This window comes from Salvelinus namaycush, chromosome 37 (assembly GCF_016432855.1).
Source record: "Salvelinus namaycush isolate Seneca chromosome 37, SaNama_1.0, whole genome shotgun sequence".
Classification (NCBI taxonomy): Eukaryota; Metazoa; Chordata; class Actinopteri; order Salmoniformes; family Salmonidae; genus Salvelinus; species Salvelinus namaycush.
The window spans coordinates 11,243,482-11,315,570 of NC_052343.1; the positions used below are offsets into that span (position 1 = coordinate 11,243,482).

General features: G+C 43.5%; 3 protein-coding genes across 3 annotated transcripts in view; 2 read left to right on the plus strand and 1 right to left on the minus strand.

Annotated features, from left to right (window-relative positions):
* Positions 1-3,976: 3,976 nt before the first annotated feature.
* Positions 3,977-47,806, plus strand: znf385d (zinc finger protein 385D). Its single transcript, XM_038977418.1, has 11 exons — positions 3,977-3,998; positions 13,387-13,532; positions 32,929-33,036; positions 36,677-36,763; positions 37,005-37,031; positions 37,244-37,253; positions 44,693-44,922; positions 44,953-45,043; positions 45,309-45,490; positions 46,667-46,768; positions 47,567-47,806. Exons 1-11 carry the CDS (start codon positions 3,977-3,979, stop codon positions 47,804-47,806), a joined length of 1,245 nt encoding a protein of 414 aa, XP_038833346.1.
* Positions 47,807-59,876: 12,070 nt separating this feature from the next.
* On the minus strand, positions 59,877-66,470 carry rab5ab (RAB5A, member RAS oncogene family, b). Its single transcript, XM_038976913.1, has 6 exons — positions 66,311-66,470; positions 65,059-65,286; positions 64,683-64,834; positions 61,775-61,897; positions 61,534-61,627; positions 59,877-61,423 (listed from the first exon to the last, which is right to left on the minus strand). The coding sequence occupies exons 2-6, from the start codon at positions 65,222-65,224 to the stop codon at positions 61,308-61,310; spliced, it is 651 nt and encodes a 216-aa protein (XP_038832841.1). The 5' UTR covers positions 65,225-65,286; positions 66,311-66,470; the 3' UTR covers positions 59,877-61,307.
* A 2,054-nt stretch (positions 66,471-68,524) lies between these two features.
* efhb (EF-hand domain family, member B) overlaps positions 68,525-72,089 on the plus strand; it is a 7,034-nt gene continuing 3,469 nt past the window's right edge. The window contains exons 1-9 of the mRNA XM_038976898.1: positions 68,525-68,739; positions 68,896-68,958; positions 69,213-69,356; positions 69,762-69,942; positions 70,062-70,172; positions 70,412-70,541; positions 70,677-70,760; positions 70,897-70,964; positions 71,157-71,311. Coding sequence (XP_038832826.1) covers positions 68,671-68,739; positions 68,896-68,958; positions 69,213-69,356; positions 69,762-69,942; positions 70,062-70,172; positions 70,412-70,541; positions 70,677-70,760; positions 70,897-70,964; positions 71,157-71,311 — 1,005 coding nt within the window. The 5' untranslated portion in view covers positions 68,525-68,670. The remainder of the gene's footprint in view (positions 68,740-68,895; positions 68,959-69,212; positions 69,357-69,761; positions 69,943-70,061; positions 70,173-70,411; positions 70,542-70,676; positions 70,761-70,896; positions 70,965-71,156; positions 71,312-72,089) is intronic.

Genomic DNA, 72,089 nt, shown 5'->3' on the forward strand with positions numbered 1-72,089 from the left:
CATATAACTAATGGAAAGCATCATGGAAGTGACAGCAAGATTAATGAAGTAGCCTAGGCTGCGCTTGCATGTGGTGCAGTGGTGCTCCTCCGGGCTGCATCGCTGCTTTAACCGCTATTCATGGTGACAAATAATGCACCATCCCGCCACTGACACCTGCGAGTCAAGGTTAAAAACACATTCGCCCAGCCACCAGTGAGAGAGAGAGAGAGAGAGAGAGAGAGAGAGAGAGAGAGAGAGAGAGAGAGAGAGAGAGAGAGAGAGAGAGAGAGAGAGAGAGAGAGAGAGAGAGAGAGAGAGAGAGAGAGAGAGAGAGAGAGAGAGAGAGAGAGAGAGAGAGAGAGAGAGAGAGAGAGAGAGAGAGAGAGAGAGAGAGAGAGAGAGAGAGAGAGAGAGAGAGAGAGAGAGAGACAGAGAGACGCTGCCGTTTCAGATATGGAATAAACGTGTATACTGGAAGTGGGCTCGGGGGTTGGGCGAGACAGAATGGGAATTCAGGATTAATTGAAAACATCTGTGCGGCCCGAGATGGCCGCCATAGCTGAGCCTGAGGGGATAGGAGGAGAGGAATCGCAACACTTGAGAACATTGATTTCTTTTTGGGTCCTGAGGAGACAGTTATGATGTCACTAATGGCTGGGCTCGCTATCTCGCGGTGTGTGTGGACAGACATCACTCTGATCAGGACTGTCTCATTTGTAGTCGATAGCTGTGGCCAGACTTTGGAGCGGTCAATGCTGCTGTCTGACCTTCAGAGGCATTACAGTGAACCAATCAAAGTGATTGTATGAAAACAGAGCCAAGGGCAGTGGAGGTTAAGTGGGTGGATGCTGACACACACACACACACACACACACACACACACACACATATACACAGTGGGGCAAAAAAGTATTTAGTCAGCCACCAATTGTGCAAGTTCTCCCACTTAAAAAGATGAGAGAGGCCTGTAATTTTCATCATAGGTACACTTCAACTATGACAGACAAAATGAGAAAAAAAATCCAGAAAATCACATTGTAGGATTTTTTATGAATTTATTTGCAAATTATGGTGGAAAATAAGTATTTGGTCAATAACAAAAGTTTATCTCAATACTTTGTTATATACCCTTTGTTGGCAATGACAGAGGTCAAACGTTTTCTGTAAGTCTTCACAAGGATTTCACACACTGTTGCTGGTATTTTGGCCCATTCCTCCATGCAGATCTCCTCTAGAGCAGTGATGTTTTGGGGTTGTTGCTGGGCAACACGGACTTTCAACTCCCTCCAAAGATTTTCTATGGGGTTGAGATCTGGAGACTGGCTAGGCCACTCCAGGACCTTGAAATGCTTCTTACGAAGCCACTCCTTCGTTGCCCGGGCGGTGTGTTTGGGATCATTGTCATGCTGAAAGACCCAGCCACGTTTCATCTTCAATGCCCTTGCTGATGGAAGGAGGTTTTCACTCAAAATCTCACGATACATGGCCCCATTCATTCTGTCCTTTACACGGATCAGTCGTCCTGGTCCCTTTGCAGAAAAACAGCCCCAAAGCATGATGTTTCCACCCCCATGCTTCACAGTAGGTATGGTGTTCTTTGGATGCAACTCAGCATTCTTTGTCCTCCAAACACGACGAGTTGAGTTTTTACCAAAAAGTTATATTTTGGTTTCATCTGACCATATGACATTCTCCCAATCTTCTTCTGGATCATCCAAATGCTCTCTAGCAAACTTCAGACGGGCCTGGACATGTACTGGCTTAAGCAGGGGGACACGTCTGGCACTGCAGGATTTGAGTCCCTGGCGGCGTAGTGTGTTACTGATGGTAGGCTTTGTTACTTTGGTCCCAGCTCTCTGCAGGTCATTCACTAGGTCCCCCCGTGTGGTTCTGGGATTTTTGCTCACCGTTCTTGTGATCATTTTGACCCCACGGGGTGAGATCTTGCATGGAGCCCCAGATCGAGGGAGATTATCAGTGGTCTTGTATGTCTTCCATTTCCTAATAATTTCTCCCACAGTTGATTTCTTCAAACCAAGCTGCTTACCTATTGCAGATTCAGTCTTCCCAGCCTGGTGCAGATCTACAATTTTGTTTCTGGTGTCCTTTGACAGCTCTTTGGTCTTGGCCATAGTGGAGTTTGGAGTGTGACTGTTTGAGGTTGTGGACAGGTGTCTTTTATACTGATAACAAGTTCAAACAGGTGCCATTAATACAGGTAACGAGTGGAGGACAGAGGAGCCTCTTAAAGAAGAAGTTACAGGTCTGTGAGAGCCAGAAATCTTGCTTGTTTGTAGGTGACCAAATACTTATTTTCCATCATAATTTGCAAATAAATTCATAAAAAATCCTACAATGTGATTTTCTGGATTTTTTTTCTCATTTTGTCTGTCATAGCTGAAGTGTACCTATGATGAAAATTACAGGCCTCTCTCATCTTTTTAAGTGGGAGAACTTGCACAATTGGTGGCTGACTAAATACTTTTTTGCCCCACTGTATATATATATATCTCTCAAATATCTTTTGTGATGCACAACAAGGGTTCGCCTGTATGTATATATATATATATATATACAGGCGAACCCTTGTTGTGCATCACAAAAGATAGTTGATATTTATGGGTAACAGCGACCAGCCATCTCTGTGTGGCCGGTGGCTGTCCCGTGTGCATGGTGCTGTTCTGTGTTGTGTTGTGTTGTGCCTGAGGAGCCACCAGACAGAGAAGAGCAGTGGCGCTCACACCAACAGCACAGCACTGATATCAGCCCAGCTCCAGGAGTCAGATTACAGACAGACAGACAGAGAGAGAGAGAGAGAAACAGAGGAGTGAGAGAGCGAGAGAGAGAGAGTGAGAGAGCGAGAGAGAGAGAGAGAGAGAGAGAGAGAGAGAGAGAGAGAGAGAGAGAGAGAGAGAGAGAGAGAGAGAGAGAGAGAGAGAGAGAGAGAGAGAGAGAGAGAGAGAGAGAGAGAGAGAGAGAGAGAGAGAGAGAGAGAGAGAGAGAGAGAGAGAGAGAGAGAGAGAGAGAGAGAGAGAGAGAGAGAGAGAGAGAGAGAGAGAGCATGAGAGAGAGAGAGAGAGAGCATGAGAGAGGTAGGGAGAGATGGAGAGGCAGAGAAAAAGCGAGTAACAAGAGAAGAATAAAGGGAGTAAGAAAACAGACAGAGAAAGAGAGAACAGAGGAAGATATGTAGTTAAAGAGTAAAAAGTAAAAGAATGAAAGATATTCAAAGGAGAGAAAAAGAGGGAAAGATATATAGAAAGTGTGAGGCGACGGGGAGAGTTTTACACATTTAACAAAGAAGAGACGGACAGAGAAGAAACCCAGAGAGAGAGAGAGTGAGAGATAGAGGAGCAAAAGATCAGAAGAGAAGCTGTAGCTGGAAAATGTAGATTGACACCTTGGAGAGAAGAGAAGCACGCAGAGGGACCAGCACTCAAGTAGAGTAGAGAGGAGAGTGTACAGGAGGAGGGGAGGAGAGACAGGCAGAACCAGCAAGGAGGGAGGGAGAGAGGGAGAAGTGTGTGGAGAGAGAGATAGGTGTGTGGAGAGAAAGAGAGAGAGAGAGAGAGAAGTGTGTGGGGAGAGAGAGAGAGGAGTGTGTAGTGAGAGCAGTGTGTCGAGAGAGAGAGGTGTGTGAAGAGAGAGAGAGAGAAGTGTGTGGAGAGAGAGAGAGAGCAGTGTGTAGTGAGAGCAGTGTGTCGAGAGAGAGAGGGAGCGAGAGAGAGAGAGAGAGCAGTGTGTGGAGAGAAAGAGAGCGAGAGACGAAGGAGGGAGACACAGACCACTGTTAGAGGAGGGTGCCGGCTGTGCACGGTAACGGCTGCAGACAACACACGCAGATAGAGAGACGGACTCCAGCGCTGCACACACACTCACACAAACCTGCATAAAGAGTGTGTGAGACATGCCAAGGCTGCTGCCCATGGACACACACACACACAACCTGGCAGGGCATCCGAGAGGACATACAGACCCCTATGTCTAAGGAGTCATGGAGAGCAGCATGTTTTTCGGTGAGTTGATGTGTGTTTGTGTGTTTGTGTGGTATTAGCAGTACATACATCATCGTCAGAGATGGAGCGGATGGTTTGGTTAACGTAAAAGGAAGGAAAGTGTGAAGTTCCACATAAGCCCTAGGCACCGTGTCTATCCCCCCTAGCCATTATCCATCCTGCCAGACTAGATCCATGTGTGGGGTTGAAAGTCCAAGGTTTGGATTTCATCTCACATGTTTTATAGAGTCTCTCCGATGTGTTTATAGCGAAGGAATTCAAAGAAGGACAAAGCTAGCTCACGGTCGGCTTTGAGAGCCACTTGATATGTTGTGTAGAATAGTTCGAGAAATGAAAGAATTTGACTTCTTCCATTAGATTTGTGTTTGATGAGAGGCTTAGACAGACTTAAAGCAGGAGTGGTTTCCTTTCAAGTGCTCTTCACATCGCTGGCTTACATTCTCACGTTAGAAGAATAATTACACTGATTCTTCCGCAGCAAAGCTTCGTAAAAGGGCACTGTCTTTTTTGTGGGATTAAAATCATCTCAAATTACACTGCAGCCTTATAGAGTGAGACTCTGACATTATAAGGTGTTCATTATAGATCATGCTCATGACAAGACTTGTAATGCATTATAACTGCATTATAATGCATTACACCTGCGGGCTATAAGTAAAGTGTTACAGAGAGTTTTTGTTTTGGAGCCAGGTGACATTGTGAGTAGACTGTTAATGTGTCCTTTAGGAAAGAGGTTATGATGTAGGATGTGTGTCAGGTGTGATATATTAGCTCTCAGAGACCTGTGACTGTTGGTTGTCTGGCAGGTGTTCATGTATTAGCTCTGAGACCTGTGACTGTTGGTTGCCTGGCAGGTGTTCATGTATTAGCTCTCAGAGACCTGTGACTGTTGGTTGCCTGGCAGGTGTTCATGTATTCGCTCTCAGAGACCTGTGACTGTTGGTTGCCTGGCAGGTGTTCATGTATTAGCTCTCAGAGACCTGTGACTGTTGGTTGCCTGGCAGGTGTTCATGTATTAGCTCTCAGAGACCTGTGACTGTTGGTTGCCTGGCAGGTGTTCATGTATTCGCTCTCAGAGACCTGTGACTGTTGGTTGCCTGGCAGGTGTTCATGTATTAGCTCTCAGAGACCTGTGACTGTTGGTTGCCTGGCAGGTGTTCATGTATTAGCTCTCAGAGACCTGTGACTGTTGGTTGCCTGGCAGGTGTTCATCCACAGGACTATTTTTGTTGTTGTATTTTATTAGGATTCCCATTAGCTGTTGCTGAAAGCAGCAGCTACTCTTGCTGGGGTCCACACAAAACATGAAACCTGACATATAACAGAATATCAATAGAAAAGAACAGCTCAAGGACTGAGCTACACACTTTGAAAATGAAAAGAATAGACCCAAAGAAAGGTCCTACTGACAGCTACACAGATTACTGACAGTTACACAGATTACTGACAGTTACACAGATTACTGACAGTTACACACATTACTGACAGCTACACACATTACTGACAGTTACACAGATTACTGACAGTTACACACATTACTGACAGTTACACACATTACTGACAGTTACACACATTACTGACAGTTACACACATTACTGACAGTTACACACATTACTGACAGTTACACACATTACTGACAGCTACACACATTACTGACAGTTACACAGATTACTGACAGTTACACACATTACTGACAGTTACACACATTACTGACAGTTACACACACATCAGTACATATACATATGCCTCAAAGCCTAAGTGTTGTGCGTGTTGTTTTATTTGTTTGCTTGAATAATTTGATTGAAGGGAGTTCATGGCTCTATATTATACTGTGTGTTGCCTTGAATTCATTCTGGATTTGGGGACTGCGAAGAGACCCCTGGTGGCATGTCTGGTGGGGTAAGTATTTCTGTCAGAGCTGTATGTAAGTTGATTATACAGACCATTTGGAATTTTCTACACAATAATATTTCTCACAAAAACAAGAATTGATGCAGTCAATCTCTCCTGTACTGATATGCATACTGTTGACATTAGCCCTCTGTGTACATTGAAGGGCAAGGAGTGTTGATGTAGTGGGGACGTGACTGGTCTGGTGTCCTTGGTCTGTGGAGTCACCTCCCTGGTTCTGGCTCAGCCTCATGACTCATCAGCTTTAGCCAACACACAGACCCACCTGGTGACGGGTAGCCCTAGTGACGATAAGGTGGTGAAACTCTATTTTGTCACTTTTGTCAAATGTACGAGAAGTGCATTGTGAATAAAATAATGTGATTATTTTGTTTTTGTACCAATGTCTAATGCCGTCATTGCATAATGGAGGAACAGGGAGGAAGGAAGCTTGTTAGGTTTTGGTTGTGGAGAACGTGCGTTGCTTAAGCATTTGTGGATGAAGATATTAATATAGTTTGCATAATATATTAGACTATTAACAAGCTAAATTAGCTGTTGTGTCTGTGATAGAATACTTTTAGAATACAAATCCAAGTTTGTGGTTTTCCTCAAATATCGTATTTTTAAATACGCATTTTGAAGAATATAAATTCTCATATCACATAATACTTCTACAAATTCCTATGAATTTGATCCCTTACAATTTCCGATGGGAAAAAAATAAACAAAAATCAAGGGGGAAAATACCCCTGTCCCCTATGCAAATAACCCTCTTCATGAACCAAATGGATGAAGAAGGCCAATGGAAGGACAGTAACGCAGCAGGAGTAATGTCTCCTAGTGTGAGCTGTAATCATACAAGGGATTTGTCACGTTCCTGACCTGTTTTCTGTTGTTTGGTATGTGTTTATTGGTCAGGGCGTGAGTTTTGGGTGGGCAGTCTATGTTTTCTGTTTCTATGTTGGTTTTGGGGTTGCCTGGTATGGCTCTCAATTAGAGGCAGGTGTTTGACGTTTCCTCTGATTGAGAGTCATATTAAGGTAGGTTGTTCTCACTGTTTGTTTGTGGGTGATTGTCGTCCGTGTCAGTGTATGTTCGCACCACACGGGACTGTTTCGTTGTCGTTAGTATATGTAGTCTGTTCCTGTTCGTGCGTTCTTCATGTTTTATGTAAGTTCTCTCGTTCAGGTCTGTCTACTTCGTTTTGTTGTTTTTTTGTAAAATTATCAAGTGTTCTTCGTGTGTTTAGTTTAGTTTTGTTAATAAAGTTCATTATGTATTCACAACCCGCTGCACGTTGGTCCAATCCTTGCTACTCCTCTTCGGATGAAGAGAAGGAGGAGGCCCGTTACAGAATCACCCACCAAACCCAGATCAAGCAGCGGGTTCACGGACAGCAACGACAGCAGCAGTGGGTCAAGGAGGATTGGACATGGGAAGAGATTCTGGACGGAGAAGGACCCTGGGCAGAGCCAGAGGAGTGTCGCCGTCCCAAGGCGGAGCTGGAGGCATCTAAAGCGGAGAGGCGACGATATGAGGAGGCAGCACGGAAGCAAGGCTGGAAGCCCGCAAGTACAACCCAAAAATTTCTTGGGGGGGGGGCTAAAGGGTAGTGTGGCGAAGTCAGGTAGGAGACCTGCGCCAACTTCCCGGGCTTACCGTGGAGAGCGAGAGTACGGGCAGACACCGTGTTACGCAGTAGAGCGCATGGTGTCTCCTGTACGTGTTCATAGCCCGGTGCGGGTTATTCCACCTCCCCGCACTGGTAGGGCTAGATTGAGTATTGAGCCAAGTGCCATGAAGCCGGCTCTACATATCTGGCCACCAGTACGTCTCCTTGGGCCGGCTTACATGGCACCAGCCTTACGCATGGTGTCCCCGGTTCGCCTACATAGCCCGGTGCGGGTTATTCCACCTCCCCGCACTGGTCAGGCGACGGGGAGCATACAACCAGGTAAGGTTGGGCAGGTTCAGTGCTCAAGGGAGCCAGTACGCCTACACGGTCCGGTATATCCGGCGCCACCTTCCCGCCCCAGCTCAGTACCACCAGTGCCTACACCACGCACCAGGCTTCCAGTGCGTCTCCAGAGCCCTGTTCCTCCTCCACGCACTCTCCCTGTGGTGCGTGTCTCAAGCTCAGTGCCTCCAGTTTCGGCACCACGCATCAAGCCACCTGTGCGTCTCCAGAGCCCTGTACGCACTGTTCCTTCTCCCCGCACTCGCCCTGAGGTGCGTACCGTCAGCCCGGTACCTCCAGTTCCGGCACCACGCACCAGGCCTACTGTGCGCCTCAGCAGGGCAGAGCCATCTGTCGGCCCAGCACCGTCTGAGCCATCTGTCTGCCCAGCGCCGTCTGAGCCATCCGTCTGCCCAGCGCCGTCTGAGCCATCCGTCTGCCCAGCGCCGTCTGAGCCATCCGTCTGCCCAGCGCCGTCTGAGCCATCCGTCTGCCCAGCGCCTTCTGAGCCATCCGTCTGCCCAGCGCCTTCTGAGCCATCCGTCTGCCACGAGCCATTAGAGCCGCCCGTCTGTCCCGAGCCATTAGAGCCGTCCGTCAGTCAGGAGCCGCTAGAGCCGTCCGTCAGTCAGGAGCTGCCAGAGCCGCCAGCCAGTCAGGAGCTGCCAGAGCCGCCAGCCAGTCAGGAGCTGCCAGAGCCGCCAGCCAGTCAGGAGCTGCCAGAGCCGCCAGCCAGTCAGGAGCTGCCAGAGCCGCCAGACAGTCAGGAGCTGCCAGAGCCGCCAGACAGTCATGAGCTGCCCTCCAGTCATGAGCTGCCCTCCAGTCATGAGCTGCCCTCCAGTCATGAGCTGCCCTCCAGTCCAGAGCTGCCCTCCAGTCCAGAGCTGCCCTTCAGTCATGAGCTGCCCTTCAGTCATGAGCTGCCCTTCAGTCATGAGCTGCCCTTCAGTCATGAGCTGCCCTTCAGTCATGAGCTGCCCTCCAGTCATGAGCTGCCCTCCAGTCATGAGCTGCCCTCCAGTCATGAGCTGCCCTCCAGTCATGAGCTGCCACTCAGTCCGGAGCTGCCACTCAGTCCGGAGCTGCAACTCAGTCCGGAGCTGCCACCCAGTCCGGAGCTGCCACCCAGTCCGGAGCTGCCACCCAGTCCGGAGCTGCCACCCAGTCCGGAGCTGCCACTCAGTCCGGAGCTGCCATTAGTACAGAGTTGTCCCTCTGTCCTAAGCTACCTCTCTGTCCGGAGCTACCTCTCTGTCCGGAGCTACCTCTCTGTCCTGAGCTACCTCTCTGTCCTGAGCTACCTCTCTGTCCTGAGCTACCTCTCTGTCCTGAGCTACCTCTCTGTCCTGAGCTGTCTCCTCTATGTAGGAGGGGCCTTAGTGAAGGTTCCTGGACCATGGTCGGGGGCGAGGGTCGCCACTCAAAGGACGCTAAGGAGGGGGACAAAGACAGTGGTGGAGTGGTGTCCTCGTCCACCGCCGGAGCCGCCACCGCGGACAGATGCCCACCCAGACCCTCCCCTTGAGTTGTAGGGGTGCGCCCGGAGTTCGCACCTTGAGGGGGGGGTTCTGTCACGTTCCTGACCTGTTTTCTGTTGTTTGGTATGTGTTTATTGGTCAGGGCGTGAGTTTACGTGAGCACGTAAACTTCTCTTTGGTTAACCTCAGATTACAGAGCACAGGGGATGTGATTGTTGGATCAAACTCCGAGACAGCTGTGTTTATTAGAGGTTACATCACGAAAGTCATGACAACAGAGCGGGTTACGTTGGGAGGGTGGGGTTCTAGTGTTAGCCAGGTCTAGTCTGAGCCCGGAGCTAAATGCTAACGGTTAGCAATGCAGCGGAGAGCTTAGTGAAATGGATACAAACATGTAGCCCAGGGGTACATTGGCATAAATCTGTTTTCTAACTGACCAATCTTCAAATGTTATTGATTAATAAGAGATTTTTATGTTTCTACATGCTTTGTTGTTTTTGTAAATGGGGTGAAACCACTGTAACCCCTGCATCTTGATTACAGTGATTGATCCTGAGTGTAATTTTAGGGTCATGGAATTCAATCAGACAGCCCCTGAGAACACAATGCTGTGAAACACATCTGAATAGACATCATCAGGATATGAACGTTTTTGACACACAGTTGATCTCATATTTCCCAATAATAGGATTTATATTTGCTCCGTGAAATAGTAGACTGTTGCTTCGTAGATTCTATATTCCATGACAGCAGTTTTATGGCTGTGTGGAATCTCAAGCAAATTTCACAGATCTTATCGGAGAGCAGTCGGAATCAAGACCAGGAGAGGCGGAGGTGGGAGAGAGCAGTGGAAGACGATTAATTATTCACGTTAGTCTGTGTCCTTCAGACATCTTAACTCTCACTCGACACACTGCCGCTGGGTTTTAGTCCCAGATAAAGACATTTTTAAGAGGGCCGATAGGCAAGGCGCCCACACGCACAGACATGCATGAAAAGACGCGTGACGCACAAGACATTGACAGATACACATTAAACAAACTTACGAGGACACGCTTACATGCATTTACGAGCAGCACACATATCTATTTTACACGTGTTTCAAAACACACCACATGAAAACACCCTTGCACACTCCTCATAGGAGAACCCTTTGGTTCCAGGTAGAACCCATTTTGGGGTTCAATGTAGGACCCTTTTCAGAAAGGGTTCTACCTGGAACCAAAAAGGGTTCTACCTTGACCCAAAAATGGTTCTCCAATGGGGACAGCTGTAGAACCCTTTTTTCTAAGAGTGTACTATCCACAGCTAGAGAGTCTCATACCTAGAGACAGGACTTACTCAAGTCTACAAGCTCCACTCTTAATACTACAATGAGCCATGAGCCAATATAATGTTCAGGTCAGGGAGTTGAAACACTAGCCTTACACGAGGCAGTGTTAATAAAAGATGGAACGTCTCCTTGTGTGTTCGTGCATGTTGGGAGATCAGTGTTGCTTTGTTATCCTTCGGAACGGAGGAAAATGTGAAAATGAACGCATGAGGTTAAAGAGTCTTGTCTCAGTACGCCATCCTGAAATGGGGAAATTGGTTTTTGAGTTACTGCACTCTGTTAGCTGAGACTAAAAGATTGGCTAAAATATTGACCTACAGTTGAATTCGGAAGTTTACATACACCTTACCCAAATACATTTAAACTCAGTATTTCACAATTCCTGACATTTAAGCCTAGTAAAAAGTCCCTGTCTTAGGTCGGTTAGGATCACCACTTTATTTTAAGAATGTGAAATGTCAGAATAATAGTAGAGAGAATGATTTATTTCAGCTTTTATTTCTTTCATCACATTCCCAATGGGTCAGAAGTTTACATACACTCAATTAGTATTTGGTAGCATTGCCTTTACATTGTTTAACTTGGGTCAAACGGTTCGGGTAGCCTTCCATAAGCTTCCCACAATAAGTTGGGTGAATTTTGGCACATTCCTCCTGACATAGCTGGTGTAAATGAGTCAGGTTTGTAGGCCTCCTTGCTCACACATGCTTTTTCAATTCTGCCCACAAATGTTCTATAGGATTGAGGTCAGGATTTTGTGATGGCCACTCCAATACCTTGACATTGTTGTCCTTAAGCCAATTTGCCACATCTTTGGAAGTATGCTTGAGGTCATTGTCCATTTGGAAGACCCATTTGCGACCAAGCTTTAACTTCCTGACTGATGTCTTGAGATGTTGATTCAATATATCCACATAATTTTCCTCCCTCATGATCTATTTTGTGAAGTGCACCAGTCCCTCCTGCAGCAAAGCACCCCACAACATCCCCATGCTTCTTCCTTGCACAGTTCTGGTTGTTTGAATAGGCTGTTTTGACTGCACGTTACATTTCTGCTCGGCAATCTGGCTTGTCGGCAGCGTGTTTCCACGGTGACGTCAGGCAACATGTCAGTGGAGGATCCTGCAGGGATGATAGCTGCAGAAGGACATGCTTTGTTAGAGGAGAACTGGGACGTGTCTCCACATGAGCATCGGCATTTGCTGCTTTCCAACAGATGGCAGCGCTCCTCCGAGCGGAGGGAAAAAATACTTTTGGTTTCCCTCCCTCTCTCCCTCTTTCTTTTTTACAACTGCTTCTTTTTATTCACCCTTACCATCGCCTGGGGACTTGATGTGGCAAACATAGTTTTTATTTCTCTCAAGCCGGTGTTTTGATATGGTGTCTGCGCTTTTAGTCATGCTGGCTCCGAGTTCGTCATGTTGTTAAATGTGCTGTGTTAAAAGTCATCCCTGGTTGTAATTAATGGGTACGGAATGGCTTTCTTTAGTTCCTAATGTTTTGGAAAGCTGCTTTCTAATCCCCCGGTGTTGAAGAAAGGCTCTGCTGGTTGTAATTGTTGGCTTATAAAGCCCGCTCTGGCTTGTCTTATGTAGATGACAATAAAAGTATTTACATTGGTTTTTCCAGGGAGTTTTGCACCCCTTGCTATTGAATCTTCTTAGTTATGGATCTGTCTGGCATGGTTCACTCATTTCACATTTGTAATTTAGAGGATGGTTTCAGCATTAGGACATTTCTCTTAAAGATGCACTATGCAGAAATCTATCCATCATTTCCTGGTTGCTAAAATTCAAAAAATGTGCCTAATTTCAGTTTATCTGACAAAACAAGCAACTATAGTGTAGAGAATTATTGTACCATCTTAACCGCTGTGAAATATATTTTCAATAACCGAAAATATAGTATTTTCATCTGTTTGAAGCTGGTGTACAAAACCAAAAGTAGAAGATGCAAAAACAAATCTTAGAAATCATAGAAATAGCACACAGAACATATCTGCCGCTTCTTAGACTTGGTTTCAATAAGAATAACAGATTTATAACTTAAATTTCTATGTGAATTTGGTCGGGTCACCCAAGAAGTTACATATATTGATTGCAGCTTTAAACAGTGCTTATGAGAAGGATTATTAAAGAGTCAAATACAACTGGGTAACGCTGACATGACATCCCATGATCCAATTAACATCATACTGTGTTTGTCTCTGTAGGCTATGTCTCAATTGTCTCAATTTATCTACAACTTGTTCAGACTCAGTCTAGAGACCTTGTTTTCATTAGCAGAGAGGTCATCATAGTCAGGGAAGGCAGAACAATATCAGATTTTTTTAAACCTTTATTTAACTAGCCAAGTCATTTAAGAACAAATTCTTATTTACAATGACGGCTTACCCCGGCCAAACCCGGACAACACTGGGCCAATTGTGGGACTCCCAATTACGGCCAGATGTGATACAGCCTGGATTCGAACCAGGGGCTGTAGTGACGCCTCTTGTACTAAGATGCTAGACCGCTGGGCCACTCGGGAGCCCCCGAAATACACTCGAGAGCCCCCCAGATACAAGTGCTCTCATATTTCATCTCATTTGAATCTGAATTTTTTTGGTGGTTTGGTCTATGAGACGTTTTACAGTTTGCTCATAATATCATAATCCTTTTTAACCGAGAACCACCACGGCACAGACCATCTAACATGGCCCATTCTCTTTCTTCTCCTCTACAGGTAATGCATGTCAAAATGGCCTCCTGCCTACGCTGATACGTCCTGCTCTGCCCACCGTCCAGCATTCTCTGGGAATGAAGCAGTTCCAGCTCCCGTTTCCCCTGGATACGGCCTCAGCAGTCAGCCTTTTCCCCGGCTTCGGCACGGTAAGTCCCGGGTCATGTAATAAGGGTCAGCTCAGGGCATTACGATCCTGGTTAGGTCTGGCTAAGGTCATAAAGTATGGTATCTGATATCTTTGGTGTAATGGTTTAGATTTAGTATGATGACATTCATGTTAGAGGGCATGTGATTTGTCTTTTGAAGTGTGAGCCTCTTTCAAACATTTGACCATACATTTCCAATACTTTCAGCTGCTGATGTAAACAATGATTTAGGACAGTCGTAAATGTGTGCACTAAACCAGAGCAGGCAGTCAACCAGGGTAATTTAAAAGAATATATTGGAATTGGGACTAGTTAAATACGTTGCATGTGAACAGACTTCACACATATCCAATGTGCACTTATTGTAGAAGTTGACTGTATTCTCTTGCACTGTTTTCTTTGTATGCAGATATAAATTATAGGCAAATACTGTATGTGGCCTCATCAGGTTTGAATTGAGCAAAATCATCACAAAATGATGACTAGTGGAAAATATGTGACAGATAAAAGTCTACGGCTTGAGCTTTTTGCGTTTGAATTATAGGGGATAGCTCAATTTAAAGTCTGCTTGAAACAGAACCATAAATATGGAGCACAGCTGCAGGAAAGCACAGGAGACAAGTGGGGACATCATTACGGAACAAGGCTTGGATAGTCCAGTTGAAGACCAGATAGTATCAGGAATGGATTTCACGAGAAAGTTCAAGTCTTACCTCCATTCCTCTTCTCATCTTCTAATCTGCATTTAACAGACCTTTCGGCAAATAATGAGTTCACTTTCTGTGATTTGGGAAGCCTCCAAATCACGGAAAGCTGATATTGGATTAACATGGGGTAATTACCTCTCCCATACGCTATTTTCTTTCTCTCTCCATCTCTCTCTCTCACACTCTCTCGCTCGCTCTCTCTCTCTCTCTCTCCTTTCTCTGTGCCCTTGACGTTTAATCACTGGCAGAATGAATGTAGGGTGATTGTAAAAGCTAGCGTTGGAACGATCAACAGCGCTATGAAAGTGTTTATGCATAAGTTATTGTTCCAGGTTTGGTTGTGCTGCTTACACTTGCATATCTTTGTATTGGTTTGGTTTCAGGGACATAACAAAGTGGTGATGTCTGTTTTCTTGCATGTGGGATGGAGCGCTTTTTTATGTGTGTGTCCATTTGAAGTGATCCATGGTTAGTGTTGTGTGAAGAGGTTTCACAGCACTGTTGCGAGTGGGATCAATTCAATGTTTTGACTTGAAAACTCAAACTCAATTGAAAACTCAATGCCTTATTGATCTAATTTGAGATCAAATCGTGACGTTTCCACCGTCAATGCCCTTCATCAGAAAGAAGGGATCAATTCAATTAAATGATTGATGAAGTGGGTCAATAACATGTGTGGTAATCCTGCATTCTTTTCCAGTGTAGATAGAGAGGTATTAGGCGTTATTAAATGTACTATACAAGGTTTAGCTAAAGCTACTTACCATCATCAGCTATTGGAAAGGTCGCTGTTCTATCAGATATGAGGTCAGTTTTGCTAATGCGCCTCCAAGGCACAATAAACATTTATGCACTCTGATTCGCAATATACAAAAGAATTATATAGACTACGATGATGACTACAGTTTTCCGTTAATCTACTCCGGTGTAATAAAGTGTCAGTGTTCTGGCGTGATATTCAGCAGACACGTTTTCCACCTTCTTTCCAGAGCCGGGAAGTTACTTGCATGACCACACCTGCATCTGATGAGATAGATTCCAAGTCTCCTTGCAGCTCTCAGCCAGTGATGTTTTGTAATACACTATGTTTCTGGATATGTTCCCCAGAAAGGATAGCAGGAAACTTTTCTCAATGTTTTGTTGTACTCCTGCTTGGTTGCTATTCCTTCTTCCTGGGGTGCGATACTTCTCATAAAATCTAAATGTGTCCTTATGTAATGTAACAGTGTGTATATATAATATATAACGTAATATTTTTTTTTTTACTCATTTGCTCTATAAAAGCTGTGCAACCCCCCGCTCAATTCTTTGCATATTACATTCTGGGCATTGTGCTGGAGTATTTTATGTTAGAAGGAATTGGTTTGTAGAATCTCCTCTTCACATTTCCTAGAAAACATTAGGTTTATTTGTCAGGATGAGAAAGAAAGTTTTTGTCGACAAAGGAACAACAGAGCAGGAAATAGGTGTAGAACTTTAGATTGCAGCAACTCTGCAGTAGTGATATTGAGATGACCAGAGTGAAAGAACAGAAACAAACCAAATAAAAAGAGTAAGAGCTCAACACTCAGCACGGGCAGGTGTTGCTTTGGGGGTGGAATGAAAGGAGTGAATGGGAAAAGTAGTTTCCAGTTAAGGGGGCTTTCTTCACCCCTGAAAATACCATTTATCTTTCCAGGGGCCTACATTTGTCTTGGAGAAACAATACAAACTCTATTTCCACTGTAGAGTAATCAGCAATGTGAGTTATTGATTCCTTCTCACCGATCTGCACGCTGGAAAATTGCTTTGTAGTCCCTGACTGAGAATGACACATGGGCTTCAGCCAGGAGTCCCTAAAGCATCACAACCCATTTCAATCCCCCCCTCTAAAAGTCAGTTATTCTATCAATACCATTAATGGATATGTAGGTTTCAAATGCACTTGCGTATAAGCATACAGCGTTATCTGTTTTTGCTTTGGATGATAAATGATACCGGAGGAGCGCTGCGTGATTTGAAAAAAGAACAAAGGGCCGGAGACTATTTGCAGATTTTTATTTGATTTACGCAAGTCTCGTAACAGCTAATGGATTCTATAAATTGTATTCCCAGAAGGATAGCAGCTGAACCACCAAAGAGGAGAACGAAGTGGGGATAAGGACCACCCTTGTGGTGCGCCCTTTCAAATTACACCTGATGTAAAAACGCAATACAGATTATATGGTTAATGCAATGGTTGCTATCAGTTAGCACTCTGTACTTTTTAACCTCTGCCCCTAACAGTAGCTTTACGTGGCCAGCACTCTCTTAATGGTTTCTCCCACGATAACATTTCACTCTCCTGGGTAGCGGCCAGCAGAGCTCTCTCAGTAGGAATGCAGAGATAAACTGTGGAGCTAAAGCCAATTCTTTATGGGGATGCTCTGTGTCAGCAGCTCGCCTGGCAAAGTATTGTTAATACATGTACACTTATATTTAGTAGTGCTTTCTCTCGTCTCAAGATTTGCAGTAAGCCCTCTCCAAAGTAGAATATTTACAAAATTGATTTAATGTAATAAAATATATGCACTCTACTGTAAGTCGCTCTGGATAAGAGCGTCTGCTAAATGACTAAAATGATTTAGATGGGACAATTATGTATGTTGTAAGATGTTATGTGAAAAGTTGACAATAAATCATACTGTACTAAATGTGTTACAGTGCATTCAAGGGTCTATGTAGCCCCAAAGTCTATGATATACAGATTGATTTATACTGGATCAACCAATGAACCCTTGAGTTTAAAATCTTCCATAAGAAGGAAACATGATTCTGTTGCATTATTAGTTGCTCTCAAAGTGGGCCAAGATTAATAAGAAAAAGTGACAATGTATTAACCTTAAACTGTTCATCTGGCAATTTTAAGATGTTCACCTGTTTTCTGTGCATTACCCAACTGCTCTTTCTCACACCCCTGGTAGAGGCATCTGTCCATTGTGGGGATGTGTACGTGAGGTTCAGGTCTGCACGGTACCATGTTTCACTGCTAAACCAGAAACAGCTGGGGAGTCACGCAAGCAGTTTGCACCTGCAGCACCGATTGTTCCCTAATGAAAAGCACACTTGCCATGTACGGTCCCCGGGGACAGGTTTAGTGGAGGAAAGATTTTCGCACCGAGACAAGGTTGACCCAGTGGATTTACGAGACTGACAAACTTTCAAGACTACATCATTGTTTAGATTGTTAGCCTCGAGCAGCTAGAGGGCTGAACGTTCCTATCGTAGAAGATCTTTTGTGGTGTTTTGCCACACCCTACTTCGAGCTGGGATTCTGTGAACTTTTATACTTCCCTTCCGCTGTGCTTGTGAAAGGTTTATGATATGTATAGAAGTCTTCCTCCACACTTGTCCACCTGAGACTCCTGAAACATCCTCTGATTTGTACACAAACTACAATTTCTAGAGCTCAGTAGTATTACAAACTTCAAAAGATATAATTCCTTGCATTCACATAAAAAAAGTATCATATCACTTCGAGCCAGGGCCGGCCCTAACCTTTTGGGGGCCATAGGCGGGAATTTGTTGGGTGCCCCCCCCCCCACCTCGCGGGCAAAAGTAGTTTTAGAATTAGCTTTAATTTGAAAGTTAATTTCCTGCAATTCTACACATTTTGCCGTGGAGCTGAGAGAAGATTTTGCAATTATAGCACATTTCATGCAATTCTACTCGTTTTGCCATCAGGTGGAGGGAAAAATGTGCAGTTTTACAGATAGTTTCCTGCAATTCTACATATTTGACCATGGCTTATGCCATGTTAATATGATATCTGAGTGAGAGTGACTAACAAAATCAATTGGGGCCTGTCATGCTAAACAATGTCCCCCAGACAAAAAAGGTTCGTCCCCCCCTGCATTACAATGGGATTCGATAAACTATTAGCGTCCGTTGCTATATCAATGGTATGATGACCTAATGCATCAACATTTTTAGATCATTACAGCCTAAATGGTGTTATTTTCGGCACGCTATACAAACAAAGCTAATTTGCACAAGACAATCACTGTTTAAACTTGTTTTGTTTAGCCAATAAGATGAAAACATTACTTCTAGCTACTTTTGCGTACCTTGTTAACATTTCAACATGAAATCCATGTCTTAAACATTGCCAAGTTTCTGAAATAGCAAAAAAATATCTTGTAATCTGCTTGACACATTAAAGTTACTTACCTTACAGATACAAAGTCAGCTAATTTCCACTCCATTCATATGCAAATCCGTTTGATTCATACACTGGCTTGTCTGGCTGCCGTGTTTTTATTTTAAGCTACCCGTCCCTTATCCACACTGAAATAATAATATTTCAGTAGTCCTCTATTATGATAAAAAATATATATCTATCTCTCATAGCTCATTAGTACACCCTTGTGGTTGAATATATATGTACCTATTGTAGGTCCCAGGATACAACAATGAATAATGTTGAACTAACAAATAGCATCAAAGGATACATTACCATTTATAACAACAAACAAACACCTTGTGAAACAGCTGTGAAAACCAACCTGACAATTTTTAAGATTTAAATATATAAACGTTGATATTTTTTGGGTACAGTTGTCATTCATTTATTTTCACCACATTTTTTGGAACACTCACATGGCAATCATAGACTGAAATACTGAATTCTGGTGTGTGGAATAGAGAGGAGGTGGGTGCTGTGTAGGTGGGAGGTTCTGCCTGTCACTTGTTCTCAACAGGCAGTCTTGGAAGGGGGACGTGAAGAGGGAGACTACAAAGTCCAGGCACTGCTGCTTTCTTTGTTCTGAGTGTTTGCAGTGCTCGTGTTTTGAGTTCATCTGTGTATCTCACATATTATGTGCCCAGTATGATGGAGCAAGAACACTTTCTTAGCAGGTAATGACAACAGTAGCTGTAGATGTAATGAAAAGTTGGATGGTGGTTGATAATGAAGCATATCAGGTGGATTCACGTCTGGGTGTTAGGCAGAACTCCTAGGTCCTGGAGAACAGGAGCAGAGTAAAGGGAACAGAGTAGGAGACAGAGACATCAACAAGCAAATGCACAGGTTACATTTAATGTGATGGATTAGTGCAGTGTTACAAATGGAAGATATGTAATCTTTAACCCTTTTTGAAGGTATATCCTACCTCAAGTTGGTCCCCCGCCTACTGGTCCCCCGCCCACAGAGAATCAGACTGATACGAACTAAATGACTCTGTTGGTTGAGATACCTCCTGGGTATTGATAATCAATAGTACTAAAGTCATTTGGAGAGGTAAATTAAGGAGGTACATTTTTATAAGCTTTCTCAAATGTCAAGCAAAGCTTAACATACCTTGTCTCATGGGCTTCACCGAAGTGTAGGGCGTCAGGGCTTTCAGTGGTCGACCGTCCAACCACTCCAACTGGAGAAGATTATTGGCTTCCACTGAGTTAACCCTAGGAAGACAAAGACAAAAAAATCAGTGTTGGGGACACCACAACTTCAGGTTATTTTGTGTGTAAATGCAAATAGTTATTATCTGAGGTGTTTATATTCACCTTAACAGATGGTGACCCCAGCTAGGAGCAAAAGAGCAGCGAGGTTTCCCAGGTCTCGCCTTCCTTTCGTCCTTCTACCAAACCAAGTCATTTACCCGGATGTCGAAGCACTTGGTCCCCTTCTTGAATCTCCTCCAGTAGCTCTCCTTCTGTTTCTCCTGCGCTTTGTCGATGTTCACTCCGACCTTGATTGATAATAGAAATAAATGCAATTATATTTCATATTATTACAATACATTTCTTACATATCTCTTGGAGGGCCAGAAAATAAATTAACAGCGGACAATCAAATCAAATTTCAAATCAAATTTATTTATATAGCCCTTCGTACATCAGCTAATATCTCGAAGTGCTGTACAGAAACCCAGCCTAAAACCCCAAACAGCAAGCAATGCAGGTGTAGAAGCACGGTGGCTAGGAAAAACTCCCTAGAAAGGCCAAAACCTAGGAAGAAACCTAGAGAGGAACCAGGCTATGAGGGGTGGCCAGTCCTCTTCTGGCTGTGCCGGGTGGAGATTATAACAGAACATGGCCAAGATGTTCAAATGTTCATAAATGACCAGCATGGTCAAATAATAATAATCACAGTAGTTGTCGAGGGTGCAGCAAGTCAGCACCTCAGGAGTAAATGTCAGTTGGCTTTTCATAGCAGATCATTAAGAGTATCTCTACCGCTCCTGCGGTCTCTAGAGAGTTGAGAACAGCAGGTCTGGGACAGGTAGCACGTCCGGTGAACAGGTCAGGGTTCCATAGCCGCAGGCAGAACAGTTGAAACTGGAGCAGCAGCACGGCCCGGTGGACTGGGGACAGCAAGGAGTCATCATGACAGGTAGTCCTGAGGCATGGTCCTAGGGCTCAGGTCCTCCGAGAGAGAGAAAGAAAGAAAGAGAGAAAGAGAGAATTAGAGAGAGCATACTTAAATTCACACAGGACACCGGATAAGACAGGAGAAATACTCCAGATATAACAAACTGACCCTAGCCCCGCGACACATAAACTACTACAGCATAAATACTGGAGGCTGAGACAGGAGGGGTCAGGAGACACTGTGGCCCCATCCGATGATACCCCCGGACTGGGCCAAACAGGAAGGATATAACCCCACCCACTTTGCCAAAGCACAGCCCCCACACCACAGCCCCCACAATAATTTTTACCTGGTCAAAAACCACCACATCCTTCTCAGCCCGTGCCTGAAGGTGGTCCTTGAAAGCGTTCTGATCTGGTTCCACAACTTCCACCACATCAGGTTTCAGTGATCTGAAAGTACGTTATACAAAAATATCAATAGACCAACAACACTAAGTCAATCACACATTTGAAAGACTACAGTATATACAATTATTGTATATACAGTACAATTGCATTGTTTACTCCAGTCTGCTGCCGCTCCCGTCCGTACATCAGGCGATCGGCGAGTACTCTGTGGAGGCCTGGACGCTGCTGTTGTGTGCAAAGAGAATGACCTTCAGATTGTCCTCTCACCGTTCCTGGAACCCGTCAAGGGACTTGCCCATGGCAGTCTTGAGTGTCTGGTTGGTCCGTTCATCCAAAATCTGGAGGAGGGGGTAGGAAAAGGATATCTATTGACAATGTAAAATATTGAAATATGTCTTATGTACCATAAAATAAAATAAAAAAAACCAGAATATAACCAATAACATCCGTACCTTGTTTCACTCAAGATGGCCTCAGGAGAACTGTGGGTGTTGAAGATGTCCATCACCTTGGAGGTGGCCTCGCCAGTCTCGTCCTTGATTGGCATCATACAAAACAAAAATCTATTTTTGGTTCCAAGCTCCCTTTTTAATAGGTTACAGAAGGGAATTTAGAGTTAAGCACGCACTCTTCCTTACTGACCTTAATGGATATCGCCTCCACCTACTTGGCAAAGTGATTGGTCACCGTCAGACACCCGCGGTTGCCATTCCTGGATTTAGTGAAGGGTCCGATCAGATCCACCCCTAACATTTTAAAGTGTTACAGAGAAGATTACTTTATTCTTACCCGTATCTGTGTCATGCAGTATGCAGATTTGCGCGCACACACACACACACACACACACACACACACACACACACACACACACACACACACACACACACACACACAGACACACCTACACACACACACACACACAGACACATTCAATAATAAATAAAGCAACCATTACAAAACAACTTATCAGTGCAAAAATGGTATTGTTACACTTACCGATCATGGTGAAACAACTTTGATGGGCTTCAACTCTGGCGCCACAGTCTTCACCCTCTCAAACTTAGCTTCTGGCAGGCTAGACAGGTACTGACCTTTTAGCACAGAGTCACATTGAAACACCGTGTGCTCTCTGATATGACATTCATTGAAATCACAATCATTTCAGATATAATAGAATGTGATTGATAAACAAAAGGTTATTTCACTTGCCAAGCTGTTCACATCCTTGACAAGCCCACGCCAGAAGAAGCGTAGGTTTATTTTGGCAATCATGCGCTTCATTCTGAAATGGCCAGATGCTTTCGGTCTGCACGGCCTCCTTAATAAAAAGCACCCTGCTGTGTGGCTGGCCATCCTTCCCTCGTAGGTACATGTGATTGCCTAACAAGTTGGAAGAGAAGAGTTGTTGAAATAGTGATGTCTAAGTCAATTTGCAGTGCTGTCTTTCTCTGTTTCTCTCTCTCTCCATCTCTCTCTGTCTTCCACTTTCATCCTTTCTTTAAAATGTTCTCCCCCCTCTGTCTGTCTGTCTGTATGTATATGTCTGTCTAGCAAAGACACCTAGTTAAGTGCAGTTGGAATGATCATAATTGCTCACACCTATCCATTTGATTGATCAGGGTTTATTATAGCTAGATACCTCAATATGACAGACATATAACTACATGTATTGCTATCAACATGTACAGTAGATGACTAACTAGCTAGACGGAATGGTTGTTGAAAAATGGTTATCTAACAGAAGTTAACTGCTTAACATTACCCTGAATTATGAATTTGTGAATTTCTCTGCCCCCTACGAAATTTGCTTCTCTTGTCAAGATCAGTGGTGCCTTCATGGTACTTTGCCTTGTTGGAAAGATAAATTGGTAATTCGGCCAGGATTACTATAAATTTAGATAGTCTACCCAGCTAATTTACCAATCTAAAAAATATTAGCTGACATGGGCAAACAAAACGGTCACTGAGTTTATCAAGAAGTGGATAGGAGATGTTGTACCCACTGTGACTATTCAAACCTACCCTAACCAGAAACTGTGGATAGATTGCAGCATTCACATAAAACTGAAAGCACGAAACACTGTATTTAACCATGACAAGGTGACAGGGAATATCGCAGAATACAAACAGAGTAGTCGTTCCCTCCGCAAGGCAATCAAACAGGCAAAATGTCAATATCGAGACAAAGTGGAGTTGCAATTCAACGGCTCAGACACAAGACGTATGTGGCAGGGTCTACAGACAATCACAACTACAAAAGGAAAACCAGCCACGTCGCGGATACCGACGTCTTGCTGCCAGACAAACTAAACACCTTCTTTGCCCACTTTGAGGATAATACAGTGCCACCGATGCGGCCAGCTACCAAGGAATGTGGGCTCTCCTTCTCCGTGGCTAACGTGAGTAAAACATTTAAACGTGTTAACCCTCGCAAGGCTGCCGACCCAGACGGCATCCCTAGTCACGTTCTCAGAGCATGCGCAGACCAGCTGGCTGGTGTGTTTACGGACATATTCAATCTCTCCCTATCCCAGTCTGCTGTCCCTACATGCTTCACGATGGCCACCATTATTCCGATGTAATCGCCATCACACTGCACACTGCCCTATCCCATCTGGACAAGAGGAATACCTATGTAATAATGCTGTTCATTGACTATAGCTCAGCATTCCACACCATAGGACCCTCCATTCTCATCATTAAGCTTGAGGCCCTGGGTCTCAAATCCGCCCTGTGTAATTGGGTCCTGGACTTCCTGACGGGCCGCCCCCAGGTGGTGAAGGTAGGAAACAACATCTCCACTTCGCTGATCCTCAACACTGGGGCTCCACAAAGGTGCGTGCTCAGCCCCCTCCTGTACTCCCTTTCACCCATGACTGCGTGGCCATGCACAACTCAATCATCAAGTTTGCAGACGACAAAACAGTAGTAGGCTTGATTACCAACAACGATGAGACAGCCTACAGGGAGGAGATGAGGGCTCTCGGAGAGTGTGGTGTCAGGAAAATGACCTCTCACTCAACGTCAACATAACAAAGGAGATGATCGTTGACTTCAGGAAACAGCAGAGGGAGCACCCCCCATCAACAGCAGTGGAGAAAGTGAAAAGTTTTAAGTTCCTCTGCATACATATCACTGACAAACTGAAATGGTCCAACCACACAGACAGTGTGGTGAAGAAGGCGCAACAACGCCTCTTCAACCTCAGGAGGCTGAAGAAATGTGGCTTGTCGCCTAAAACCCTCACAAACTTTTACAGATGCCGAATTGAGACCGTCCTGTCGGGCTGTATCACCGCCTGGTACGGCAACTGTACCACCTACAACCGCAGGGCTCTCCAGAGGGTAGTGCGGTCTGCACAACACATCATCGGGGGCAAACTACCTGCCCTCCAGGACACCTATAGCACCCGATGCCACAGGAAGGCCAAAAAGAACATCAAGGACAACAACAACCCGAGCTACTGACTGTTCACCCCGTTATCATCCAGAAGGCAAGGTCAGTACAGGTGCATCAAAGCTGGGACCGAGAGACTGAAAACAGCTTCTGTCTCAAGGCCATCAGACTGTTAAACAGCCATCACTAGCACAGAGAGGCTGCTGCTTATATACAGACTTGAAATCATTGGCCACTTTAATAAATGAAACACTAGTCACTTTAATAATGCCACTTTAATAATGTTTACATATCTTGCATTACTCGTCTCATATATGTATATGTATATACTGTATTCTATACTATCTATTGCATCTTAACCTATGTCGCTCTGACATTGCTCATCCATATATTTATACATTCTTATTCCATTCCTTACTTAGATGTGTGTGTATTAGGTTTTTGTTGTGGAATTGTTAGATATTACATGTTAGATATTGCTGCACTGTCAGAACTAGAAGCCCAAGCATTTCGCTACATTCACAACGACATCTGCTAACCATGTGCATGTAACCAATAAACTTGATTTGATTTGACTGTCAGTAAGAAAAGGAAAACTGCTGATGCACCACCAAATGTAGAAATTGTGTATTCTACTGTTCTTAACAGTAAGTTCCCCCAAAATATTAAAAAAATGTTGGTCGGGGGCCTAGGCAAGAGTTTTCCAAACTCGGTCCTGGGGCCCCCTCTGGGTGCACGTTTTGGTTTTTGTCCTAGCTCTATACAGCTGATTAAAATAACCAACTCATCATCAAGCTTGGATTATTTGAATTAGATGTATAGTACTAATCAAATCAAATCAAACTTTATTTGTCACATGCGCCGAATACAACAAGTGTAGACTTTACCGTGAAATGCTTACCTACAAGCCCTTAACCAACAGTGCAGTTTAAGAATAAGAAAATATTTACCAAGTAGACTAAAATAAAAAGTAATAATAAAAAGTAACACAATAAGAATAAGAATAACAAGGCTATATACAGGGGGCACCGGTACTGAGTCACTGTGTGGGGTACAGGCTAGTTGAGGTAATCGATACATGTAGGTGGGGGTGAAGTGACTATGCATAGGTAATAAACAACAGCGAGTAGCAGCAATGTACAAAAGGGGGGGGGGGTGTCAATGTAAATTGTCCGGTGGCGATTTTATGAATAGTTCAGCAGTCTTATGGCTTGGGGGTAGAAGCTGTTGAGGAGCCTTTTGGTCCTAGACTTGGCGCTCCGGTACTGCTTGCCGTACGGTAGCAGAGAAAACAGTCTATAACTTGGGTGACTGGAGTCTCGGACAATTGTATGGGCTTTCCTCTGACACCGCCTATTATATAGGTCCTGGATGGCAGGAAGCTTGGCCCCAGTGATGTACTGGGCCGTACGCACTACCCTCTGTAGTGCCTTACGGTCAGATGCCGAGCAGTTGCTATACCAGACGGTGATGCAACTGGTCATGATGCTCTCGATGGTGCAGCTGTAGAACCTTTTGAGGACCTGGGGACCCATGCCAAATCTTTTCAGTCTCCTGAGGGGGAAAAGGTTTTGTCGTGCCCTCTTCACGACTGTCTTGGTATGTTTGGACCATGATAGTTTGTTGGTGATGTGGACACCAAGGAACTTGAAACTCTCGACACGCTCCACTACAGCCCCGTCAATGTAATCCATGATCAGCTCCTTAGTCTTGCTCACATTGAGGGAGAGGTTGTTGTCCTGGCACCACACTGCCAGTTCTCTGATCTCCTCCCTATAGGCCGTTTCATCATTGTCGGTGATCAGACCTACCACTGTTGTCGTCAGCAAACTTACTAGGGCAAAAACCAAAGCGTGCATCCAGAGGGGGCCCTAGGACCAAGTTTGGGAACCCCTTACTTAGGTGACCACCTACGTAGCTTACAGTATACCAAGGGCCAGCCCTGCTTCAAGCAGTGTAGGCATGTGTGTAAAACCCTTGAATTCATTGGTATTAAAGTGTTCACCATTATTATATTCTGTGTTTGCAGGTAAGCCATGCATTTCTCTATTTCAAGGCATTGATTTGGAAAAGAGGAATTCAATAGCAATGTAGGTTTTTCTTTCATTATCATGAATATTGGCCTTGTTTGATATTCATGGAGAATATTATGAGAAGATAAATTGTTTCATCTTAGATTTCATTGAACCATGTCATGAGAGAATAACTCCCCTCGATCCAGTGGGGTGTTGCCAGAGAGGTGTGATAGATTGATAGATTAGAAATTGGGTTATGAAGGAATTTAGCAAAACACTACTGGACCACATCAACTTGATCTATGGTACACCAATGAATTGTGATGTATATGCGAAAGATGAAATCACTTTTTATTGTGGTGAGTTTGGCTCAAGACCTGGGAAGATATTGTATTGCTGTTGTAGATGGATTCATTCAATTAAGTTGATTTGTTGGGGGGGGGGGGGGGGGGGGGGGGGGTGCAGTTAAATGCCCTTTTTAAGCATTGGTTCATAATGTTCAAGGCTACTTTTTTTTAGGTGTTAGTTAGGGTTTTTATATCATGTCATGCATGACAGGTCTATGGATAAAGACAATTTGATGGAGCTCAGATGTGCTTTGTTCTGAGGCAAGGGGTGGGTGGGGCAGGGGTGAAGGGGTTAAGGTGTTACATTTTCATCTGAGCAGGTCGGGGACAGTGTGAGGCAGCCAGGTGGCTCTGGGGAACAGAGGAGACACCCTAGTTCAATATTTCATCCTGACGGATCTTGATGGTGTGAGAGGGGTCAGCGGTGAAGACCGATGGGAAAATGCTAAAGTACCACTCATAGTGGAGAAAATACAATCTGAGACAAGAAGCAGAAAGCCGAGGGATAGATAAGTGGAACGAGAGGCGCAATGGAGAAAAAGAGCAGAGAAAGAGAGCGGGAGAAAGAATGGGTTATAAGGAGAGATTGGAGAAATAGAGAGGGAGAGAGAGAATTATCATTATGCTTGCTCTGTATTCATCAAAAGTAGTCCATTCTCTCTCTCTCTCTCTCTCTCTCTCTCTCTCTCTCTCTCTCTCTCTCTCTCTCTCTCTCTCTCTCTCTCTCTCTCTCTCTCTCTCTCTCTCTCTCTACTTACATTTGAATCATTTAACACTCTTATTTAGCGTTACTGACAGTAAGTGCCTGTATCAAGGGGAACAACAGCATAAAACGTACATTCTTTTATAGAATCCAAAACCTCTTAAAACCCCTTAAAAAGCAGTAATATCCACAGGAGCAATATGCGTAATGAACCCCCACCCCAGCCTTCTGTGCGGCATATTGAATAAGAAGCCCAATTGAAGAGCTGGCCCTTTGCATAGTAATGATAGACACACACAAGTACAGTACACACACAAATTCCACTGAGATCCACTAGACCTATTTTCCTCTACACATGATGAAGAAACACACTCAAATCATTTTCAGTTTGGGATGCTTCAACCCTAAGGAGGAGAGATAAACAAGTGCAACAATAGAAAGAAAACAGACTGTCCCCTGGGGCTTTCTGAGCCAAGTTAACATTTTTTAGAAGATCAAATTGATCTGTACTAACGGAATAATATTCCTATTCGAATATTAAATTGAATCAAGATTCTATGAGTTTCATTCTACTCACTGTCACTGTGAATGTTCCTATCCCGTGACCCACTCAAGTACACTATGGGGAAATTCCTTCTCGTCTCTCTCTCTCTCTTCTCCCTCATTCTCCCTCTCTCTCCTCCTGTTGCAAACAAATCCATACTACACCAAACATATTCACTTCTCACGGTACATGATTACGAAAAAGTACTCAAAGTTTAACAGTTGTACTAAGACAGTGGGGGAAAATTGATTGATCTTTCTCTACCTCTGTCTTTCACTATCTTCAGGGGATAAATCCAGTAGTCTGTGCGCTCAGTTTACAGCAGACTCTCTTCTCTTCACCCCTCAGACCTCATTGCTTCCTCTCTTCCCCTCTCAACTTCCTCTCATGTGATAAGGGTCTGCGTTTTTATTAACACCTGGGAAGCGTGTTGTTTCTCATAAGTTATGAGCGTCCCCCGCGTTTGACTTGCAAATGTTTTGGTGTGGCAACAATCTATAGCGGCGTGGCTGATGATAACTAACTGACTGGCCTAGGCAGCGAGGTAATTGGGAAACGCATAGGACGGAGGATTACTTTTGACAGGTCATTCATCCCACTTTAGTTAATGGTAAGCGTGCCTGGCGGCCGTGAATGGAACATTCAGACCTCACGGTGGGGGCTGGCTCAGTGTGTTGACCAGTTCTCTCCCCCTCTCTCTCTCATTCTCTCTCTCTCTCTGATGCCGTCACATCACTGCAGTGGTGGAATCCTAAACAGTAGACTACGAGGACACATAAAGCATAAGTATGTTATTGGGCAGCATTTGAGCTGATGGCCACAGTCTTTTACTAAATGTATAAGAACACAAATACTATTATTTTGAATATAATTATGACAATATGCAAAAAGGCTGATGTGTTATACAGTGATATATGGGCATATAGAAAATATAATGTTGATAAATTAACAAAAATAGTGCTCAGTGTTTTGTTTGTCCAGTTTATCACAGTTAGGAAGGGAAAGTCACTCACACACACACTGCCACTGCGTCTCATCACTGTCTAGTCTTGTTGCATTATCTCCTGCTCTGAGTGAACCGGTCTCACGGCCGACGCGCTCAACTGTCCGACAGACAGGCTGCTGTCGGCTGTCGGATAGTATCCATTAAACAGCCTGGTTATTCCTCTATCGTCAGGGGCGATGGTCCCCTGACATCTCCCCAGCACATCAGCATGAATCACAGAGGACACATGAATGAAAGGAGACACTCTCTCGGACGGAGAGAATAAAAATAGGGAAAACTACACGTCCGTGGGCTTTGATAACAGGCGTGTGACTTAGCATGAAGATGTGTGTGTGGATGGGGAGATATCTCAATGGAAGCCGGCTCCCAGCAGGAGGTTCTCTGTGGAGTATGTGGCGCAGTGGGTGGCTGATGGGAGAGTCTGATGGAGGAATGATGTGTCGCTAGGAATGCAGCTGTGCTGGCTAAGGCCCTGTTCACACTCAAGTGTGAACTGATTTACAACACATTTGTTTAAACGGTTATGATACAACAGCGTTTTTCTGCACCAAAATAATTACACAAGTGCTGTGGAGATACCGTAAAAAATGTTTTGCAGACAAGCTCTATCAGGTTGTATCACCATTGTGTCAAATACGTTGTACATCAGTTGTACAACCGGAGTGTGTACGGGGCCTTAGACCGCAGCTGAGTGGTGGAGGACTGTGTAATGGACAGAGTTTATACAGTAGATCTAGAAGAGAGTTCTGTGAATGTTATGTGATGAGGCTACGCACTGAATATACACCAAGGTTACTTGTGTGAAGTACTTCCCTAGTAACTTTGGTGTATTGTGTGTTTATTATTCTAAGTCTATATAGCCCTGTCCCAATATTCATTTGACACTGATTGTGATGGTATTTCTGCATTTCTGACCCTCAAGCCCAGTGCGTGTTTTAAGTAGAAGGTCATCCTTTTTTTTGTGGCACAGATGTTTCTCACACTCGATACGTTTCCAGTCCTCCATATTAGCCTATTTCCCAGCAGGCTGTAGCTAATGTATCGGTACTGAAGCTTTCCCTGCCAGGGACCTGTGCCAGATTTATGTCATCTTCTCTCCAAAACTTGGGTGAGATTTACAATGGAAGAATGTTGCGTAACACACGTTTCTTCAATTCACCCACAGTATAACTCTACTCACGAACTTGTGTCGACATTTTATGATTGCGTTAATCCAGTTATGTTCTTGTAGAATGTTCCCTTTTAACAGTATAGTTATTGCCCTATAGATCTAGATCTATAGACAGGTGGGTTATTTAGCAATGAACCGATGCGTGTGTAACTGTGGAGCACAACAGGCAGGGTTGGCTTAAAATCAAAGGATTGTTGACATGTCAACTATATTTCCTCTCCAAATCTTTATTGAAAACATAAATACATTTGCACAATGAGCACTTATTGTCTCTCAAATATATTGTTACTGTAGTTGGTTAGCTAGCTAGCAAATGTTTGTCACATTAGCATAGATGTGACAAGAGTCAGAAACACCTCAAAACGATGTTATCAAGAACAAGATGCAACAAGCTGAAACGATCCACCTATGATTCCCCACATGGCAGCTTCTTGTCATTGTTGCTAGCGATTTGACGGTCCAGAATCAAAACAACCCACAGACTTCTGCTGTGGACGCTCGTGCATCGTTTTTGTGACATTGTCAGCTAACCCATCTATATACACTACCCTTCAAAAGTTTGAGGTCACTGAGAAATGTCCTTGTTTTGAAAGAAAAGCAATGTTTTTGTCCATTTAAAATAACATCAAATTGATCAGAAATACAGTGTAGACATTGTTAATGTTGCAAATGACTGTTGTAGCTGGAAACGGCTGATTTTTTTATGGAATATCAACATAGGCGTACAGAGGCCCATTATCAGCAATCATCACTCCTGTGTTCCAATGGCACATTCTGTTAGCTAATCCAAGTTTAGTTCCTCTGTCCAGTGTCTGTGTTATTTTGCCCATGTAACAGTATATCTTTAGACCGTCCCCTCGCCCCGACACGGGCGCGAACCAGGGACCCTCTGCACACATCAACAACAGTCACCCACGAAGCGTCGTTACCCATCGCTCCACAAAAGCCGCGGCCCTTGCAGAGCAAGGGGAAACACTACTTCTAGGTTTCAGAGCAAGTGACGTAACTGATTGAAACGCTATTAGCGCGTACCCGCTAACTAGCTAGCCATTTCACATCCGTTACACCCACCTTAATATTTTATTTTTATTGGCCAGTCTGAGATATGGCTTTTTCTTTGCAACTCTGCCTAGAAGGCCAGCATCCCGGAGTCGCCTCTTCACTGTTGATGTTGAGACTGGTGTTTTGCGGGTACTATTTACTGAAGCTGCCAGTTGAGGATTTGTGAGGCGTCTGTTTCTCAAACTAGACACTCTAATGTACTTGTCCTCTTGCTCAGTTGTGCACCGGGGCCTCCCACTCCTCTTTCTATTCTGGTTAGAGCCATTTTGCTCTGTTCTGTGAAGGGAGTAGTACACAGCGTTGTACGAGATCTTCAGTTTCTTGGCAATTTCTCGCATAGTATAGCCTTCATTTCTCAGAACAAGAATAGACTGACGAGTTTCAGAAGAAAGTTCTTTGTGTCTGGCCATTTTGAGCCTGTAATCGAAACCACACATGCTGATGCTCCAGATACTCAACTAGTCTAAAGAAGGCCAGTTGTATTGCTTCTTTAATCAGAACAACAGTTTTCAGCTGTGCTAACATAATTGCAAAAGGGTTTTCTAATGATCAATTAGCCAACATTAACAATGTCTACACTGTATTTTTTATCAATTTGATGTTATTTTAATGGACAAAAAAATTATCTTTTCTTTCAAAAACAAGGACATTTCTAAGTGACCCCAAACTTTTGAACAGTAGTGTATATCTGACCTCTTTTTTTACACGGATATATTCAAAGCCATCGCTACCCTGCCTAATTGTTGTCATTTTAATTCAAAATTCAAAGTTTCAATCCAATTTTAACCCAATTATTTTGAGTTTACTAATCTAATGCATAAAACAACAGGTAGCTCCCCCTAATCTAGCTCTAACAATGGAACTTTTCTCTGTGTCGGATGGCTGTTCACTCCTTTAAGCTCGGTCATTAGACAGATTGAGGTGCAAACAATATCAAACAGAGAGAAAGAGGGTGCAGCAACACATGATAAAGGAAGTAAATGCTTCAACAGAAGTATCTTTTACACCTTCTTCCTGCCTTAAACTTCTAGAATTTGATCTATAGACTTTTGTTTTGGGGTACAGCACGACGTTGTTTGAATTGATCATGTGCTATTGGCTGATGATTATTGAACTTGATTTGAACAATGAAAGACCAAAGAGAGAGTGAACAATTACATTTTATTGTGTCTACTGACTAAGATTAATGTGCACTATGTCTGTGTCTGAGTTGGAAGACAGCTGCTGTAGCTAATATTAAACGTCTAACCCCCGAAGAAGCTCTAAAGCAGGGCTCATCAACTATATTCAGCCGCGGGCCAATCTTTTCTTGAGCGGATGGTCAGGGGGCCGGAACATAATTACAAATAATTTGTAGACTGCAAATTGGCCGCAAGAAGCCCAAACATATATAATATTTGACTAAAACATAATCATTTCAAACCTTGCTTTGTATACGATCACATATATCTCTCTACTATGGAACAGATTTCCAAAATTAAAATCACTTGTAGCTGATTTGCTGGTGTTTTTACAGTCTTTTGTGTCCAGCAATAAAAAATAAAAAATAATACAAAGAAATCACCTGCCGCAAGTTAGGGAACCCTGCTCTGAAGCAAATCATTTTCTCTTTCCACCCCACCAAGGGATGTAAGGTGGTTGATTTAGAGGTCTGCTCTAACACTGTATCTCACTTAGATTCTATACTCTCCTCTCTCCCCCCAGATGGACCCAGTTCAGAAAGCTGTTATGCATCACACGTTTGGAGTTCCTCCCTTGATGAAGAGAAGACACGTCTCGTGCAGCGTGTGCCAACTGAGATTCAACTCACAGGTGAGTGAGCTTCGGGGTACCAAATGCCCTCTGAATCCAGTGTTGTGTTGTGTTGAGTCGTACTGACCTGAATAACAAAGCACAACGGTCCACTCCTACATGTTCGACCCATATTTACAGGATCACAGAAGACGTTGACGAGGTCATACTTCAAGCAAAGTCTTGCTTGAAAGATAAGACATAATGGGCTCATGAATCTTGAAAAGTATATGTAATTTGTTATAAAAGGGGACACATTGCATTCTTATATAAGATGTCAGTTGTGAAATAGCACATGATGTCACTTGTCTCATATGAGGATGTTTTCTGAATAATATATCCAGCACAACATGCCGTCTTTGTAATCTAGGGCAACTTTCTTGTAAAGGCTTTAAAGTTGGAGTAAGCAACTGTTATCTTGCAATACATTACAGCAGTTGTTTAATAATAAACAAAGTAGTTCTGATATAACCCTCATTACTAAAATGCATGGAAGCTGAATATACAATTTCCTTATTCTTACCATCAATACGCATTTTCCTACAATTTAAAACACATTTTTGAGCCAGGGGTAGTTAATTCAGTAGCATTACAAAATGGCATTGTCATACTTCCTCCTCTAAGGAAGCTAGCTATCTATTCAGGGCCCCAATGTGCTAGTGATTACTCAATGCGGCGGTTATTATTTCTTCAGCATTGAGGTCTAGCCCAGGATAATCATCATCCATCCCAGCCATCAATCACAACTCCTGAACAAACAGATAAAGATGGTGTTTACCTATCAAATCTCCGTGGTACCGGGATAGGGAGAATAAATTTCAGTTTGATGTCACTTGGGCATCAAAAATACTTTATCATCTTTGCAGATTGACTATATAGGAGTTTAAATTGGATGGAGAAACCTGGTGGACTTGGAGGTTGTTTGGGTGGTGGATGGTGCGTGTAGCTTAGCTTACTTTGGTGAAGAACGGAATACCTGAACTTTTGAGTGGTGAAAAAAACTAAAATACATACAATATGATTTAATTAAAGCGGTCTTTCCATTGTACCATATAATTGGGATATTCCCACCCAGTTTTCCTCTGCGCTAAGTCAAAAATGCCCCAATAAGCTGACACAGCTCTCAAATATCTTGCTGAAACAGTAAAACTATTTTTACCTTGAGTCATTCAACCTGAGGAGAGAACTACTGATGTTCTGATTGGTGACCAGTAAAACACAAGCCACAAACACACTCACTACCACCAAACCAGTCTCACACTGTGGAGAACTTCACACTCACTCTCTCCACCTCTTGCTTGGCTGTTGACAGAAAATGTCAGTCTATAAAAAGGGCCTGAAGTATCTGCTTTTCTTCTTCAACTTGCTGCCCTGGATCGATGAATACATCCTTATGAGTGTCTCCATCTACCAAAGTGAATATGGATGGAAGCAGTATTGCAGATGAAGCAGTCCCAGCTCTAAACCTGAGTCATCATCATGGTGTTTGGCTTCCTGGGTTGTGTTGGAGCTGTTGTGACAAGGTAGGGGTGGTATACAGAAGATAGCCCTATTTGGTAAAAGATAAAGTCCATATTATGGCAAGAACAGCTCAAATAAGCAAAGAGAAACCACAGTCCATCATTACTTTAAGACATGAACGTTAGTCAATCCTGAAGTTAAAGTTTGAAATTTCTTGAAGTGCAGTCGCAAAAACCATCAAGCGCTATGATGAAACTGGCTCTCATGAGGACCGCCACAGGAAAGGAAGACCCAGAGTTACCTCTGCTGCAGGGGATAAGTTCAATAGAGTTACCAGCCTCAGAAATTGCAGCCCAAATAAATGCTTCACAGAGTTCAAGTAACAGACACGTGGTTTTATTGATCTAATTACACCGCCAGCAAGATATTTCCCTACAGCCACCCATATACTGTAATATAGTGACTATAACCCAACCAAAAAATGTCACCGGTTTGGCTGATCTATATGTTTAGAGTATATTTTAAGAATGATTTAAAGAATGCACAGAACATGAAATATCACACGTGGGAATGCACTTGAATTTTTCTGTGAGATGATTGACTGACTAAATGGCTAATTGACAGTCTTATTTGGTAAGATGTCTTTCTCACTTATAGACCATCCAAAAACGAATTGCCTCCTTCCCCACCTTAATCTGGTCTGTGTCAAATCTCAAGTATCGTTAAGGCAATTCTTCCACATCATTGCTCTAATGAAAGATTAATTATGGTCTTGATTACACTAAACACTCATCCATATCACTTGTCTTCTGGCAAAGATCTACTGATGGCTTGGATAACTGGAGCATGACATAAGGAAGCAATATATTGGAGGAAAGATAACATAGACATTAACCAGGTTTCCATCCAATCTTTTTATGCGTGTAAAGAACATGTCGGATAAAAAGGCCTGATGGAAAAAGCAAATTTGTCAGAAAACTTTCCAAATATCAACCAAACAAAATACGCTAGACAAGGTGGGATCTTTTTGTGTCTGTAAAATTAATGATGCGAGAAATGGCGGTGGAAATGCCTTTATGCGCAAATATTGATAGAATGACCATCATATCGAAGTAAATTTGAAGTCACGCGATGATATTGTGTGATCCTTCCACTACGACTCGTTTAGCAGGCTGTATATTAGGCTACAGATGAAATAAGTTATGATGAACTTCACAGGGGGGTGAAAGTGCACGGTGATTGATGCTCCTTTCCAATAAATATCTAGGGTCTTATTCTGATGACATGATAATCGATGCTTGGCTGCCATTCGGGAAAAATACAAATGATCTTGCTCTTATCATGTAGGTAGCCTACCCGCACTGTATCTGCGAGATGTTGGTTAGAAGGCACGTGCCAAGACCAGAGATTCGCTATATAACACATCATTTCCTCTGACTTCAGAATATTTGCATGAAAATCTGTTGCCAATTGGATGGAAACTAGCTAGTGCCATGTTTGGCTTTTTGTGGTTCCTTGCATTAGAGGATTTAGTATTTTATGCATTTTCCAATGCCAATAATTGTCTATGTCCTCCACAGACTAAATCAATTTAGGTTGAGTGTAGAGAAAAGGTTTTTATTCTGGAAATTTCCATTTTGTTGATTTGCTCTAATGGCATGGAGACATTTTCTCCTAAAAATTGTAAACAGCAAGTAAGAATTATTTTCACGGGCAAAGTCAGCCAGAAAGTAGGTGGAGGTAAACAAGGACGACTGAAAGTTTTTGCAAGTGGCCCAGTCCATGCGTCTGGGTAAATCCGTTGTGAAGGTAAATCTTGGAAGAATCGTGTCTGGACTCTAAACTCAAACAGCTACATTAATGAAACATCAGACTATCACAGATTCACCATCACATGGCCCCTGATACTATACTGACATGTGAGACAAAGACAAAAATCACATAACAGGCAAAGAAGCATGGATAACATTGTAAATAAAACTGGGACAAACTCTGCAGCACATTGTCCTTGTTAATGTCATGGATGTTCTTTTGATGCTGAAGCCCTTTAAAGTTTGTGTCTACTCAGCACTATAAAAGGCAAAGCTTTGTAATACCTGCTCACTGTGTTTTGTATGTTTCATGAGTCACTGATTTGAGTTAGTTTTTGGTCATAGTTTGGCCAGGTTTCAATCGAGCCTGCTATTTGTTCTTCTCACAGAGCCAAGCCTTAGCCCACTACAAAGGAACAAAACACGCCAAGAAGCTGAAATCTCTGGACGCTACCAAATGTAAGCTCAAAGGTTCAGTGGTCACCAAGGAAACCACCAACCACGAAACCCCTAAGAGCATCAACCCTCCAGCAATGTGCTACGGCACTGACAGGAAAGGTTGGTAATTTTCCTTTACTTTCCTTCCGTATCCACAGTTTTTTCCAATCCCCATCCACTCTCTCTGTCTGTCACTCTTTTCTTTGTCACATCCATCCAACAAATTTCAAAAGGTGCCAAGTCTGCCGAAATACCTGACCAGGTCCCTTTCGTGTAAAGGTTGCAAAAGATAACAGTACAGAAACAGTGTGCCGATAGTTCTCTTTCTCCACATCCATTTGTTTTCACCTGGATAACATTACTGTAAATGTTGTATATCTGATCATGGTGTCACAATAGAGGAAGTTGGGAGCAGGAGGAAGTAGATACAGGAGACGTCTTGATGATGTATATTTACTACAGAAGACAGGCACCAGGACCAGAAAAGCTTGACTGTCTTTTATCTTTCTAAAATGTAGTCAGTGGAGGGTGACCTTCTGTCAATTCCATTAGTCTTACAGCTAAACCCATTGGACCTGGAGAACCAGAGTGCTATCTGGGTAACCTCTGTCCACTAGTGAAGTCTTCCTGTATCCATCTTTAATTGCCTAATAAAACGGCACCAATGAAACCTTGGACCATGGCTCTCCAGGATTAGGTCTGAGTGCCTCAGTCTAGGGCCTACAATTCAATGTTCCATGAGTAAATGATTTTAAACCAGGAGCACATTTCTGGAGCACATACAAGCATTCATATTTTTAATTTATTTAACCTTTATTTAACTAGGCAAGTCAGTTAAGAACAAATTCTTATTTTCAATGATGGCCTAGGAACAGTGGGTTAACTGCCTTGTTCATGGGCAGAACGGCAGATTTTTACCTTGTTAGCTCAGGGATTCGATCTTTCGGTTACTAGTCCAACGCTCTAACCACTAGGCTACCTGCCGCCCCATAATTGAGCTCAGGTTTTGCGATTCCTCTTCACATTCTGTAAGGCACTGCATTGTGAACACTCTGGTCCCATATGCTCACACCTGCAGAATAGGATAATTCACAATTTACGGAGAGGGTATCAACATATTTCAAAAGTCATAAGATATTTATTCCAATGGGACAATGTTTTGTCCCCACATTGTAGTTACTTTACCCCTACCTACATGTACGAATTACCTCGACTAACCTGTACCCCCACACATTGACTCGGTACCGGTAAACCCTGTATATAGCCTCGTTATTTTCTTGTCTTACTTTTTATAATTTTTTACTTTAGCTTATTTGGTAAATATTTTCTTAACTCTTTCTTGAACTGCATTGTTGGTTAAGGGCTTTTAAGTAAGCATTTCACGGTAAAGTCTGCACCTGTTGTATTCGGCGCATGTGACAAATAAAGTTTGATTGGAGTTGTGAAGGTAGAGTATACCAGGTAACTTTTTAATATAACGTTTGCTACACAATGGGGGATTTCGTCAATGTATGTGTTGGTCCTCCTCATGTTTTCTTAATTGAAACCCCCTTTAGCGAGAGCTGATATCACTCTTCAGTCTGGTACACACCTAATGAATTCCAAAACAAGCTTTAGTTTATTCAGCCAGTATATATTTTAATATTTATGCATTTGTTAGAGAAATGCAGTCCAGAGCTCACTCATAGGTGTGTTTCAAGAGCAAGCCCACATCTCACTATGTGGAAAATATTGTTCACAAAATAATGTTTAAAAATAAGACCCTGAAAGGCCTCAAAGACAGACCATTAAACACTGTATCGGGAAAGGAACAAATAGCCATAAATCATTTTCATCACTGACCTCCCAAAACAAAACAAGCAGGTTTCTCCTCCACCTCACTATCGTGTCCACAAAGCGTAGGAGCATCCGTTTGTCAAAAGTGGCGTTGGGTAATGAATATTAATGTGCTCAGATGTCAGGGAAATTAATTGGCGAGGCGGGTAAACGCCACATTATCTTTAGGGCTGAAGTATTTAGCGGTATATCAGTGCCCGTGAGCTCCTCTAATGAAAAGCAGAGGTCAGGGAAGAGAAATGGCTACGGAGAGCAGATATGAGGAATGGGGAGAGGAACTGCAGTCTCTCTTGATAGTGGGCTCTCAGTGTTGATGCAAAACTTCTGCCAAAGAGCCATTATAACACACATTTTGTGTACATGTGAGTTCATGTATTTTCTGTATGCATTTTGAGGATGTGCGTGTGTGTGTTTTAGACTTGTGAACTTGTGTGTGGCTTCGAATGGACAGCTGGCCACAGTGAGATTGTATAGATTAGCCAATGACTTAGCCACTGCTTGTCAAGCTGTGTGTGTGGGTGTCTGTCTGTGTATGTGTGCGTGCGTGTGTGCGCATGCACGTGGCTAAGAAAGAGAAGAGTCGCCCATAGCGCAGTCGCCATCTCTCTGTTCCAGTCCAGTGCCTGAGGAAATGTACCCTGATATTAGCTATTAAAGAGCAGATTGTCAGGGGAGCCATGCCTGCACTGGCAGCAGCTGCACAATAGAGCAGGCATGGGGCATGGGGGCTAGCTTAGGCTTGTTCAGCCGTCAGTTAACCACTAAAGCTCCCCATGCACGTCTCCTAACCAACAAGGAATTCAAAGATCCAAATCTGTACGCACTGGGTTGGAAAAAGCCCTTACACACAGACATGCATCACAAAGTGGCAAAGCTGATGACTCTGTGCATGAAACCTGCTTTTCACTTGCGTGGAACTATGATTTACTGTAAATACCCTCTTTTGTGAGAAGTTCTGAGGAGGTTTAAAGCTGTAGAAACTTTTCAAAAGGATTTAGTCTGGAGAATGAATTCCAATGAGGAAGGAGGGGCTGAATGAGTCAACGTAAGATCTATGACCCTTGCTGTGAAATATCTCAAAGATCATTTTGCTCTGTTATCCAAATGATAATCACTACCATTACAAATACACTTCTGTATCAAAGCTACTTTATCAAGATCCTAATCACAGTAGATTCAAAACTGCCTCTGTAGTTGGCCTGAAAATCAAAATGAAGAAAGGAAAGAATGCCTCACAACTGCAGGGCCTTGAGGGGTTTCTGTCCTTTAAGTCATGGTGGCATATAATGGGGCTCAATCATTTTAATTAAAGCGCTTAATCCAGCATCATTGAGAAAGGTAATCAGATATCATGGGGCGCTCTGTGATTGCCTGGAAGCCTAACGAGAGTGTAAGGATTTGAGAAGAGCATTTCTGCTCTATCGCCAAAGGAAATCTCCTGGGCAAACTGAGAGCTATAGAGGTATAGAAACAGGTGACATGGGCCTGCCGAGTGGCGCGTTGGTCTAAGGCACTACATCGCAGTGATAGAGGTGTTACTACAGACCCTGGTTCATTCCCGGGCTGTTCCACAACCGGCCGTGGCCGGGAGTCACATAGGACGGTGCACAGCGTCATCCAGGTTAGGGGAGGGTTTGGCCAAGGGGGCTTACTTGGCTCATCGCTCCCTAGCTATTCCTTGTGGTGGGCCGAGTGCCTGCAGGCTGACCCCGGTCGCCAGTTGAACGGTGTTACCTCTCACACATTGGTGCCGGGTTAAGCTGGCGGATGTTAAGGAGCGCGGTTAGGCGGGTCATGTTTGGAGGACGCATGACTCCACCTTCGCCTCTCCTGAGCCCATTGGGGAGTTGCAGCGATGAGACAAGATCAAAATTGGGGGGTAAAAACAGAAACAGACGACGAAAAAGATGGGGAGCTCTCCAAGAGGGTCATGATAGCTGTCTCTTTTCCCCAATCAAATTCCCTCTTTCTTTGTGGCATCCACTCTCTTTCCCTCTCTCTCTCTTTAATTGTGTCCCTCTTTTGATTCGATCTCCTCTCTTCCCCCTTTCCTTCCCTTGCACTCCCTCCTCTTTCTTTCTTTCACATACTGTATTTTTCATTCCCTCCTCTCTCACTGATGCTTCCTCTCCAATCTCTCTTTCCCTCTCCACGCTCTCTTTCCCTCTTCACGCTCTCCTTCCGTCTCCTTACTCCTTTCCTTATTTACTCTATTACTCTTATTTACTTTTATCTTCCCTTTTTTCTCTCTCTCTCTCCCTCTCTACCCCCCCCCCCTCTCTGAGCCCATAGCTGTCAGTCCCCACCCGCTGCCTCTCTAGATTGATCACAGTCATTACCTTCATTAATGAGAGGTGATTGAGTTCTTAACAGAGCCAGTTAGGTCACAGCGAGTGGGGATATGGATTACTGGAGCCTTCCCAGAGTAGAGGGCATTTTAGGCCAGCCAAGTACACTATAATCACCTGCTCGCGAAAGGCAAATGGCTCTTTTAATGGCGTTATGGAAGATGAGTGCACTGCAATGCAAGAACAAACACATGCATGTGCCTACATTGCTTTTTGAACAGGCCGCCCTTGATTGAAATGGAGGTGTGTCACTGAAATGGGATTTCCTGTTTAAAAGATGAAGCAACGAAGAGTCACATCCGTGCTTGTGCGTGAACAGTACACAACCACACACATACTGTAAATATAACATACTGTAAATACCTACCACAAAAACACATTGTACATAGAGAGAGTACATACTCAAAAGCACATGTATAGAGACACGCATGTGCGCATGCAAGCACAATACTTGTATGTTGACAGACAAACTACAAAAACGCATTTAACCCTGCTTTTCAAGGACAAATCAAATCATTATCTTGTGCTGAAAACCTGCCAACAGAAGGAGGTAGGTTGACAGCTCTTGGTCTCTAGTGAGTTGGCTTTGATTGAGTGATTGGCTTAGTGTGAGTGCAGGGTGTTTTGATACCTAGCACTCAAGAGAAGGCTGGGAGTAGCTGGATGATAATTGCAGGGGGGTGAGGGGGCACTGTTATTGTTTTCCTCTTAGCATAAACAGTATTCATCAGTGACAAGGTGAGGCCCACCATCAATTACCATCCAATTAAAGATTCACTCAAATGCTAATTATGGTGGCGTCATGTGATATAACAGAAATATCAAGTATCAACTAGAGTTAATGGTGTATATTGTAATGTGGATATTGTAGAGTATTATGAATGAAATGGTTTGGGGTCATGTGGAACTTCATGTAAAGTTTTCAAATAATTTAATTGAGATCTTATGGAATAAGCAACTACAATTCATGCACTGGAAGATTGATCAATACTCAATGACATTGTCACGGTCGTCTGAAGAAGAGGGAGTGGACCAAAGCGCAGCGTGGTAAGTGTTCATGATTTATTATTTTTTTTAAACACTTGAACAAAATAACAAAGAGCAAAACGACAACGAACAGTTCTGTCAGGTGCAGAAACACAAAACAGAAAACAACTACCCACAAAAACCATGTGGGTAAAAGCTACCTAAGTATGGTTCTCAATCAGAGACAACGATAGACAGCTGCCTCTGATTGAGAACCACACCCGGCCAAACACAAAGAAATACAAAACATAGAAAAAAGAACATAGAATGCTCACCCAAATCACACCCTAACCAAACCAAAATAGAGACATAAAAAGCTCTTTACGGTCAGGGTGTGACAGTACCCCCCCCCCAAACCCCCCCCCCCCCCCCCCAAAGGTGTGGACTCCGGCCGCAAAACCTGAACCTAAAGGGGAGGGTCTTCGTGGGCATTTCACTGCGGTGGCGGCTCTGGTGCGGGACGTAGACCCCGCTCCACCTCTGGCTTGGCCCACTTTGGTGGCGCCTCTAGAGCGGGGACTCTCACCGCCAACCCCGGACTGTGGACCCTTGTTGGGAGCTCCGGACTGGAGGGCGTCGCTGGAGGCTCCGGACTGGAGGGCGCCTCTGGAGGCTCCGGACTGGAGGACGACACTGGAGGCTCCGGACTGAAGGGCGCCTCTGGAGGCTCCGGACTGGAGGGCGACACTGGAGGCTCCGGACTGGAGGGCGACACTGGAAGCTCCGGACTGGAGAGCGTAGCTGGAAGCTCCGGACTGAAGGGCGACACTGGAGGCTCCGGACTGGAGGGCGACACTGGAAGCTCCGGACTGAAGGGCGACACTGGAGGCTCCGGACTGAAGGGCGCCTCTGGAGGCTCCGGACTGGAGGGCGACACTAGAGGCTCCTGACTGGAGGGCGTCGCTGGAGGGTTCAGACTGGAGGGCGACTCTGGAGGGAGGAGACGCAGAGACAGCCTGGTGTGTGGGGCTGCCACAGGGCCCACCAGGCTGGGGAGACCTACAGGAGGCCTGGTGCGTATAGGAGGCACCGGATGAATAGGGCTGTGGGGGAGCACTGGAGTCCTGGTGCGCAGCCTTGGCACCACTCCTCCAGGCTGAATGCCCACTTTAGCCCGGCCCCTCCAGAGTGCAGGCACAGGTCGAACCAGGCTGTGGGGGAGCACTGGAGATCTGGTGCTTAACACTCGCACCTCTCCATTTGGCTCAATGCCCACTTTAGCCCGGCACGGGCGGAGCGCAGGCATAGGACGAACTGAACCGTCCCAGCGCCCCGGAGACACAGTACGCAGAGCCGGCGCAGGATACCCTGGGCCGAAACGGCGCACCGGAGACCAAACGCACTGAGCTGGCACAATCCGCCCTGGCTGGATGCCCACTCTCGCATGGCACTTGCGGGGGGCTGGCATATAGCGCTCCGGGCTATGAGTGCGCACTGGAGACACCGTGCGCTTTACCGCATAACACGGTGCCTGACCAGGCAGTACGCTGTACAGGCAGTACCAAGCGCCTGACCAGGCAGTACCAAGCAGTACGCTGCTTCCGGTAAGCACGGGGAGTTGGCTCAGGTCTATCGCCTGACTCCGCCAATCTCCCCGTGTGCCCCCACCAACATATTTTGGGGCTGCCTCTCGTGCCTGCTGCGCTGCCTTGCCTCATATCGCCGCCTCTCAGCTTTCGCTGCCTCCAGTTCTTCTTTCGGGCGGCGATATTCCTCAGCCTGTCTCCAGGGTCCCTTACCGTCCAATATCTCCTCCCAAGTCCAGGAGTCCTGAACCCTCTGCTCCTCCATACCACGCTGCTTGGTCCGTTTGTGGTGGGTAGTTCTGTCACGGTCGTCTGAAGAAGAGGGAGTGGACCAAAGCGCAGCGTGGTAAGTGTTCATGATTTTTTTTTTTTAACACTTGAACAAAATAACAAAAAGCAAAACGACAATGAACAGTTCTGTCAGGTGCAGAAACACAAAACAGAAAACAACTACCCACAAAAACCATGTGGGTAAAAGATGCCTAAGTATGGTTCTCAATCAGAGACAACGATAGACAGCTGCCTCTGATTGAGAACCACACCCGGCCAAACACAAAGAAATACAAAACATAGAAAAAAGAACATAGAATGCCCACCCAAATCACACCCTGACCAAACCAAAATAGAGACATAAAAAGCTCTCTACGGTCAGGGCGTGACAATTTAATTGTCACAAATCACATTCATTCTTTTACGTTCATCAACACTAATAAATGAACGCATTTTTGTGTTTGTAATTACATACCAAAACTAACGGCTACTCTCAAAATCACCTTAATAGCAGAAAGTGAATGAATTGCTTGTTCTTGGACTGTGATAAATGTGTGTCTAGTGATGTTGTAACTCCCATCAGTATTGTGCTTCTCTGACACGTCTACTGGGATAAATAAGAGCCATACATAGTGGTTCACTAAAATAGCACGAAATAATTCACTATTGATTCGCTCCCTTGGCTGGCGATCTTCACTCTGTGTCATTGCAGTAGAGAGAACTGAGAGGAATTGCCATCGATCAGGGGATGCTGCCGAGACTAAAATGTCATTTTGGTAAATGAGGAGCCAGTTCACTGTATTTTTTATAACGACTTGTGTTGTTTCTCTCATCAGATCTTATTGATCCATAGATGACTTTGATCTCTCGACATGAGACAATTATTTTTGGTGCAGTAGTCGTCTTGTAACATGTTAATTTACCTTCCCTGCTGAAATAGCATATCTATCGCCCTCTGCAGATGGCTTTCCAGGTGCATCGCCACTACCACTATCTCCTGTGCTCACACTGGCTCCAACCCTGGGATCCCTGGCATCAACCCTGGCACCCATGACATCAATGTTACCACCCGTGGCACCTACGCTGGCATCGAGTCCCAACTCATCCACAGGGACAGAGACTACCTCAGCTACAGGATGGGACGACCGGGCCTCGCCCAAACCCAGCTCACCTTTAGAACCAGACATGGAGGTGAAGCAAGAGGCTGAGACAGACGCGGAGACAGAGGAAGAGAAAGCCAGGCGTCTGCTCTACTGCTCGCTCTGCAAGATGGCCGTCAACTCGGCATCCCAACTGGAGGCTCATAACAGCGGTGAGAGACCTGCCCTCCTCTCAGGGTCTCCTGTCCCTGAGGGGCTCAATCGCTAACCCTGTATAGCAGCTCTTAAATAGAGTTCACTCTTCTGTCAATGAGAAGAACACAGCCAATCATGTCCATCAATTGATTGGTAGGGTCTATTCATTAGCAAATAATGTCAGTGCCTCTCAATGCTGTTTCATAATAGTGGCAAAGGACTGTGGATGCAAATGCTTGAAAGACCTTATTGTGACTCACTTTTTCCTATTTGATCATCCAGGTACGAAGCACAAGACCATGCTAGAGGCCAGGAGTGGTGTGGGCTCCATCAAGTCCTTCCCCCGGCCAGGGGTCAAGAGTAACCTAGCTCCGCCCACCAAGGCAGTCACGGGCCTGCAGAACAAAACATTTCACTGTGAGATCTGCGATGTACACGTCAACTCTGAGACACAGCTAAAACAGGTGAGCTACACCAGGGTGTTACATGAACATTAGCCATTGTATATTATCACAGTTCCATGAGTGAACATTGTGAATTTGGTTAATAGAAATTGTTTGAATTCACTATATTTAAATGTCATGTTCTTATCAGTGGTATTACTGTATCTGTCTCTCTTGGGTTCGTTGAAGTAGTGTCTAATTGGAAATGATTACAAAGCCTACGTAATATAACCTTGAAATGACAGAAAACAGTTTTCAAGCATTGATTACACTAAATGAATAGAAACAAATTAGTAGGTAGGCTTTCAAAACTGGATGAATGGAACATGTCTTAAAGTTTTTTTATATATACATTTGGACTTTTAGAGTGCCGCATTGATCATGCAATTTTGACATATTGCATTTACTGGCAATTTTCGTGTACCTCTACGGCTGACAACCCTTCCAAATCAATTAGTGGTGTTCTGTCCTCCTTGGTCGTTTAGAGCCCCCTTAACTCTTAAGGTTCCGGCCCTTTTTTTCAATTTTCGCCTAAAATTACATACCCAAATCTAACTGCCTGTAGCTCAGGACCTGAAGCAAGGATATGCATATTCTTGCTACTATTTGAAAGGAAACACTTTGAAGTTTGTGGAAATGTTAAATTAATGTAGGAGAATATAACACATTAGATCTGGTAAAAGATAATAAAAAGAAAAAAAACATAGTATTTAAAAAACAAATGTACCGTCATCTTTGAAATACAAGAGAAAGGCCATCATGTATTATTTCAGCCCAGGCGTAATGTATATTTTGGCCACTAGATGGCAGCAGTGCATGTGTAAAGTTTTAGACTGATCCAATGAACCATTGCATTTCTGTTCAAAATGTTGTATCAGGACTGCCCAAATGTGCCTAATTGGTTTATTAATACATTGTCAAGTTCATAACTGTGCACTCTCCTCAAACAACAGCATGGTATTCTTTCACTGTAATAGCTACTGTAAATTGGACAGTGCAGTTAGATTAACACAAATTAAAGCTTTCTGCCCATATCAGATATGTCTATGTCCTGGGAAATGTTCTTTTTACTTACAACCTCATGCGAATCACATTAGCCTACGTTAGCTCAACCGTCCCACGATCCTGTAGATCTAGGACCAATCACTTGTAGTCACTCTCTTTCTTACCTTACTGTCCTCTCCATCTCTCCTCCAGCACATCAGCAGCAGACGTCACAAAGACCGAGCGGCAGGCAAACCGGCCAAACCCAAATACAGTCCCTACAGTAAACCCCCGAAAAGCCAGGCCACACAACCAGTAAGTCCCTCCTTGTCTCAATACAGAATCACAGAATCATAGGAATCACCTAAACAATCAGAAAGTCTCTACTCCACAAATCTATGTCACCAAGATGTGAGAGACACGATTGAGGGTATCTCTTTCTCTTGTTTTGTCATCTAAAACAGTGTTCTTCATTATTTGTTTATTCAATAACCCCTGGATATGTAGTTGATACGGTTTGTGACTTTACAGGCCTAGTAAAAATGAAGGTCTGAGACCAGCATGCTAAAGGTGGAATGTATTGGGGATTCATCTGGGGCCAAATGGCAGAAAAAAATGAGGGAAAAGTCAAGTTTCCATCATGGGTCTCATAAAGTGGCAGACAGAGATAACTTGCGACCAGGCCCAGGGGTTGACAATCTGTGGGAAATGACTCCTCTAAATCCCATCATCAACTGTATTAACCCAGAGGAGACACTTTTATATGGAAAGAGCCAAGATTCCTCCCAGTAGGTTAGAATACATGAGTCAGTTGATTGACAGCACATAACAATTTCCATCTTGGTGTTCAGAGGAAGCTCCATTTCCCTATCACTAATACAGAAGACGATTTCAAAGGGCTCCATTGACCTTCAAACCCATACTCTCAGACACTGATTTAGTTTTTGTTCTCTGTCTCTCTCTCTCCCTCTCCCTCTCGCTTTCCCTCTCGCTCTCCCTCTCTGTCTCCCTCTCTATCTCTCTCTCTCTCTCTGTCTCTCTCTCTCTCTCTCTCTCTCTCTCTCTCTCTCTCTCGCTCTCGCTCTCGCTCTCTCTCTCGCTCTCACTCTCCAGGTGAAGCTGACAGTGGGGAAGGAATTGTGCCAACCTCAGATAACCCAGATAATGCCCGCTCACCTGGCAGCATTGACAGCAGCAGCCATGGGCTCGGCCTTCCCTGGCCTCCGCTCCACCCACGCTCCCTCCCATGGCCCCACCCTTTTTCAGACACAGACCCTCCCTGCTGCCCTGCTCCGCCCCGCCCCCGGGCCTGTCAGGACCTCCCATACACAGTTACTGTTTGCCCCCTACTGACTCACAACCCCACCCTATAGACTCCATGGACTTCCCATGACGGCCGTGCCACGGAAGTTGTTATGAACCAGAGTCCCCTTCCCTCTGCTTATCCCTCTATACATTTGAACCACAGGCCACCTTCACCAGAATATGGGGATAATAGGCACAGAGGAATTGTTTAACCCATACTGACAGATAAACCCTACTGAGCTGGCCAGACCTCGCGTTATGGATTTCCCAAGGAACCCATCAATGACCCAGAATTGATCAGCGTCCCCTTCCCTCTGCTGTTCCCCCTACATTCAGAGAAGAACCACACCGGAACGAATAACGGCTAAAATAAACAGATGGCCGCGGTGTGTTAGCGATCACCTGCTGGGTGTGAACGATCCAACATGTAGAATCATGGGGAAATAATAGCCGATATTCTGGTCAGTGGCGATAGGACGGCCACCCAAGGCTTTTAACCGTTCGTCGTCCTGGTGTGTATCCTCTGAAGACTACCATCTTCACCAAAACATGTGGACTACAGACAACCTGAAGCATTACATCTGGACTACTGCCCACTCTTCCATTTGGATTACTACTGCTCTACAGTATTAACCTTGCATCTCCTGTTCCACTGGACTACGGGCCAGTCTCATCATTACTGTAGGACCAACCCGTCGAATCTACTCGCCCATCTTCACTGAGTCATTGACTCATCACAATTCCCTCCTATAGTAGCTAGTACTTAGTAGTACCCACACAGCCACCCACGTTCCTGTGCCATTCTCTTACCCATGAATCATACCCAAGGACAGGACTTGGAGTTATATTGTACTGCAATAATGTATAAGACAAACCAGTGAACTATGCAGTGTCAATTCTGTCTAATGCAAGGCACAGTTTGAGCTATAAATGTGCTATAGGGATATCATGTTTGTAAAGATAGTGTCGTACTAAGATCATTGCTTCAGTGGAGGTAGCTATCACTCATGTTTGTAAAAAAGACTGGTAAGGATCTCCTCTTTTGCTGTTTGCACTTTAAGTCCCCCCTCTGTTGACGTCTGCAGTGCATTAGATGGCTAGAGTATGTGTTGTAGTTTCTCTTGCATTACGTGTCTGTGTCTGTTAGTGTGTAAGTGTTTGTTTCTTTGTGTGTGTGCGTATGTGTGTGGGTGTATATGGGCGTTTGTGTGTGACCTTGCCCTCCACCTTAAAGCCATCCCAGCTGACACCCAATAACCATTCTGAATGACCACGTCATGGTTTAAAGGGACCACTAAGGCTTGTGTATAATATCTGTTAATGTGTAAAAGATGAACAATTTCAAATAAAAGAGTCTTACTTTGTTAACTTTGTTGATGCTTCAATTCACCAATGGGACTGTACAGTTGCACATGCATGTAGAAACATGTATGCACTACCGTAAGTCCCTCTGGATAAGAGCGTCTGCTAAATGACTCAAATGTAAAATGCACACACTCCTACATGACATAGTGTCATATAGACATACACCACAAGTGTTTTGTCATGAATCTTGTTCTGGAGGCAGCTCTGCGGAGTGATCACTAGCTGGCACAGCCACAAAGTAATACAATCAGATTTTCTACCTAACCCTAACGTTAAATTAAGACCTAAAAGCAACAACAAATTTATTTATTTTAAATTCAAAAACATGCTTTTTTTTACAATATATCCAACTTGGACATTGCAGCTGGACTATCTAAGGGGAAATCATCCAGTTCTGCCTCCAGGACAAGACTCATGACAATAAACGTCAACCTGCAGCTTGCTTCCCCTTAGGAAGTAAAATCATTGACAAACAGGTTTCGGCGCTAGCAATTTGAGCTCACCAAAACACTATAAGTCACCAGGTCAATATTGTAGCCAGTTGTTCAGTCTGTCTGTGGTCCTTTCCATGAACCCATAAGGCTGTGTGTCAATCCCCAGTCTGTAGTATATCTGCCCAAAAGACTCCTGACAACATTCCTGACACACACAACTCCCCTCTCCAGCCAGAGAGAGCTTACTTCCAACCCTAATCCGACTCCAAAAACAATACAGCAGGCTGCCTGATGACCAGAGAGCAAGTCATTTTTTGAAATGTATTTAAATAGGCAAGTCAGTTAAGAAAAAATTCTTATTTACAATGACGGCCTACCCTGGTCAAACCCGGACGACGCTGGGTCAATTGTGCCCCGCCCTATGGGACTCCCAATTACGGCCGGATGTGATTCAGCCTGGATTCGTACCAGAGACTGTAGGGTCGCCTCTTAAACTGAGATGCAGTGCCTTAGAACCCTGCGCCACTCAAATCAAATCAAACTTCATTTGTCAAATGCTCTGAATACAACAAGTGTACACTTTACCATGAAATGCTTACTTACAAGCCCTTAACCAACAGCGCAGTTCAAGAAGAGTTAAGAAAATATTTACCAAGTAGACTAAAGTAAAAAAGTAACACAATAAGAATAACAATAAGGAGGCTATATACAGGGGGCACCGGTACCGAGTCAGTGTGCGGGGGTACAGGTGAGTTGATGTGCCTGAGCCCATTGAGTGTGTGACAAATGGGTATTGAGGTTCCTTGGTACCACACAGTACAATACAGAGGGACTTATTTCCAAAATATTATCACCTTACATTTATCACCTGTTTACTAGAACTCCTGAGAAAACCACAGATTGGATTGATGAATTGCTTCATACTTGATGCCAACCAAACTTTAGATATCTTTTGCCCTTCATTTAGAGGGGTGTTAACCTGTCTTTTTCTCTGACAACAGAAAACATTCATTTTATGATTGAAATAATTGATCTGGTGGGCTGTGGATGGGTAACAGCAGGAGTGTTTATATGCAGTAGCACACACTGCTGAACTAATAGCTGGTAGTTTTCTGTCATCTTAAAAAAGACACAAGTTCATTGCACTATCGCTTCTATTGAGTTGTTTTCCCTTTCTATCCTGTAGGCTGTAGAAAGCGATGCCGTGCTGGAGGACTAATGTACAGGCAGGGAGATGTGTAGTAACAGAGTAGGAACAGGATCTGAAGTCGGATACCCTTGGGACACAAGGGCAGATTCAGACAGCGTGTCTGTCCGTGTTCACCTCGGATTCCACATTATGATAAATGCCTCAATTAACATTCCATGTCCATGAGAACTTTGATATATTTCTTCCATCAGGTTTTATACAGTTTTGAAACCTGGTGATGTTATCTTAGACTGAACACCTGCATCACATGCCAGTTGGTTTTTACAGTCTCTTCATGTTTCAGCAGACTGCTTTCATGCCTTTCAAGTTAGGAGAGGGATTTGATTAGAAGTCCCAGTCGAATACTTTTGTGAGAAAGTAGAAATATTGGAGTGCTCAAAACAACAATTGCAATCCATTAAAATGCATACCTGCCGACCCTAATGTCAAACATAGGTCAGAATACTGATAGAGCTTTTGAGGTTTGGTTTCGAAATGCCACAGAGTACTGTGTCTAAAATGTACAGTAAACCTCTTGTTTTCCTCAGTCTTAAAGAGCTATACAGTACCTTTGACCTTGACAATAACGGTAGTCTTCAAAATGAGAACAAAGCCAACAAGCTTCGGCTTGTTTAGGAATCTATGGTTACCATGCAGTTCAGATTGACCAAGACACAACAACTTGTTTAGGAATCTATGGTTACCATGCAGTTCAGATTGACCAAGACACAACAACTTGTTTAGGAATCTATGGTTACCATGCAGTTCAGATTGACCAAGACACAACAACTTGTTTAGGAATCTATGGTTACCATGCAGTTCAGATTGACCAAGACACAACAACTTGTTTAGGAATCTATGGTTACCATGCAATTCAGATTGACCAAGACACAACAACTTGTTTAGGAATCTATGGTTACCATGCAGTTCAGATTGACCAAGACACAACAACTTGTTTAGGAATCTATGGTTACCATGCAGTTCAGATTGACCAAGACACAACAACATTACAAACATGTTTCCCCAAATGTGTTGGAATTAGTTTGCTTGAATGAAACTGAGATCCAAACATAACTTACGGAAAGCATTTACAAGCAACACCGAGGCAAACGAATAGTCCACCTAAGTTCTCTGCTCTCCACATTGTACAGTATAGCTATTGTTGACATCTCCCATTGGCGCCAAATCCACCCTCATTCCGAGGCTTTGTCGTGTCCAATATCAATATGGGGAATCACTGAGTCAGAGGGAGAAGAAATTGGCTCAATTAGTATACAAATAAATAAATAATACTCGTCTACATAATTACTAATGTTGTCATGGATTCATTGCATGCATACAGAAACCCTTACTCTGTTAGCTTAGATTACTACTGGCTGACCCCTCATACTAAATTAGTATTTTCGGTTATACGACCCGCCCTTTGCCTTGCTCTCCTTGGCCACATCAATTATTGAGCCATTCATTATTGGCTCAAACAGATGTCACTCAAGTGAGACGGAGACTGTGACCTTAATGAATAACCTGCTGCCATAAACACACAGAGAGCGTGTTGGACCGGACTGAACGGATCTGAGAGGTGCTATAAATTACAAGGACAGAGAACTAGTAAAAGGGTTCCATGTCAGTGACTGGCCGATATATCAGCCAGTATGATGTTATAAATGCTTATACTGCTCCATGTCTCTTCTAGGAACCAAATAAGCGTTCCAATAGAACATATTAATACAGCTGAGGCAATATGGGAGGAGTAGCCTACCTATAAAAGGACACTGGGTGTGCAGTAACTACCCAGCTAGCACATAATGTTCTGAGAACCATATGTTTCTTTGAGCTTGGTGAGAGCGTGGTTGTCTTATGATTATTTTGCATACAACATTCTAGGAAAGGTGCAGGATACCCAACTAGAGCGAAACATTCTGAGAACCATATGCTTCTTAGAAGGGAATTTCAGTACTTCGGCATAACATTTCTTAAAGGTTTCCTCATGGTTTTATTTAAAATAATGTACTCAAATTGTTCCGAGATCGTTAAGAAACAACGTTCTTCTGTGGGAATTTCAGTACTTCAGCATAACGTTTTCTGCAGGTTTCCTCGTGGTTCTATTTGAAGTCATGTTCTCAGAACATTAAGAAAACTTTCCATAAAAAACACAAGTAACGTTCAAAGAATGTATTAAGAATATACATTCCGTTCTCCGGTTCAACAAAACTCTCTCTATCCTCTGTCTTGTTAGGCATGTTCAGATGTGCCCACTAATTGGCCACACCTGATCTTAATGAGTGTGTGTTTCCTTTGAAATTAGGTCTTTTTGAATAGACAAAAATGTAAAACTTTTTATGAGTAAACAGGAACATTTTTATTTTAACCATTACGTTGACTGAGAACACATTCTCATGTAGAGCAATGACCTGGGGAATAGTTACAGAGGAGAGGATGAATGAGCCAATTGGAAGCTGGGGATAATTACATGTCTATGATTTGGAATTTAGCCAGGACACTGGGATTAACACCCCTACTCTTATGATAAGTGCAATGGGAGCTTTAGTGACCACAACGTCCCATCCGAAAGACAGCACCCTATACAGGGCGATCCTCAATCACTGCCCTGGGATATTAGCTTTGTTTCAGACCAGAGGAAAGAGTGCCTCCTACTGGCCCTCCAACACCACTTCCAGCAGCATCTGGTCTCCAGTCTAGGGACCGACCATGATCAACCCTGCTTAGTTTCAGAGGCAAGCCAGCAGTGGGATGCAGGGTGGTATGCTGCCCACTTCTGTTCTCAGAATGTTTAAAAAAAAAACGTTTTGTTTTACCGGCTAGGAAACTTATGCCTTAATTCCCAGAACCAATGGGAAACCAAAAATGAACGTTCCCACAACTTCCAAAGAACCAAAGAACCAAGCTGGGTATGATCTAGAAGGCAAGGTTCTGCACTTTATAGAGTGCTTAAGAAAATTCAAGTGCCCCTGGGCTGAGTGTAAGGTTGTTTAAGGTCTGCAGAAAGCTGTGTGTGTGTGTGTGTGTGTGTGTGTGTGTGTGTGTGTGTGTGTGTGTGTGTGTGTGTGTGTGTGCGTGCGTGCGTGCGTGCGTGCGTGCGTGCGTGCGTGCGTGCGTGCGTGCGTGCGTGCGTGCGCGCTCTCGCGCGTGCGTGCGTGCGCGCTCTCGCGCGTGCGTGCGTGTTCAGTGTTGTCTATCAATGTCAAGTGCCTATCAAGATTTAGTGGACAGGAAATATTCAAGCTATTATTAAAAGTGGAGATGGAGATAATGTAAACTGTTTACCAATGACACATTTTGCTTAGTCATTTTTTTAAACAACTTACTATAGATGACATATCTCTGCAGGTAACTGCCTGATTCTGATCGTTGGGAATTTGTGTTAGTTCCAGTGTTGCTGTCTCCGCATCAGCTGAACGCTGACATAGAAATGTAGCAGTAATGTAGGCAGGGCCAGGAGAGTTATCATGGTAATAGAACTGTCAGGGAGGTGACATCTCAGGGTTACGGTGATGACATCTAGGACAGGTGCTGCACGCTGCCAGCTAAGGAGATCACGCCAGGTAACAGCTGTGACTTTCAGGAAGTGTCACCTTGTGTTTCATGTCAACTGCAGTTTTTAAAAATTGTATTTAACTAGGCAAGTCAGTTAAGAACAAATTGTTATTTACAATGATGGACTACCCCGGCCAACTGTGCACTGCCCTATGGGACTCCCAATCACAGCCGGTTGTGATACAGCCTGGAATCAAACCAGGGTCTGTAGTGACACCTTTAGCACTGAGATGCAGTGCCTTAGACCGCTGCGCCACTCGGGAGCCCCTAAAGGTAAGAAGGAAGTGAACACATTCTTGCATCCCACTGCTTCCCTAATGATCTATCGAGTGTGTTTCATACATTAATGTCTGTACATTGCAGCAGTGTGTTATAGCAACATTTTCACAAATGTTCTGTAGGGTACACTATAAATACAAAAGTATGTGGACACCACTTCAAATTAGTGGATTCGGCTATTTCAGCCACACCCGTTGCTGACAGGTGTTTAAAATCAAGCACACAGCCATGCAATCTGCATAGACAATTGTTAGTAGAATGGCCTTCCTGAATTGACTTTCAACATGGCACTGTCATAGGATGCCACCTTTCCAACAAGTCAGTTCGTAAAATGTCTGCCCTGCTAGAGCTGCCCCGGTCAATTGTAAGTGCTGTTATTGTGAAGTGGAAACGTCTAGGAGCAACAACGACTCAGCCGTAAAGTGGTTGGCCACACAAGCTCACAGAACGGGATCGCCAAGTGCTGAAGCGTGTAGCGTGTAAAAATCGTCCTTCTCGGACGGATAACCGAGTTCCAAACTGCCTCTGGAAGCAACGTCAGCGGAGCTTCATGAAATGGCTTTCTATGGCCGAGCAGGCCTACAAAAACCTAAGATCCCCATGCGCAATGCCAAGCGTCGGCTGGAGTGGTGTAACGCTCGCCGCCATTGGACTCTGGAGCAGTGGAAACGTATTCTCTGGAGTGATGAATCATGCTTCACAATCTGGCAGTCCGACAGACAAATCTGGGTTTGGTGGATCCCAGGAGAACGCTACCTGCCCCAATGCATAGTGTCAACTGTCAAGATTGGTGGAGGACGAATAATGGTCTGGGACTGTTTTTCATGGTTCGGGCTAGGGCCCTTAGTTCCAGTGAAGGAAAATCTTAACATTACAGCATACAATGACATTCTAGATGATTATGTGCTTCCAACTCTGTGGCAACAGTTTGGGGAAGGCCCTTTCATGTTTCAGCATGACATTGACCCCCGTGCACAAAGCGAGGTCCGAACAGAAATGGTTTGTCGAGATCAGTGTGGAAGAACTTGACTGGCCTGCACAGAGCCCTGACCTCAACCCCATCTAACACCTTTGGGATGAATTGGAACGCCGAATGTGAACCAGGCCTAATCGCCCAACATCAGTGCCCGACCTCACTAATGCGCTTGTGGCTGAATGGAAGCAAGTCCCCACCGCAATGTTCCACAATCTAGTGGAAATCCTTCCCAGAAGAGTGGAAGATAGCACCAAAGGGGGAACCAAATTTATATTAACGCCCATGATTTTGGAATGAGATGTTCGACGAGCAGGTGTCCACATACTTTTGGTCATGTAGTGTGTTTGAGGTGCCTTTAGCGATGGTATGGATGTGAAATTCTCATTCTAATTGTTCATTAAACTCCAAGTATAAAATTATAGATTTGGTCAACATTTCAAGAGTATCCTATAAGGTAGCTGGCTCACACTGACTCTTATTGTTTTATGGTCCCCTTTGAGATAGTGTACTACTGCTGCCATCTGTTGGATAAAAGAGGGGCATACAGGTGCACAAAGCCAGCTCTTTAATTAAGTACTTTAAGTAAATTGACAAGCCTATACTATTTTTGTTATTTTGTTGTTGTCCCCTTCCCCTCAACACTATTAATCAGACTACTACTTTACTCTTAATGTCCGTAATGACCAAAAGCCTACCAAACATCTTTCTTCATTTTATTCCCCGGAAAAACACACTTATTTGGAAGGCTCTTGCACAAGCTGCACAATTTTGTCATAGTGCCTTTAGTTGCCAAGGAAACTGTTTCCGTGGAAAGGCCAGTAAACAGCTGAACCCAATCTAAAGTACTGTCATTACTTGAGGCGAGCATAAATGGACTCATGGTACACCTCTTCACATTACATCTGGAAATATTCACTAGGCTAGTTTGATAAATAAGTCATTCTTTGTTACTAATACAATGGAACTTGTGAAATGGAAAATGAAAGGGCGACACGTTTCAGTCCTAATTTGTTTGTGTTTGTATTCCCATTCTTTGAATAATTCTCACTCCAGTATTCCCATAGAGCTCCCTGGGGAATCCTTTGACTCCAGTCCTGACACAGGAGGCCCTTACCCTTCCCAACACCATGCCCTCCACCACAGTGGGAGCAACATCCATGGCATCCCATCTTCCAATCTGGAGAAGGGTAAGAGCCACTTCAGCGTCAGGGTCCAGTGTGTGGACTTTGTCCAACTTCAGCGCATGGCAGAATACAGCGTCACCAAGCACAAAGGGAGCAACCCGTTCATCCGTGCTGTGGCAGCGTGTGAGGAGAAAAACTCCACATGGAAAAAGAACATGGAGGATGTGACCGTTTTCCATGAGGGGTATGGAGGCAAAGAGGGGAACAGCTTTTTCGGGGTCTTTGACGGGTTCCACGGACAAATTTCTGCAGTTACGGAAGCCAGGGAGATGCTTGTTTTAGTCCTGAAGCAACTCTCCAAACAGGACCCCTTGATCTCCTTGGAGAAGGACCAGGTGAAGCTAATGTCACGCTTTGAGGCCCTGTTCCAGGAAGACTACAACAGACCTTACCCAGGCCAAGCCCAGAACATTGCACTAGGACTAGGCCCTAAGCAGCTAGAGAATCTGACCAACGTGGAACAGGTGAACCTAGCCTTCCCCACAGCCTTCTGGAAGATGGACCGGGTCCTGGGGCTTGACAAGGACGAGACCTCCAAGATCCGCTGGAGTGGCTGCACAGCGCTACTCTGCCTTATCGACAGTGGGCTGCCCTCCTCAGACGGGAAGGAGCAGGGAACAGGACAGGAGAGTAATATACCAACCCCCTCACAGGAGTTACAGGGTGGAAGAATTCTCATTGCTGACTGTGGTCAGTATTTTACTAGCATACTGATAATACACTGCAAATATGATACAGAACAGGTCTTATTCATTGAATACTATACATTTCCAATTAACGTCTCTTGTTGATTCCCATTTCATGGGTAACGTCCAAGGCGGTGGCTTCCGTCTGACCAAAGCACGTCCAACCCAGTGATAAATTCATGAACTGCTTTGAGGAAAAGATCATGATCATCAGAAAGCAAATTACGGACTCCTCTTTAAATCTGCGTATTCCTCCAAAGCTCAGCTGTCCTGAGTCTGCACAACTCTGCCAGAACCTAGGATCAAGGGAGACACTCAAGTGTTTTAGTACTATATCTCTTGACACAATGATGAAAATAATCATGGCCTCTAAACCTTCAAGTTGCATACTGGACCCTATTCCAACTAAACTACTGAAAGAGCTGCTTCCTGTGCTTGGCCCTCCTATGTTGAACATAATAAAAGGTTCTCTATCCACCGGATGTGTACCAAACTCACTAAAAGTGGCAGTAATAAAGTCTCTCTTGAAAAAGCCAAACCTTGACCCAGAAAATATAAAAAACTATCGGGCTATATCGAATCTCCCATTCCTCTCAAACAATTTTGGAAAAGCTGTTGCGCAGCAACTCACTGCCTTCCTGAAGACAATGTATACGAAATGCTTCAGTCTGGTTTTAGACCCCATCATAGCACTGAGACTGCACTTGTGAAGGTGGTAAATTACCTTTTAATGGCGTCAGACCGAGGCTCTGCATCTGTCCTCGTGCTCCTAGACCTTAGTGCTGCTTTTGATACCATCGATCACCAAATTCTTTTGGAGAGATTGGAAACCCAAATGGTTTACACGGACAAGTTCTGGCCTGGTTTAGATCTTATCTGTCGGAAAGATATCAGTTTGTCTCTGTGGTTGGTTTGTCCTCTGACAAATCAACTGTAAATTTTGGTGTTCCTCAAGGTTCCGTTTTAGGACCACTATTGTTTTCACTATATATTTTACCTCTTGGTGATGTCATCCGGAAACATAATGTTAACTTTCACTGCTATGCGGATGACACACAGCTGTACATTTCGATGAAACATGGTGAAGCCCCAAAATTGCCTTCGCTGGAAGCCTGTGTTTCAGACATAAGGAAGTGGATGGCTGCAACTCAGACAAAACAGAGGTGCTTGTTCTAGGTCCCAAGAAACAAAGCGATCTTCTGTTGAATCTGACAATTAATCTTGATTAATCGTCTCAAATAAAACTGTGAAGGACCTCGGCGTTACTCTGGACCCTGATCTCTTTTGACAAACATATCAAGACTTTTTCAAGGACAGCTTTTTTTCATCTACGTAACATTGCAAAAATCAGAAACTTTCTGTCCAAATATGATGCAGAAAAATTGCTTTTGTCACTTCTAGGTTAGACTACTGCAATGCTCTACTTTCCAGCTACCCGGATAAGGCACTAAATAAACTTCAGTTAGTGCTAAACACAGCTGCTAGAATCTTGACCAGAACCAAAAAATGTGATCAAATTACTCGTGCTAGCCTCTCTACACTGGCTTCCTGTTAAGGCAAGGGCTGATTTCAAGGTTTTACTGCTAACCTACAAAGCATTACATGGGCTTGCTCCTACCTATCTTTCCGATTTGGTCCTGCCGTACAAACGGTCACACGGTCACCAAACGATCACAAGACGCAGGCCTCCTAACTGTCCCTAGAATTTCTAAGCAAACAACTGGAGGCAGGGCTTTATCCCATAGAGCTCCATTTTTATGGAATGGTCTGCCATCCCATGTGAGAGACGCAGACTCGGTCTCAACCTTTAAGTCTTTACTGAAGACTCATCTCTTCAGTAGGTCATATGATTGAGTGTAGTCTGGCCCAGGAGTGTGAAGGTGAACGGAAAGGCACTGGAGCAACAAACCGCCCTTGCTGTCTCTGCCTGTCCGGTTCCCCTCTCCACTGGGATTCTCTGCCTCTAACCCTATTACAGGGGCTGAGTCACTAGCTTACTGGTGCTCTTCCATGCCGTCCCTAGGAGGGGTGCGTCACTTGAGTGGGATGAGTCACTGACGTGATCTTCCTGTCTGGGTTGGCGCCCCCCCCTGGGTTGTGCAGTGGCAGAGATCTCAGTCCTGCAGCAGGAGTGAGGTCAATGTGAAGGAAACTATGGCTGACAGTCTGAAGAATCTCACCTTGGACTACGAGTGCCTTGCAGCCGACAATTGTAGAGAGCTAGTGGACACAGCATTGGTCTCAGGTTCAAAGGAAAACATTTCAGTCATGGTCATACTACTTCAGGGGTTGGATGTGCTCAGAGAAAACACTCTCAAAGGAGAGTTGACAAACCAAACAAATACCACGTAATTATAACTTCAGGACAATTTTTCAAGTTTTGCAGAGAATGAATAGCTCTTGCATTTCTTGTGGTATCAAAAACATAAAAGGCATACAATAGCAATATACCTAATTTATTGAATTTATTGACTTGTACCCTGACACTCAAACTGATCAGTCCTTCTTCACTAGTCATGTTTGACATTGTTAAATCCACCTGGCTTCAGAAAGACTACCAGTCAGTAAGCCACTACCGGTTGTTTGCAATAGGTTAGCAAGTCCGACACAGTGCATCAGTTTTATAAATTGTAATGGCCAGTCATCAATTAAAATATAACCAACAATTGTGCAATGCAATAGTCCTCTCAAATATGAACAGACCATTGAGAAAAGTAACAAGACACAGGAGATACAATTGAATTGTTAATAACACTACATAGTTAAAAAGACCACCATTGATTAGCATTTGACCAGTTAGTTTGTGACAAGGTCACAAACCCATAGCAGACCTAGACCTACATTGGTGTACTGTACAATTGTTCAGAATCTCTAGATACTTTCCTGACAAGCTTATGCCCTCCAAGCTGTATTGGTAGAAGATACATTGCAACACCCTATATAACAGAGTAATATTCCACAGACTGATGATAGGTAATAGTCAAGACTTATGTTGGTGCATGGTTTGAGGCCTACTTTTTAACACCACTAATTCTGACAAGTTGATAACTGAACAATAACAGTTTGGGGAAACAACGGACTAGTCATGTGTTAGGTCTTAGCAAGACATTTTACATTTTACTAAACTTGTCTGAGCATGTCCAACTGTCTCAATGTTCTCCTTAAATCAATGTATCAACCAGAGAATATTGTGGTTTGAAGAGGGACTTCCCATGATGCACAAGGCTGTCATCATAGATGTGACAAACTTGCAGAGTCATCAGCCCTCCAATCACAAAACCCCCCTTAAATCCTGTTCAACCGGTTGCAGTGGGCCAGTGGTGTAATAGCGTTGGAAGTTCTTGCCAAACTTCTCTGCAGACGGATATGTCGTCGTCTCGGCAGCAGGTGCAAGGAGGAATGCTTGGTTTGATAGTCCTTACCTGACACTGCTTCAATGATGTTATTATACTCAGTACAAACTGTCATAGCCTCCAGGCATTTCACAATGGGTGAATTTGGTTTGTTTTGTTTGGAAGGACACTCAACTCCCTTTTACCCCCAGTCGAATAACCCTATGACCTAGGTTACACTTTCTCTTCAGGGAATCAGTCACACACACAGCTTACTCTCTCTCGTAGGGGCTAGTCTTCCAACTGAAGTAAAAAAAAATGTTTTAGGCCTTGTAGTGATACATGCATACATTATACTGATATACACTTTAAAATGAAAGTAAAACCAAACAAGGTATTAGAAATGCAGCTATACAGAGTCTTCAGCTATTCCAAGGAGAAATGACGAGAGGTGGAAGGTCTGATGTCAGGAAGGGGAACACCATGTCCAGATGTTATTCAGAGTTAGGAGGAGAGGGGGAAGGTGCATGTGGGACGAGTGGGCCAGGTTTAGGTACTGCAGCAGGAGCGGCTGGCTGGCTGAGCTGTCTCCGTAAGATCCACTCCCCGGTTCCGCCCACTGTTCGCTCCGGCAGCTTGAGGCTCGTTCTTGGGTAATTTCTTTGCTGTGAAGCAATAGGGAAAATGTTTATGACCTGTGTTTCTATTATCAGATAGTTTGAAAATGTTAAAGATTCTATCAAAGTGTAATGAACATGGAACATAAAACACTTACCAATAGCCATGAATATCTCATTAACGTTCATAGAGGTCTTTGCTGATGTTTCCATGAACAGTAAACTGTTATCATCTGCGTATGACTGGGCATCCTGGAGGAAAACCACCAAAATCAGTCAATATAGATGTATCACGTCACAAAGGTGTTTAACTGCCTTATAGGTCAAATTGTATGATGACTCCAATGAGAATAAAACTAGCACAGTGTAATGTTCAATAGCAAATTCACTGGCACAAACCTGAAAATCCAATGCTCGTTTGTTTGCAAGGTCAGCTTTGTTCCCAGCCAACGCTATTACAATATTTGGACTGGCTTGTCTCTGAAGCTCCTTAACCCAGTTCTTTGCTCGTGCAAAGGACTCCTGGCAAACAGCAGAGGATGAGAAATTAAGTCAGAAAATAACAAGGTCCTTGAGGAAGAATGACAACACAACCACTCCCTTCATTCCCTGGTTATGCGATTGACTTTGCAGGATATCCAAGACGTGGTCTCATTAAAGGAGAACTTCTATAAAATATGACAATTAGATATAATGTTCCCCAGCTTACATGTATGGGGAGTTCATCAACGAGATGTATCATATTGCTGAGTTGAAGATATTCTCTGCTCCAAACATTGGCTTAAGATTTGTGTACAAAACTTTGAGTTAGAAAACCAAGCTCTTTTGACAGCTTATTTCCATGAAATACAATGTTCTAACAACTTCCCATCAAACGTCTCAGCAAATAGAGCAAAAGCAGACATGGGGATCAAAATAGAATTTCTCATTGGAGTTGCTCTTTTTTTTTTTTTTTAACCAGGTTTGTTAATCTCTTTTACAAGAGACCTGGCCAAAATAGCAGCACAAAGTATCAGAAACATTTACAACATAAAATATCAATTTACACATTGAACAGAAAGAAGGTTTGGGAAAGTGTGGTGCAACTAGGGGTCAAAACATTGACAGCTCCTCAATTAATTTGTTAAAACAAAAGTGCCCTAGATGTGACAGGTTTGTTAGGACCAAATTAAATGAATAGGGATATTTTAGACTTGTCAAATCTAAGAACTACAGAAAAGTGCTTGAAAACATGTCAGCAAAACAAGGCTAGCCTTTTTCTCAATCTTTTCTTCAGATTCTCAACTAGGCCTATTATATAGGGCATAATCTTCAAACTCCTGCTAAATTTTCACAAAATGTTGTGCTGTCAGCTGTACCTAATGCTATAGAGTTAATTTGGAAAGTATTCAGACCTTGACTTTTTCCACATATTGTCACGTTACAGCCTTATACTAAAATGGATTCAATTGTTTGTTCCCCCTCGTAAAATCGACACACAATACCCCATTATGACAAAGCAAAAACAGTCATAGAAATTTTTGCAAATGTATTAATGAACAAAAAATATGACATTTACATAAGTATTCAGATCCTTTACTCAGTAGTTTGTTGAAGCACCATTGGCAAAGATTACAGCCTCGAGTCTTCTTGGGTATGACACTACAAGCTTGGCACACTTGACTTGAACCCTGTCAAGCTCTGTCAGGTTTGATGGGGAGCTATTTTCAGGTATCTCCAGAGAAGTTCAATCGAGTTCAAGTCCGGCCTCTGAATGGGCCACTCAAGGACATCCAGAGACTTGTCCCAAAGCCACTCCTGTGTTGTCTTGGATGTGTGCTTAGGATCGTTGTCCTGTTGGAAGGTGAACCTTCACCCCAGTCTGAGGTCCTGAGCCCCCTGGAGCAGGTTTTCAGCAATGATCTCACTGTACTTTTCTCTGTTCATATTTCCCTCGATACTGACTAGTCTCTCAGTCCCTGCAGCTGAAAAACATCCCCACAGCACTTTGGTGCGAAAAGTGCAAATCAATCCCAGAACAGCAGCAAAGGACTTTGTGAAGATGCTGGAGGAAACAGGTACAAAAGTATATATATCCACAGTAAAACGAGTCATATATCGACGTAACCTGAAAGGCCGATCAGCAAGGAAGAAGCCACTGCTCCAAAACAGCCATAAAAAAGCAAGACTACGATTTGCAAGTGTACATGGGGACAAAGACTGTACTTTTTGGAGAAATTTCATCTCATCTGATGAAACAAAAATAGAACTGTTTGGCCATAAAGACCATCGTTATGTTTGGAGGAAAAAGAGGGAGGCTTGCAAGCCGATGAACACCATCCCAACCGTGAAGCACGGGGGTGGCAGCATCATGTTGTGGGGGTGCTTTGCTGCAGGAGGGACTGGTGCACTTAACAAAATAGATGGCATCATGAGGAGAGAAAATTATGGGGATATGTTGAAGCAACGTCTCAAGACATCAGTCAGGAAGTTAAAGCTTGTTCGCAAATAGGTCTTCCAAATGGACAATGACCCCAAGCATACTTCCAAAGTTGTGGCAAAATGGCTTAAGAACAACAAAGTCAAGGTATTGGAGTGGCCATCACAAAGCCCTGACCTCAATCCTATAGAAAATGTGGGCAGAACTGAAAAAGCGTGTGCGAGCAAGTGGGCCTACAAACCTGACTCAGTTACACCAGCTCTGTCAGGAGGAATGGGCCAAAATTCCCCCAACTTATTGTGGGAAGCTTGTGGAAGGCTACCCAAAACATTTGACCCAAGTTAAACAATTTAAAAGCAATGCTACCAAATACTAATTTAGTGTATGTAAACTTCTGACCCACTGGGAATGTGATGAAAGAAATAAAAGTTGAAATAAATCATTCTCTACTATTATTCTGACATTTCACATTCTTAAAATAAAGTGGTGGTCCTAACTGACCTAAGACAGGGAATTGTTACTAGGATTAAATGTCAGGAATTGTGAAAAACTGAGTTTAAATGTATTTGGCTAAGGTGTATGTAAACTTCCGACTTCAAATGTATGTAAATATGGTATTCCTGTTTTTAATCACTTTGACATTATGGTATCTGTTTTTTATTTTTAATACATGTTAATGTCTAAAACCCTGTTTTCGCTTTGTCATTATGGGACATTGTGTGTAGATTGAAAAAAAAGAAGAAGATTTAATACATTTTAGAATAAGGCTGTAACGTAACAAACTGTGGAAAAAGGGAAAGGGTCTGAATACTTTCCAAATGCACTGTACCTAATATAAGAGTCTCTTATAATGTGTGACAGAGTACATAAACCTGGCTGCTGACTCACTTTGTTAGTTATGTCGTAGACCACGATGGCAGCCTGGGCACCTCTGTAGTACATGGGTGCTAAGCTGTGGTAGCGCTCCTGACCAGCTGTGTCCCAGATCTCAAACTTGACTGTCGTGTCATCCAAACATACTGTCTGAGTCAGGAAGGCAGCTGAGAGGGGACAAACAGTCATTGCAGCATTTAGAATTTTGTTTGCAGTAGGCTATAAAAGAAAAACAGCTGGCTGTCCAGTTTCCAACAATGGACTAATATATATCATGGGAGATTGCATAACCTACAGAATGTAGTCAGAATCACTACAGGACAAAAATATAGTGGTGTTGGGTTAGGTCCATTCCACTAACACATGAATAGAAGATGTCAGATCAGCCTACCTCCAATTGTGCTCTCTTGGAATTCCTGAAACTGTCCCTTGACAAAGCGAAGTACCAGACTGGACTTTCCCACAGCGGACTCCCCTAAGAGTACTAATTTGAACTGGGAGATCTTGTTGCCTGTGTTTGGCCCATTGGGTCGTGTTGCACCACCCCTACTTGCCATGTCCTACACCCCAGTCTCTTGCTCTGGATGCAGAAGTACCGCTTGAATGTTCACTCCTAGAACTGCCAAAAATGAGATGTCACATTACATAAATTGTGAACAGATCAACAGTGAATAAAGTAGTGTGGGGAAAACAAATACAACTACAAAATAATACATAATTATCAACTTTGACGTTGAATTGGTTAGAAATTGTTCAATTAGCTTTGTCTCTGATCATCATTGTAATATCATTGAATCACAGGATGTAGTTACTTAAAACTAGACAATCTTTGGAAATGTGACGACTTTCACTTGGCTATTAGCTAGTAACGTTAGACTTGTTTACAAAGACTATATTACACTTATTTCTTAACTGACCCAACAAGTAAACACAACAAGCCCATGTCTAGCCAAAAATAATTGCAGTGAAGACATGTGGGTCGAACTCGTGTTACGTCAGTCTTGCCCACTAATAACCACTGTGTTGACTAGCTAGCTAGTCAGTTAGGATGGCGGCTCAAACTTGCTATCATCAAGCACTGTGTCCGTCAAAAAATAATGATTAGCTTTCTCAGTCCCACCCATTGGTCCAATCTTGTTTTAGACAAATTGGTTAACTAGCTAGTTCACGCTAGCTAGCCAGCCAGTTACAGCTAGCTAACCAGCTTTAATTATTCAGATTAGGTGGCTACTGTTAGCTGCTAACTAGTTTACTATAGCTAGCTAACTACACACAGTATATTGAATAATTAGCTAGTTCGCTAAGCTAGGTCGTACACGAAAGCTATCGGTCTTACTGTTAGTAAGCTACATAACGTTGAACCACACCTCACCCTGCTTCACACACGCAAATACGTAGTAACTAGGAAGCTAGCTAGCCCCCCACCACACACACACACACACATATATATATATATATATATATATATATATATATATACATACATACATACATTTCAATGATCAACACACAGCTGTATATTAATTAAGAACGGGTCAACTGCTGGTTTATTATTTGATGTGAGCTAGCTAACAAAACATAGCTTTCGGCCTAGCAAGCTAGTTCTGCCGGTAAATCAGCTAGCGATAATGATATCTACTTACCCTAATCGAGATAACTAGCTAGCTAGGTAGCTGAATGGATTTCCAAAAAATAATATTTTCGGCACTCAAATATATTCACAGGGCGAGAAATTTCATAAAGCTTGTCCCTTTCTCACTTCTTCCAACTTCCCGTGTGTTTTGCATGGCAGTGTATGATGATAGATCGAATGCCTACGTAGCACTGAGAATAAACCAATCACACGCTCGTGTTCCAATTTGTGAACGTGTTAAAGGGGCAATTTGCACTTGAAACAACAACGCGTCTACCCCGCCACTGTTTCGGTAAAAAGCTGAGGGATGGGACTGGAGAAATGTAACCGCTCTCAAATTAATAGACAGAGCTATGGATACAAGGACTGGCCATCCATGGTATCAACATTATAGTTTGACCTATGTTTTGAGGTTATACAACGTTTGTTTACATTTACTTTGTTGGAGTAAAACAAACGTATATTTAGGGTTCTGATGGGGTCCGACAGTTGAACTAAGTTCAATAGGCATTTATAAGTTATATTCTTAAAGAAGTAATTGGTACATATAATTAATTTACAAGTCCAAAAATCGATGTAGCAACTGCAGATTGGCTCTTTAATGAAAGGATCAGGGAAACTAATCGTTTTATAAGGCAAAGAGGAAATGTTACACAAGTGTGCTAACTAATTCACAAAAAACATTTGTAACATATGACATGACGTATGCAACTTTATGTCATAACATGCCATACTGCCAAAGTGTAGGCTAAAAGCAAACATGGGCATGCATTTGCAATGTTCATAATCATACAGGTTCTTAATTGGGATTTAACCATTGTTTCTTTAACATTTCTTAGTTTGGGTCTGAAACAACTGTATCCATTTATCAGTTTCAAAGACTAGTCATTACATGATATTGTAATGAAGCAGGCAGGGAGCAGGTCTCGAACCCTCGACCTTCTAGCCCGAGGTCCGGCGCGCTATCGATAGTCGATCGCTATCGATAGTCGATTTCCGCGCTTATAAACCCAGGGTCGTTACAATATATTGTAATGAAACAGGCAGGGAGCGGGTCTCGAACCCTCGACCTCCTAGCCCGAGGTCCGGCGCGCTATCGACTGTGCCGCAAAAGCATGCTCAAGCGGCAGAGTCGATTTCCGCGCTTATAAACCCAGGGTCGTTACACTACTCCCTCCTTTCAAAGAGCGCGTCCTCGCGCTAGCTTGCGACTTTACGTCTTACAGGAACGCGCTCACCGGCCAAGCACACGCACTATCGTGGATGCGAGGTCCGATCACTTCCGACACCAATGTAATGAAACAGGCAGGGAGCGGGTCTCGAACCCTCGACCTCCTAGCCCGAGGTCCGGCGCGCTATCGACTGTGCCGCAAAAGCATGCTCAAGCGGCAGAGTCGATTTCCGCGCTTATAAACCCAGGGTCGTTACAATATATATATTTTTTTTTTTACAAAAACTGTAATTATTCAATACGTTCTAAATCACTATAACATAAATCAGCATAGATGCGGTAAATGGAACGCAGACAGTTTCCATTGCCCAGATCGGCGCACATCCAACAAATCCGTCATGATGTATGTATTGTAGAAGGCCCACAATGTGGTTACTTGAATCCGATTTGGATATATTTAGCTGTTTTTGCTTTAGAAGTTGTCCCTTTTCAGGTTTAGAATAAGTGTCTGCTAAATGCTAACTCCCTTTCAGATAAACTGGTTAGCATAGCTAGCATGCAGAAATCAGTAGTGGTAGTCTGTCGTTTTTAACTGTAATGCAGTTGATTGGTGACAATGACATGAACATGTGTTGGGGTTGACATCTATACAAGCATTATACTCAAAATTTTACCTCAACATAGTGTGAAATACACAAACAATAGCCGAAATGTAGGCACATTTTGCTGGGAGGCAATGAGAAGATTCGGGATATTTCCCTCACCGCCCTTTCCCCCACGCGTTTCCATGTCAATTCCATTGTTTTGATCGAGTTCGATTGACCTCTTTGCGGTGGAGTAATTTTTTTTCCCGCCATAGTAATATATATAATTTTTTTTAATAAAAATAAAATAAACGTTTTTTTTATTGCCATAGTAATTATAACAAGGTATAATTTTGGTGTCTTTATTCTAGAACACTTGCACAGTAAGCCTATAATTATAGCGCCATTATAGCCTCGGTTTCCTAGTGGCGGTTGCCATGTGACTCGAGATAAACATTCTATCAGAATATCCTCAGAATATCCTGGAATTTGATACAAAGTAGCCATTTTAAGGTTCTCTCTTCAGAGTGAAACATTGTAACTAGCAACTAGACATGTAAACCCGTGTTGAGTAGGCTACATATTTTTATAGCAACTTGTTGATACGCTAACGATATGAATTTGATAGAAAGGAATGCAACCAACACCTGGAAATACACCGAAAGTTTCCCGGATATTCGAAGGGTAACAAGCAAATAGGCTTGGTAGCCTAGTTATTTCTTTGCGTTTGACTGATTCATCTGGTAACTATTTTATCTTGCAAGATGTGCGTATATGATGTGGTCTACTGTAAATGCATGTTACCATACTGTATGTCTATGATATCCCCATGTCACCTAGGCTGGGAAACGTATTCCTGTAGGTGACAGAGCTAAGACTTGCTTACAAGAAATATCACCCAAGGTAAGTTGAGATCGTGCTGCCAAATATAAACATCAATATGATATAGCTAGATCAACACACTAACTGAATTACCATCACTACCAAACTGTCCTGAATGGCAATATACAATAAGATCTGATGTGCCTGGGATATACAGTGCAGTCCTTTGTCATTCTCCTTTTTGCCTCAGCAGCATGTGTAGGGGGGATTGTGCACAAGTGCATGTGTCTGTTTGTGTGGGTGTATATTCACTGTCTCACACCTTCCTTTTAAAGCCCCAAACCCCACCAGTAGTGAGGAAGTTTCTCAACACAACACGCCCAGGTGCAGGAGCTATCCGAGTGTTCCATGGGAAAGCCAACGACCCTGATATTGCCAGTACTCTAGTTCATGGAGTGAGCAGCCAAGCTTCTATTTCTGTAAGTAGAGGCCTAAATTAACATGTATAGTGAGTTTTAAGCTAACTAGCCTCCGGTTTTCATGTTACAGATGTAGGATTTTAATTTCATCACTATTTTGTTGCTGAGAATTTTTACTGCATGACAGGAAATGCAAACTTGTAGTGTTTTCATGGTTTAAAAAGGCTTCTGAATCAGACTTGATTTGCCCTAACAAAAAATGTATCAAACTCTACAGAAAATGTCCATTAATTATAATCCACATAATAATTCAAATTTCCTGTTGTTGCAGGATTTTTTTTCTGCTGTAGCAAACTGGCTAAAATTAAGATCCTACATCTGTAGATGCATTTAACATGGTAGAGATCATGCATACATTAATTAATGGAATTGGTATGGTCGCATTTGTTTCTGTATTTCCTACAGGGTGGATTAGTGATCAACCCACCACCTAAGACCATCTATCAACAGAGGTTACATCAGCTCAGTGAAGCTGGGTATTCCACCAATCAAAAAGCCCCCCTGGGCAGGTCACATGATCAGAGCCCTGGGCTTCCAAATTGTCTCGACACTGGTAAAGCCACATTTGGTGTGAAATCCCCCAAAAGTGAGTCAGACAATAAAGAAAGACCGTAGAAGCTACAATGTGTCACCATGAACATTCATATTATGACTGAAAGACATATCCACAAGCCTTCATGTACAAGTGTGTTCCTTCTGATCCAGCTGCAGCTGCAGGTGCGATTATCAACCCACCTAAAAGTGCGGAGCAGGTGGCGACAGAGGCTCAGGAGGGACACCAGTCTTATATCCGCTCCCACAATGCCTACTTTGTCGGTGAGTATTGTGGACATTTGTCTCTCTTTAGTTCTGACAGTGTTCAAATGGGGACTTCATTTCGGCTTGAAAGTTATTTATATGCTATTCAATATGTTGTTTTACACATTGATTTAACACCCATAATTTTCAGACACATTTCTGAAGAAACACCATAGCCAGTGGTTAATCACACAAGTCGATATTTCTCTGTTTGATTTCAGCCTGGGTAAATCCATCATAACTGTGTTGTGTCCCAGGTGAACAGGTTGATAGGAAATACAAGTGGAGCCGTTATGAAAAGGACGGCAGGTTCGGAGTGCCTACTCCCCACCACAACGATGGACGCAGTGTCTCCAAATCTCTCCACTGGTTGTGTGATACTCAGAAGTAAGCACTTATCCTACCTTATGTTTATTCAAAACACTTGACTTCTTATCGCTCATCACCATTCAGTGTCACACAATGCATTGCCAATAGTCATGACATCAAATGTTGATTTGCGTACTGCTATTTTTCCAATAGGCATAACAGTGCAAAGTTTGTTTCTCAGAGATGTGATGACTTCAGGGAAAGGACACAGCCACAGATTGGCAAAGTGCATGACCCGTAAGTCTATCACATTAACTCTTTAATGCAGATCTAGTTAAATGCCTGTTCAGTATACATTCCAGACCTGTGTATTGCACAACTCATGCCCAGCTACTACAGTAGCTTTAATTCCTCTGTTCCCGGCCTTTTACAGCATAGCAGACACATTGAAAGTGCCAGCAGGTCATACATTTGGAATCTTGATGCGGCCAGATGACTTTGGTGAGTCAAATTTGAATTAATAAAAGTACACATATTCATAAAAGGACAGATATTGAGTTTTCTATTCCAATGCCAGTATGAAATTGGTAAAAAAAAATGGGTAAAGCTATAATGTAGTCTAGAGGGGTGACCAAAATGTAAGCCTTTTGTTATTGTTTGAAGATGAAGAATTTGGTTTAACTTTCTCCACAGGTGCAGGTGACCTTCTCCACTCTACCCCTCCAGCAGAGTACCAGAAAGGCACAGACAGACAGCGCACCCTGGTCAGTGCTGTACGCCAGCACCTCAAGAAGGTCAACTTCCACCACTTTAACTCCCTGCTGCAGGCCTTCAGGCACTACGACAAGGTAACATACAGTGCATTCGGAAGGTATTAAGACCCCTTGACTTTTTCCACATTTTGTTACGTTACAGCCTTATTCTAAAATGGATTAAATAAATTTAAAAATCCTCATCAATCTACACACAATACCCCATAATGACAAAGCAAAAACATGTTTTTAGAAATCTTTGCAAATTTATTACAAATAAAAAACAGATACCGTACCTTATTTACATAAGTATCCAGACCCTTTGCTATGAGACTCGAAATTGAGCTCAGGTGCATGCTGTTTCCATTGATCATCCTTGAGATGTGTCTACAACTTGATTGGAGTCCACCTATGGTAAATTCAATTAATTGGACATGATTTGTAAAGGCACACACCTGTCTATATAAGGTCCCACAGTTGACAGTGCATGTCAGAGAAAAAACCAAGCCATGAGGTCGAAGGAATTTTCCATAGAGATCAAGACAGGATTGTGTCGAGGCACAGATCTGGGGAAGGGTACCAAAAAATGTCTGCAGCATTAGAGATCCCCATGAACACAGTGGCCTCATCATTCTTAAATGGAAGAAGTTTGGAACCACCCAGACTCTTCCTAGAGCTGGCCGCCCAGCCAAACTGAGGAATCGGGGGAGAAGGGTCTAGGCCAGGGAGGTGACCAAGAACATGATTGTCACTCTGACAGAATTCCAGAATTCCTCTGTGGAGATGGGAGAACCTTCCAGAATTACAACGATCTCTGCAGCACTCCACCAATCAAGCCTTTATGGTAGTAACCAGACGGAAGCCACTTCTCAGT

Bases quoted from the DNA above. Each gene is read 5' to 3' on its own strand.
- znf385d (XM_038977418.1), top strand. From the start codon at position 3,977: ATGGAGAGCAGCATGTTTTTCG. The intron at 45,491-46,666 runs GTGAGCTACACC...TCTCTCCTCCAG, and splicing joins CTGAGACACAGCTAAAACAG to CACATCAGCAGCAGACGTCA. The intron at 46,769-47,566 runs GTAAGTCCCTCC...CTCACTCTCCAG, and splicing joins AAAGCCAGGCCACACAACCA to GTGAAGCTGACAGTGGGGAA.
- rab5ab (XM_038976913.1), bottom strand. From the start codon at position 65,224: ATGGCAAGTAGGGGTGGTGCAACACGACCCAATGGGCCAAACACAGGC. The intron at 64,835-65,058 runs GTAGGCTGATCT...GTCCCCTCTCAG, and splicing joins CCAAGAGAGCACAATTGGAG to CTGCCTTCCTGACTCAGACA. The intron at 61,898-64,682 runs GTGAGTCAGCAG...GCTGTTTGCCAG, and splicing joins TCTACGACATAACTAACAAA to GAGTCCTTTGCACGAGCAAA.